At 33.1% G+C, this 72,089-nt stretch overlaps 6 protein-coding genes across 8 annotated transcripts in view; 1 reads left to right on the forward strand and 5 right to left on the reverse strand.

Moving 5' to 3' along the window:
- The window catches only part of LOC106773493 (probable polygalacturonase At3g15720), a 7,911-nt gene extending 4,344 nt beyond the window's left edge, over positions 1–3,567 (reverse strand). The window contains exons 1-3 of the mRNA XM_014660177.1: positions 3,560–3,567; positions 2,583–2,684; positions 2,210–2,440 (exon numbers count right to left, since the gene is read on the reverse strand). Of these exons, the coding sequence (XP_014515663.1) occupies positions 2,210–2,440; positions 2,583–2,684; positions 3,560–3,567 (341 nt within the window). The remainder of the gene's footprint in view (positions 1–2,209; positions 2,441–2,582; positions 2,685–3,559) is intronic.
- An 8,111-nt stretch (positions 3,568–11,678) lies between these two features.
- On the reverse strand, positions 11,679–14,016 carry LOC111242544. 2 transcript variants are annotated; one of them, XM_022786299.1, is made up of 4 exons: positions 13,751–14,016; positions 13,429–13,610; positions 12,864–12,999; positions 11,679–12,051 (listed from the first exon to the last, which is right to left on the reverse strand). In XM_022786299.1, exons 1-3 carry the CDS (start codon positions 13,810–13,812, stop codon positions 12,932–12,934), a joined length of 312 nt encoding a protein of 103 aa, XP_022642020.1. In that variant the 5' UTR covers positions 13,813–14,016; the 3' UTR covers positions 11,679–12,051; positions 12,864–12,931. The 2 variants fall into 2 exon arrangements, with proteins under 2 accessions (XP_022642020.1, XP_022642019.1); XM_022786298.1 differs by lacking the exon at positions 11,679–12,051 and having other exon boundaries at positions 12,826–12,999; positions 13,429–14,016.
- A 2,505-nt stretch (positions 14,017–16,521) lies between these two features.
- On the forward strand, positions 16,522–19,496 carry LOC106773641 (protein trichome birefringence-like 3). The gene is made up of 6 exons (XM_014660370.2): positions 16,522–16,811; positions 16,922–17,162; positions 17,664–17,835; positions 18,075–18,274; positions 18,427–18,585; positions 18,913–19,496. The coding sequence occupies exons 1-6, from the start codon at positions 16,631–16,633 to the stop codon at positions 19,241–19,243; spliced, it is 1,284 nt and encodes a 427-aa protein (XP_014515856.1). The 5' UTR covers positions 16,522–16,630; the 3' UTR covers positions 19,244–19,496.
- A 14,542-nt stretch (positions 19,497–34,038) lies between these two features.
- Positions 34,039–41,021, reverse strand: LOC106774338 (acyl-coenzyme A oxidase 4, peroxisomal). 2 transcript variants are annotated; one of them, XM_022786071.1, is made up of 13 exons: positions 40,764–41,021; positions 40,036–40,149; positions 37,516–37,622; positions 37,316–37,393; positions 37,114–37,237; positions 36,923–36,996; positions 36,780–36,839; positions 36,527–36,636; positions 35,892–36,051; positions 35,453–35,529; positions 35,209–35,380; positions 34,989–35,081; positions 34,039–34,348 (listed from the first exon to the last, which is right to left on the reverse strand). In XM_022786071.1, exons 1-13 carry the CDS (start codon positions 40,789–40,791, stop codon positions 34,223–34,225), a joined length of 1,323 nt encoding a protein of 440 aa, XP_022641792.1. In that variant the 5' UTR covers positions 40,792–41,021; the 3' UTR covers positions 34,039–34,222. The 2 variants fall into 2 exon arrangements, with proteins under 2 accessions (XP_022641792.1, XP_014516782.1); XM_014661296.2 differs by having other exon boundaries at positions 40,036–40,140; positions 40,764–41,020.
- A 3,462-nt stretch (positions 41,022–44,483) lies between these two features.
- LOC106773660 (beta-conglycinin, beta chain-like) lies at positions 44,484–46,460 on the reverse strand. The gene is given in 6 exon segments (NM_001317302.1): positions 44,484–44,750; positions 44,877–45,144; positions 45,271–45,570; positions 45,689–45,769; positions 45,861–46,036; positions 46,126–46,460. Coding segments are annotated over 6 exon segments (1,362 nt in total). The 5' UTR covers position 46,460; the 3' UTR covers positions 44,484–44,547.
- A 23,816-nt stretch (positions 46,461–70,276) lies between these two features.
- LOC106773569 (selT-like protein) overlaps positions 70,277–72,089 on the reverse strand; it is a 2,920-nt gene continuing 1,107 nt past the window's right edge. The window contains exons 3-4 of the mRNA XM_014660265.2: positions 70,727–71,042; positions 70,277–70,630 (exon numbers count right to left, since the gene is read on the reverse strand). Of these exons, the coding sequence (XP_014515751.1) occupies positions 70,496–70,630; positions 70,727–71,042 (451 nt within the window). The 3' untranslated portion in view covers positions 70,277–70,495. The remainder of the gene's footprint in view (positions 70,631–70,726; positions 71,043–72,089) is intronic.

Here is a 72,089-nt window from a genome sequence, read left to right on the forward strand (position 1 = left end):
AGGTTCTGTATAAACAAAAACAATAGGGAAGAAATCAGAAACAAAACGAATACGAAACAAAAATCAAACGAATCAGAAACACAAAAATCAGAAACAAAACTAATCAGAAACACAAAGGAAAAAATCAGCAAAAAAACAAAAATCAAACGAGGGAAGAATCAGAAACGCGAAGAAAAGAAAAAACAAAAATCAAAAGAATCAGAAACACAACTAAGGAATCAAAAACAGAACGAATCAGAAAATCAGCTTATTGAACATCTTCTAAGGTTTCTTCTTAGGTTTCTTCTGAATTATCTTTCAAATTCGAATTTTAGGCGCTTTCATCGTGATTGAATTAAAAAAATTATATTTATTTATTTTTACAGTTCAAACCAAATTGTTTAATGTTTTAAATAAAGATCAATTTTAATTTTATATCAAAATTGAGCATTTTTAATCCTAGAAGTAATATACTTATAAAAAATAATATTTTTTTATTAAAAGACAAATTTTTTGTTCTTTATAAATTGTCTGAAAAACTTAAAGTCATTTAGCAGTCACTAGTACAAAAATCATATATTATGACGTACAAAAACGAACTATGACGTACATAGTTTTGTACGTTATAATAGGTCTACATATTTTATGACGTAACAAAAATTTACGTTATCTGAACATATTATGACACTGTTTCTAAATTAAGTCCATCCATTTTTTTATATGAATATTGGAGAAAATTATTTCGAATTGATATTGAGTAAAATTATCTATGTTCACATTCACTAGTACAAAAATCATATTTTATGACGTAGTTTAAATTTACGTTATCTAAGTCTACATATTCATACGTCATAAAATATGATTTTTGTACTAGTGAATGTGAACATAGATAATTTTACTCAATATCAATTCGAAATAATTTTCTTCAATATTCATATAAAAAAAATGGATAGTGTCATAATATGTTCAGATAACGTAAATTTTTGCTACGTCATAAAACATGTAGACTTATTATAACGTACAAAACTATGTACGTCATAGTTCGTTTTTGTACGTCATAAAATATGATTTTTGTACTAGTGCCACTTCACTTAGAGTTTTAATGTTGTAGTACTGGTTTATAATAATTGAATTTTGAGCATCTTGGAGTATGATTTCCTCAAAGGTGATTTTTCTTGCATAGCCTGATCCACCCTACATAAAATAAAAGAATGTAAGGATAATAATTAAGATGATACCTTGAGATATTGAATGATGGATATACCACATTGACTACTGGATACATATATTTAAAGTTGGTTTTGTAAAATAAAATTATACATAAAGATAAATTATTAACATAACTAAAATATATCATAGAAAGATTTATTATTTTAAATATGTTTTTATAGAAATATTAGAGCTGTCAAAACGGGTAATCTGGCCCGGTCTACCACGGGTTGGTCACTTAGTGAGTCAATCCAACCCGGCTCGTTTATTAGCGAGCCAAAAAAGTTCGAACCCAGTCCGACCCACCACGGGTTGGTGGGTAAACAGGTTGGCTAACTGGCTCACTTAATTACAATTTTTTTAAAATAAAAAAATTACAAACTTTTTATAATTCAAATCTAAACAAATTTCACTCCCAACATGGGTGTTTAATTAATTTTGGAAATAGAAAATTTAAATAATTTTTCAAGCAAAAAGCAATAATAAATATTTTTTTATAAAATTAAAATTAAATTTTAATAAAATAAAATTAGGTAGGTGGGTTTGTGGGTCAACCCGGCCCACTACAGGTTCAATCCACATGAGCCGGGTTTAAATGAGTAAGTTGAAATCTGACCCACATAAAAAGAAATACAATTTTTTCCAATCCAACCCGGCCCGAACCCGTGATGGGTGAAGTTGACCCACAGGTTATGGCTCATTTTGAGAGCTCTAAGAAATATATGTCTAAATATGAAAAGATGAAGTATATAAAGTATTATATATATATATATATAAAAGTTACTCACAGGCCATGTCTTGATTCTTGCTCCATTTTTGGTGCCAATGAAGCTGCAATTTTGTACATGTACCTCTTCAACTGTCTCATTGGATTTATTTCTACCAAGGCTCCCAATGCTGAGTGATTCATATACATGTTTTATTATTACATGTCACACTTCCATTATTATCACATCAACTTTCAGAGTAAAGAACAATTTAACATTACAGAAACCATATATATGATACGATTTATACAAACCTTATCCCGTGGCCTCCTATGCAAAAAAGTCGAGTTGCATTGATGTAAGAAGAACCACCATTGATGGCAATACAATCATCACCTGTTGCGAGAGTAGAATCTTCGATTACTATATTTTTGGAATTGGCAATGTCGAAGCCATCAGTATTAGGACTTTTGGGAGGAGAATGGATATTGATGTGAGAGACTAATGCACCATCGCAGCCATTTACTGCTATGTGAGCTTCAGGGCTGTTACTCATTTCACAGTAAGACCATTACAAGATTGGAAACCTAAGGACTGCATCACATNCATATCAAAATTTTCAGCTACAAGGCTTTGAGATTAAGAAAAAAATTACAATATGTAGAAAAAGAATGTGATATATCATACTGTTGGCCTTCTGCATGTTCTGCATTTCTCCCACCATTGCCATCAATGATTCCTCCATCAGCATCAATTGTTAGACCATTTACATTGAATATCTGAATCCATCTGGACGAATCACCAACTCATCGTTCATAGATGGAGCAACTATCTTTCCTTCAAACTGTCACATATATAATTAGAGGAAAAGAAAACAAAAGGAGAAGAAAATTATCAAACTTGAGTATAAATTTGAGTAAATGTTTTTGTTGAGAATCTAAGAATTTAAGTGATACATCGTGTAAAAATCAGAAAATAAAGATTATATAAAGAATAATATTCATAAATAGATTGTTTTAAAATGGGTTAAAGATGGTGCTGTCTACTATAAGATAGTCTTTACATGTGCTTTGGTGACAAGAATCATTTAGATTACTTTTGTAGAATATAGAGATGAAATTCTTTACAATTTAATTTGATAGCTGTTGTAATATATGATCGTTCGGTCAACTTAATATCAAACAATTTCATCAGTCGATCCGTTAGTTGTAACTGAACTTTATAGTTAAAGAATTACATTAAACTTAAATTGATCATTACCAATTAAGTTGTGATTAGGTGGGTGTTAATCTGAACACGTTTTAAAATCTATAAATATAGGTTTGAAATATTGTGGTTAGTTATATTTAATACATATTTATTGCTAGTATTTTTGAATATTTACTAACATTGAAACTTACGGTAATAAATGTGAAGTGAAGGAAAAACTTTAACATCAGTTTGGAATTAGAAGAAAGGATCAAAGAGAAGGGTTGACTTCGACTCCACAAATCGAAACAATAACATCATTTTTTATAATATTTTGAAATAAAAAACATATTTAAATTTAATAAATACATTAATGCCAACATTGGGAGGTGGACCATGTAGGTTTAATCTTTTCACCAAAAATATTTTGTTTGAAGGTATCAATAGAGTTGCTGGTTCTTCCTCTCCACACATACCTTGCCATGCATTTGAAATTGCCTACAATCAATTAACACAAATAGTTAAAGATCACTCCATTCGATAGAGAAAAATTTATTACAATCAAATGATTATTGTAAAAAATCCAAATCTTGCTTTCATTTTAAAAGATTGTTTCGTAATTTACAATTGAATTAAAATTGTAAGATGGTATTAAAGTTTCGTCAAGGTGAAAGCTGCTTATCTAAGATCCGTTTTGAAATAAGCCATTGTCATTATAAAGAAATGTGAAAAAAAAGTATATAACACATTTACACACACATACATACATATATATATATATATATATATATATATATATATATATATATATATAACTGATATATACATTTGAATCATCAGTTGTGCCATCCCCAAGAGCTCCATAGTCCATCACATTAAAATATTTGATTTGGGTTTCATAATTGTGTTTCAGACAGAATGTGGCTGAAATAAAACCTTCATTTTTTTACAAATTCTAGAATAACACTGTTTTCTTTTTTTCTTATTTCTGAAACAATATTTATAGAGAGATAGCTTGATCCATCACTGTAACCAGTGATGAATAAATATGGAATTGGACAAAAGAAATTAAATGCACAAGTCATAATCATTAAATTACACATGTTTTTCTTTAAGGAGTAAAAATAACTTTAAATACGTTACTGATTATTTATTGAACACTAATTCCGTTTTGGGTAGTCAAAACAGTAGTAAATTAATGTTAATAATTAATTTAAAGACAAACTAATTATAATTTTTTATTTATAAAAAAAATTATTTTAAATATCAATAATTTTAAATTTATAAATTAATATAAACTAGTCACTTAATCATTGTTTGAATATTTTCTTTAAGTCATATCTTTTCTTTTCATGCTCATCATATATAATAACCGTAGTTAAAATAAATATTTTATTGAATTTATTCTCAAAGTGTTTTTTTTTTCACACAAAATTTATTAGCTATATATTTTTATCTAAACAAATATGTTTTTATTTTTTGATCATTTAAAGAAGAATTAAATAAAAGATAAGGCGTTATTTCAACATTTCATAAATGCTAACTGAAAAAAAATTCAAAAACTAATTAAAATAAAAGTTAACATTAAAGTATAACTTATTTAAATAATATATAATAAACATTTTATTATTATATATGTTAGTGAAAACACGTGTTCACTTCTTTTTAAATATTATATAAAATCCATGGAAAATTATCCATTGAAGTGACTCAACCTGTTCCAAAAAACAATAGTCTGTCCAAAATTTCCCACAAAAAATAAAAATCCATGGAAAACGCTTTTTATGAGCATACTATCCACAGAGTACGTGAAAAAAACACTATTACTCAGGAAATTTGAGTGTTTTTCACGAATTTTTACCATAAAAATTACAATTTTTCTTATGATATATTTAAATTAATTAATATACAGATTAATTATTTTTAGTTCTATAATTGATTGTTATTTAAATATTTTCTTATAATGTTTCTCAATTAAAACAATTTTAGTGACTTATATATTTTCATGATCATCCATACATAACAATAGTTAAAATAGTAAGTAGTTTGATTTTGTTGAAATTACCTTCTAAGGGTAATGATCTATACTAGTCAATATTATGTTAATAATTACATCATCTATCACTAACTAGTGGTCAAAAGTGTGTAATTGTACATCCCTATCCAATTTATTTATGATCTTCCAAACGGTAAACCATATATTTAACAAAGAATAAAGACAATTTGTTTCGAAGAACCTACACACATTATGATAGATACATATAAGCAATCCATTATTTATTTTTAAAAAGTCCTAAATTCATTGTTGCTCATCCTTGTCACATATACAGAACTCTGATGAGATCATTTATTTGGTTCTCTACTTAACGTATAATACATATACGATTGCAACACAACTACAAAAATATAACACTCTTTCATGATATTACTAAAAACTTAAAAAAGTTGCATAAATTCTAAACGAATTTATTTTACGTCATAAAATAAAATTAAAACATTCATTTATATCATTTAATAAATATTCCACTCATTAACATTTATTTAAAATAATAAGAAAACATTTTGAAAATATTCAATAATTAAAATTTATTCAAAATACAACTGAAATAAAAAAAAAAATACATTACCAAAACAATCCAAGCTCCTCACTGCGAACCATCATCTACAATATTATCTACTCACATATAATACAAGTCATACAATCATCACATATGGAAACTACAACCACAAATATGTAAGGGTCAACTAACTCGTGATAAAGGAATTATGATTATTGGAGAAATTCAAAGATATAAATTTGAAAGTGAACCTCAGTGAAAGATTTTTTTAGTTGTAATCGTCTGAATGTTTCTAGTGACTTTTTTGTGGTTATCAAAGATAAGCAATGGGAGGATCCTAAATTGAGGTGGACAAGGGAATTTATGGGCATATACTTGGAAAATGATTTTGGGGTAGGGATTGATAAAATTCTAAGATTCAAAGAAAGGTTATGTGACGATGAAAATTATGATTCTTGAAAAAGGTCATAAAAGTGGACTTAGTATATACACCCGAGTATGGACAAGATGTACAAAGATCTAAAGGAGTCCTTTTGGTGGTCTAGAATGAAAAGATATGAAGCACAGTTTGTGGTTCCCTGTTTAACTTGTTAGAAGGCTAAAATGGAACACCAGTGAGCAGGAGGCTTGTCGCAACAGTTGAAGATACCAGAATGGAAATGGGATAACACATTTATGGACTTTGTCACCCATTTTCCAAGATCAAGAGGAGGACACGACGTTGTGTGGGTGATAGTGAATCGTTTAACCAAAAAGACTCTATTTCTACCTATTAGCTTAAGAGTGTTAATGTCATGGTTAGCTTAATTGTATATCAAAGAAATGGTAAGATTGCATGAGGTACCGTCTAGTATTATACCTAAAAGAGACCCTAGAGTTACATATAGATTCTGAGAGACATTACAAGAAGCACTTGGGAGTAGATTGAGGATGAGTTATGCCTATCATTCTTAAACCGATGGACAATCGGATCGAGTTATATATTATTTGAAAGATTTGTTGCAAGCTTGTGTGTTGGATAATCTAGGAAGATATGATGAAGTCCTATCCTTAGTGGAGTTCATATATAATAATAGTTACAAGGTTAGTATAAGAATGGCTCCTTATAAAGCTATTTATGGAAGAAGGCTTACAACACCTTTTTTTGGTACCAAGAAAGGAAATTTATATTAGTAGGGTCAGAGTTGCTATAATAGACCATGGAGAAAGTTAAACAAATTCAAAATAGGCTAAGAGCATCACAAAGTATACAAAAGTCTTATATGTACACATGAGAAGGAGGCTTTTGGAGTTTTTAGTAGGATTAGCCTTTATCTTTGAAGTTTATTGGCCTGTACCAGATTATAAGAAAGATTGGGGGATAATAGCTTATAAAATTGCCTTACCTACTCAATTAGTGAACCTTCACAATGTTTTCCATATGTCCAGCTTAGGAAGTATATACCTGACCCCACTCATATCTTAGAGTCTGATGAGGTACAAATTAAAGAAGACATACCTATACGTAGAAGTTAAGCCTATACAAGTTTTAGATCATCAGATAAAGAGGTTAAAGGGAAAAGATATTTATTTAGTAAAAGTATTGTGGGATGCTAAGACCAAAGATTCCACTTGGGAATTGATGAATGATACGAAGAAAGTTTATACTAATATTTTCTCTGGTCAATGAATTTTCAAAAACAAAAATTTTTAAAGTTAGGAAGAATGTGAAACCCTGGAAAATGGAAAAATAATTATAAAAAAAGTTTTATAAATGTGAGTACACAACTATTATTATTAGTAATCAAGGACAATAGTATAAATAGAAACGTTAATAAAAGTCAGGTTAAGTTCTTATAAAAAATTTGTCTATCTCTTTGAGGAACCCTCCTTCTTCTCTCTAAACTCCTAACTTTCTGATCTTCTTGAAGACCTAAAAATTAGAAGCAAGGAAAACCCTTCCAACATATCAATTCCAACTAATCAATTTCAACTATAGAGACAGTTCAAATTCTGGTCTATTTTTGAGAAAATATGGGCTTGGCATGCACGTGACCCAAAGCGGTTGCATGTGGTTGTAACAAACTCCCTAAAATTCTTTGATCTTTGTGGTTAGAGTTGTTGGAAGAACGTAGAACCTTGAATTTTTAATTACAATTGGTGAAGTCAGTTGTGTTAAACATGTAAAGTTTTAAATTTTTTGGTTTGTTGTTGTTTGAATGTGTTGAATTGTGATAGTTTGGTGAGAAATTATTTGAAGACATTGAGATTTGAGTGATTAACTATATTCTTTATATAATAAATTTGATGAAGTAATTGAAAATAATGTTTTATTTATGTAATAAATTTGTACTATCCAATAATACAAAAATGACATTTGTTAATAATTTATTATGGTCATTATAATTTATTTGTTAAGCACATACATAATTGTAAATATATAAGATTTATTTATATATTAAATTAAAATAGAAAACTATAAACATACAACTTTCTATTGTTTTATCATATCTTTTTAAAACCTTTTTTAATACCTAATAAAAAATTAACATTATTTGATTCTTGTAGCATCCTTTTCTAAAAAATAATGAGTAAGAAAAGGATAAAGTGGTAAAATCTATTTCCAATGTTGAATCCAATCTTTTTAATAATGAAATCTTTTTCAACATGTCTTTATTGAACTTTTTATTATATCATTGTTTTATTTTGTTATACAATCCAAATATTGTTTTCTACAAAATCAAACTAATTTAAACCGTGTGTATTCTACCAAATTCCTGTGTATAAAACATTTATTATATTACAAAATATCCAATATATTTGTTGGAAAAATATTGTATCGAAACATCAAGATATAAGTGCATTAACATACTTAGTTTGGAAAAAAGAAATTGATAAAATGCATTCATTTCTTGGTAGACAAAATGAAATTGAATCCTATGGTTCCATTGTTTTTTTTAGAGAGTGTGAATATCGTGTTCTTAGTTTATATCTCTCTAGGTAAGAAAAGCATACAAGAGAGTGGTGGGATGAAAGACAATATCATGTTAGACAAGGTAGAAAATCCTCTATTCGTGATTGATATGAATTAAAAGCTTGCATGGGAAGAAAGTTTGTGCCTTCAACCATTAAGAGAAACCTAAACTAATGAGAGATTGCGTTGAAAATGTAAAAACATTTCTTGAAAGTTTAAACGACCATGGTTTCCTTCTTAGAGAACTAGAATTTGAAGTCAGATTTAAGTAGTTGAAGTCAGAATTTGATTCCTTATTTCTAACCACGTTCACCAATTGTTCTTTCATATCTACCGATTAAAGCCTTTCCCACCATTCAATCTTCAGTTTCAACTGATTAATTGGTTCAATCTCCCTTTTCAACCGTTTAATTGGTCCATATTAGGTTTCTTCCTCCATTTAAGGTTTCTCACCGAATAAACCTTAAGTTCTATGGTTCTAATGAGTTTGTTCAGAGTTTTGGACCTTTCGTTTTTGGTTTAGTAAGTTTCCTTTGAGTTAGTCTTCGATCTCGAGTCCCTGATCATTCTACTGCGTCTTTGTTTGTCGGAGAAGCTTCAAGAAGACCAGATTCGTGCTCGAGCAGCTCTAGTCTGTCCTCTCCTCAGGCATCTTCCATCAGAGTCTACATAGAAACTCAACTCCATATAGCTTAACACTTTCAGATGTTATCACTCCAAAACTACTTCATTTTGTAACCTAAAAGTATGGATAATCAAGGAAGAAGTCATAAACTTAAGATAAAGGACATATATGGATGATGAGAAACTCGAGATCGAAGACCTATGTGTTTTAAATATGTTTTCTTTATTGATAGTGTATAACTTTATGTATAAACTTAAAAATGATTAATATTGATTTTTTTAAAGGATTAATGGTTCTTGAATGTAAGACCTGTGTGTTTTTGAGGTTGGGCTTCTAAACTATCTTTCGCGAATGATTATGTCAAGATAAGTTATTTTGTGAGAAAGTTAAATTGATCTTGCATTCCAAATTAAGTCAAATTATTTTATATCACGTATATTTTATTTATTTATTATATTTTGTACAAACTAAATTGAATTTGGAAATCTTTAAATAACTTAATGATTAACTGGTTTTTATAATAATATTTATTTAAGCACATATTTATTTGTTTTAAATATAAATAAAAGCATATTATTTGGTGATACATTGATGAATCTTTAATTGCATGTTCATTTTGTGTTAATGCAACCTAAAAAATAAATGTATGTTTTCCTACAATATAGCAAATATAAAGGTTCTCCAAGGAATCAACTTAAAAGAAACCAAACATTATTAAAAAAATTTGATATATAAGATATTGAGATTAGAGTGGTACAACTTTTGTAAAGGAAATAATTTATTTTAGAAAATAAATTGAAATGTTTGTAACTAGTGATTAAAATTGAATTGATTTAGATTTAAATGACTATAATATAATTAATTATCTAATGTATATTTTTAAGTATTTAAGTTTTCATATAAGTTTCGAGATTCTAGGCAGGAGAATGGAGAAAAAAATTGTAAATGAAAACTTAAATGCTTAAAAATATACATTAGATAATTAATTATATTATAGTCATTTAAATATACATCAATTCAATTTTAATCACTAGTTAGAAACACTTCAATTTATTTTCTAAAATAAATTATTTCCTTTACAAAAGTTGGACTCTTATATATCAAATTTTTTAATAATGTTTGGTTTCATTTAAGTTGATTCCTTGGGGAAGCTTTATTTTTGCTATTGTTGGACAAACATACATTTATTTTTTAGGTTGCATTAACACAAAGTGAACATGCAATTAAAGATTCATAAATGCATCACCTAATAATATGCTTTTATTTATATTTTAAACAAATAAATATGTGTTTAAATAAATATTGTTATAAAAATCAGTTAATCATTAAGTTATTTAAAGATTTCCAAATTCAATTTAGTTTGTACAAAATCAGATATAATAAATAAATAAAATATACGTGATATAAAATAATTTGATTTAATTTGGAATGCAAGATCAATTTGACTTTGTCACAAAATAATTTATCTTAACATAATCATTCCCAAGAAGATGGTTTAGAAGCACAACTTCAAAAACTTATAGGTCTTACATTCAAGAACAAATAATCCTTAAAACAAATTTGTATTAATCATTTTTAAGTTTATAAATAAAGTTATACATTATCAATAAAGAAAATACATTTAATGCTTTAAAAAACTTAAGTTGTAATATAAAAATTGTATCTCATCATCCCTGTATGTCCTTTATCTTAAGTTTATGACTCGTTCCTTGATTATCCATACTTTTAGATTATAAAATGAAGTAGTTTTGGAGTGATAACATTTGAAAATGTTAAAATATATTGAGTTGAATTTTTATGTAGACTCTAATGGAAGACTCCTGAGGAGAGGACTGACTGGAGTTACATGAGCACGAATTTAGTCTCCTCGAAGCTTCTTTGACACATAGCAAAATGAAGAGGAACTCGAGATCATAGACTTACTCAAAGGAAACTTACTAAAAGCTCTAAAACTCTTAACAAACTCATTAAAACCATAGAACTTAGGGTTTGTTCTACAAAAATATTGTTATTTAGTGGAGGTTTATTTTCCATTTTAAGGAGGTTTTTACCTTCCACAAATTAATTTCTAGAGGTTTTTCAAACCCCCGCAATTAGAGTCAACACTATTAATTTGCGGAGAGGTTTGAAACTTCTTTTATTTTCAACTACTTTACTGCAAAAATTAACCCCATTTTTTTCAATTTTTTTTGGATTAATACCGTATTCAATTTGACAATTATAATTTAAATGTTTTAAGCTGCCTCATTTGTATTATTTAGTTTAAGTTTACAACTTTATTTTGCTTATCTTACATGAAAATATCACTATTAAGATGCTCATATTTTTTTTGTCAACAATATTTATTTGTAACAAAATTCAAATACTATATAATGAAGACAAAAAAACATGACAAACTTTTTTTTTTTCAAAGTCTTGAATTATATATCATTAACACATTCAATTCTCAAAAACACCATAGTATATAAAAGTAAGTTAAATTGAATCGTGATTACAACTAAACTCAATTACTCAAAATCCATGGGCAAAATATAGTTTCATCTTGAAAGACATCATAAACTCCTTAAATGTTGCTAGCACCAAATGATCCATCCTATTGTACCCAAAGAAGACTCGAGTTCGTTTGCATCACAAGCTTGCTAGACTCTTAACTCTCTCCTAGACTTTTATTTTCTTAAAGTTGCTCATACTTCTCTGAAGAAACACCTTTCCATCTACTCTTCCAGCACGTAAACTCAATATCTAAATATCTTCTGCATCAATCCATCAATTTTGCAATTTAGTTAAGCACAACTTGGAAAGTTCGTCCATCAATCTTCATATTTGTTGTTTCTATTTAAAAGCCAACACTTGGTGAGAAAATAAACCATACATTTAGATATGAAAAGGAAAAAGAATTAATCAAATAGACGTACAAAACATGTTTGCAAATGGGACATGACTGAAGATCTGGTCCACATTAACAACAAGTATGCAGAAAAATAAAAGAAAAAATGTGAAATAAAATTCATTTTATTTGATGTTTTCTGAACAAATGCAGAGATATCTCTATTTACCTGATGTCCACATCCGAAAGCAATGTATTTCGCATTGTTGAGCCAAATGGGACAATCCTGCATAAGGCCAAATTAATCACAAATGTGGGATTTAAAGATCATGAAACAACAGACAAAATTTATTTATACGTAATTTTTTTTTAAATACACATAATTCCAAACAAGTTTATGAGAAAGTAATTAACATTTTTATACTAACTCAGTTTTTATTATAAAGGTGTTAATGATAAAGTAAGCAAACAAACATGAAATATTTCGGAGTGTATTTACTAATCAAGAAATGAAACAAGAAATATGTTTGAAAGATAAGTTTCGAACTAATTCAATAACACATTTATAAAATAAAGTATGTATATGTTTATATAGTGTAAACTCGCTTAAACATTGTAGGTGTTACCATAAATTCAATAAATAATAAATTTTGTCATAATGGACTTTAAATAATTTTAATATCATTTTTTTAAAAAATAGACTAGGTTTAATTTGATTTTTCAAAATTAATTTATACGAGGAGATTTATATTGTTTATATACTTTTTCTGTGCTTGGGAAATATCTAATTGAAGTTATTCTACTTGAAAAGTAGTACCTCATTATCATGGGTGAAACATGGGGCAGAAGGAGTTGTGGCAATTGAGTGGATACTTGACTAAAACATTATAGCAAGAGAAGTATATGTGGGAGGTGGGAGGGCAACCCTTTAAGGAGCACTGGCTTGCAGACAACTGTTCAAGAGTAATAAGTATAAATTATCACAAAACATTCAACAGAAAATGAGCAGAATTATGATCTCCATTATGAACATCTTCTACCTCAGAGAGCTTGAATTCAGAACATGCTATTGAACTCAACTTCGCAAAAAGAAATAAAATTTGAACCTACAATTAGCTATGGCTAAACCTAGAAGACTAGTTAGAAGCATAAGTTAGTAAATTGTATCAGCAAAATAGAAAACAAAGCCCAAACAAGTTTAGAAAAGTTAGTGCAAAAGTTAGTAAAAGCAGCAAAAAATGTTAGTTAAAGCTAATTAGTAAAACAGGAATCAAAACTAGACACAAGGCGAATCTTCTGTAGAAACCATTTGCTGCATGATACATCAATGAAATTAGATAATAATTCTTATGAAGTCAAATCATGAATGTAAAAAATCACACCTGCTAAATGGAGAAACCTCGGTTTGTCTTGTCCTCCTACATCAATCGCCTCACGAAGAAGAGAACCCAATAAAAAGGAGAAAACCGAGAGAATGCCAATCTCGCAACTTCCATGTGTGAACACCGTGAAACCCCTCGTGTCTTCGTCTTCCTCGAACTCAACTTCTGTAGAGCCACCAAACCTGCAAATAGAAAATCCCAAAAATAGTAGCCACCCTAAATTGCGAACACAATCGAACCAAAGCACCATCCCCAATTCGCCCAGAGCACCACTGAAACGATGAACCCTAATTACAGAGAAATTCCCAGATCGCGAACAGACCTGCAAGAAACCACTTCGCAGTTTGAATCGAGCCACCATGATAACAATGCCAGCGCCTCCATCAGAGAACGAAATCCTTATTTAGGGAAAATTGAGAAATGTGAGGGTTTGAAAAATTTGAGAAAAAACCAAGTTTCGAGAAAGAGGGAAATGTGAGAGGGAATACATATTTAAAAAATTTTAAGTCTAAGAAGAAAACTACGATCTATAAAAATGGTACTTTAGTTGTTAGAGAATATAAACCTCTTCAGAATAATATCAAAACTCCCGTTATTATCAACATTCTATCAATTCCTTTCAATTATTTTAAATAATATTAATTTGTGGAGGGTTTTTATTGTTAGAAGTGGGTTCTAGGCCTAACTCAACCCACAAAACTGGCTTGTAATGTGAGGTCTGCACCCCACTTATATATTATAAATCGACCTTATCTCTAGTCGATGTGGGACTTCCAACACACCCCCTCACGCTGATGTATATATATATCGAGCGTGAGATATTAATGGGTGGTCCGATAACGGCCCAATAGCGGGTGGAACAATCTGCCCAACAAATATGGTTAGGATAGGCTCTAACCATAGCTCTGATACCATGTTAGAAGTGGGTTCTAGGCCTAACTCAACCCACAAAACCGGCTTGTAAGGTGAGGTCTGCACCCCACTTATATATTATAAATTGGCCTTATCTCTAGTCGATGTGGGACTTCCAACATTTATAACCTCCCCAAATTAACCTCCCCAAATTAACATTTTTTTTAGTAAAACTCCTAAATGGAGGAAGAACCCTAATCTGGACCGATTAAACGGTTGAAAAGGAAGATTGAACCAATTAATCGATTGAAAATGAAGATTGAACAGTGGGAAAGCCTTTAATCGAGAGATATGGAAGAAGAATCAATAAAAGTGGTGAGAAATAAGGAATCAAATTCTGACTTCAACTCCTTACATCTGATTTCAAATTATAGTTCTCTAATAAGGAAACTATAGTCATTTAAACTTTCAAGAAATGTTTTTTCATCTTCAATGCAATCTCATTAGTTTTAGGTTTCTCTTAATGGTTGAAGACACAAACTTTCTTCTCATGCAAGATTTTAATTCATACCAATCACGAATGGAGGATTTATTTTTTCTTATATGCTAACATTTTCCTATTATTGTAAACCATCTCCTTAAGTCACTCCATCGTTTCTTTTTGCTTAGGTTTTAATGAAGGAGACATTAAGATATAAACCATATTTCTTCCTTGTTTGCAATATCATAAAAATTTAAGAACTGATATTATAAATAATTATTTCCAAAAAAGAAAAGAAAAAATAAGTGATGAGCCCAATTTTAATAAGGAAAAAAAAATGTCCATTTACCGTCACCATTTGTTATACCCGTGAAAATAATAAATTTCGTTGATTTAAGAAAAATTTCCATTTTTTTCATGCATTAAAAATACACAAGTAATTTGTTTGACTTGATATTTTTCATTAAATTAAGTAAATAACATAATTAATAAAAAAACATAGGTATGTCATCTTTCGTTTTCAATTTTTTTTATGTGATTATCTACTATCCACGAAACATCACCATCTCATATTACAGCTTGCATATAAACTTACTCTTGGTTTTACTACTTTTATAATTTAGTTTCTGATTTGGGTGTAAAAAAACCTACACTTTTAAGATTATTTATTATTTTAAAAGTACATTACACGTTCATAAGTACTAACAAAGCGATAAATTATATTCATTTAACACGATTAAATAATAATATTTTAATTATAATTATATTTTTTAATTTAAAATCATAATATATTATTAAAAATAATGTCAGGTGAATGTTTTTTTAATCAGTGTCGAACTAACTTTTTCTCAAAAAATATTATCATGTAAGAAATTGGTCTTTTTTTTTTCCATACCATGTTGTAATTTATATAAATATTAAGCCAATGAGAGGCTAATTTCAACTCATTTATGTGACAAAATAAAATAAAAAATATATTTATTACATCCTAAATTATTTCACATGTATTTCTTTTTATATCATCTTAAAGAGTATTCATTGACTTAGTCATTTCATTTTCCGTTCTTCATCTGTACATAGAATAACTGTTAAGAAAAGTATAAAATGGTTTAGAACAGAGAGGTCACTGTGATATAACAAAATGATGGTTTACCAAACAAAGTAGGAAAGTGAAAAGGAAGTTCTTTTTCAAGTGTTCCAAAACAATTACGTGTAACAATCAGAATGTCCCTACGACACAACCACATTTCCAAGACACATTCAACAATTACTGGTTAATGTTTGTGCTTCCTAAGAAAAATGTTTGGATTCAGTTCATGAATATAGAACATGGAGAAAGACCCATTGCCAGACACAGATGCAGCCAAATATTTTTATGGGGCTTCTGTAGAACACAACCTGATAAAAAAAATTCATGTGAAAAGATTGGGTAAGAAGAAATAATGTATAAGAATAACTATTTCTCTAACTGTTATGGACAAACATCACCTATCAGTTGGTATGAACAAATATGTAATCATTCTAAAACACAAGTCATGGAAGAGTGTGAATATGAGAGATTCAACAAACCTTCTAAACTATGTTCCTCATCATGGCCTACATAAGCATAGTGGTTGGATCAATGTATAGCTTTCACTACATGAAGTCATAAGACAAGTTCAAGATCTTAACCTTCTTAATCATTTCTTAAACTCCAGTATCCTCTAACATAGATTATTCACATCCAAAGCATACTATGCTTTGACTTCACTCCTACGCAAAAAGCTTCTCAAGTCTCAAAAATGTCACCATCTTTCTGTTGTGATGTGTATTGGTTCATACTTTTTCTTCCCATTTGGCTATCTTTAATCCTCTCTAAGCCCCCTTCCCATGATCCCTTCAGGGACAATGAAGCCTCCCAGAGTAAAGCTTCCTCTGCCCATCATTATCACCACAATCTGTGTTCTTCTCTTCATAGCAGTTTTGTATGCTGAGAGACTAAGTTTCCCTAACTCCAGCTCCATTTTCAAGTTCAAAACATGTACTAGAAAGCACACTAAATCAAAGTCTAGTAAGTTAGCTTCACAGGTTAAATAATTATATCTCATATGATCTTTGCATGATTTGTTTCTCACCATTTGGTTCTAACTCAGCCATATCTCATTTTGTGATGCTCAACAGATGATAAAAAGAATGAGGAAGTGTTTGCAAATGCCTCATGGACTGATGATAGGTTCGATTTTGACCCAGAAGAGTGCAATGTTGCAAATGGAAAATGGGTGTTTAACAGTTCATTGAAGCCTTTGTACTCAGACTCAAGTTGTCCATACATAGATAGACAGTTTTCATGTGTCAAAAATGGAAGGAATGACTCTGACTACCTCCATTGGGAATGGCAGCCAGAAGATTGCACCTTGCCCCCGTAAGTCTCACACTTAACATTTTGTTTTATGATTAAACCATTCATTTGGATTTCAAAATCATTTGGTTCCTTAAGTTTTAGTTTATATTGTCAGAAATCCAAGTGTGACTCTAAATAAAGACAGAAAAATTGAGTATTTAGAAGAAAACTCATTCTCGTTATTATAAAGTTTTGAATTGAAGATGGTATCAATCCTTATATAAATTAGATTAAGATCTTATTGATATTGTATCTTTCCATTCAATGCTAATACTTGAAAAGAATTTCCAGTGATATAAAACTGCTACAGAATCATCTTAGTGGTGATGAACGACCAAGGAAAACTCTGCATAAACTAAAACTTCATAGTTTTTTTTTGTATAAAAACTAGAACTTGAAATACAAAAGACTATATAAACCAAGAAATAGTTCAACCATGCTTTATTTATTTTGTACTTTATGTTCATAGAGGAGTATGTCCTACTGATGTGATCCACATTTTGAACGTACAACAATTGGTAGGTTTAATCCAGAGCTGGCCCTCAAAAAGCTTCAAGGAAAGAGGCTATTATTTGTAGGGGATTCACTACAAAGAAACCAGTGGGAATCTTTTGTATGTTTGGTGCAAGGTGTGATACCTGAAAAGAAAAAGTCAATGAAACGAGGGCGTGTGCATTCTGTCTTCAAAGCCAAGGTAATGATACAATGAATACCAGTAGATATCACTTCATATATAGTGTTAGCTATGCAACATATCATTCTCTTTATGTTCAACTTTGAGACAGTTCACGGCATAATAGAATCGTGTAAATGCAATAAAAATTCAAAAACTGCTCATAGGATATCCTTTGAATGGAACATGCTAAATGTTTGATATCACTTCAAGAACTAAGAAGCCAAGGCTAATTCTTCTATTGCATGTGTTTCATTTAGGAATATAATGCTACCATAGAGTTCTATTGGGCACCATTTTTAGTGGAGTCCAACAGTGACATTCATATCATAGGAGACCCCAAGAAGAGAATAATAAAAGTGGATGAAATCACAGAGCGTGCCAAAAACTGGACAGGAGTTGATATCCTTGTTTTCAATACCTATGTATGGTGGATGAGTGGCCTTAGAGTGAAAGCACTGTAAGTTCTCTTTGGTGGATCATCATCAGTGCATAAGCTTTCATCATTGTTGTTCATGATCATTTCTTTTGTGAAAATTCAATAACATTTGATGTTTAACTAAACTTAGGAAAATGATGATGTCCAAGTAAACTTTAGCTTAATTATTGCAGATGGGGTTCATTTGCCAATGGAGAAGAAGGGTATGAAGAATTGGATACACCAGTTGCTTACAAATTTGGTTTGAGGACTTGGGCCAATTGGGTTGACTCAACTATTGATCCAAACAAAACCAGGGTCTTCTTCACAACCATGTCACCTGCACACACAAAGTTTGTCTATTTCTCTTTCAAACTCCATGCTTTGGCATTCCATAATCAATAAGACTTCTATAATATCAGCTAATTACAAATTGTTCTACATTGATCTAATTATTTTAAAATATAGCATGCATAACTGTCATTAGATATATGTCAATACACTCTAGTTAAATTCATAATTAACTGCATGTTTGTATGGTTCAAACAGTTCAAAAGTTATCTTGATGGTAAAAGTATAAGAGATAGGTCCTAAGTTTTATGTCAAATAGCTCTAAAATTCATGTTAGATAAACCCTGAACTCATGATTCTTTCTAAGAATTCAAATGTGATGTTTTCAGAAGTGCAGACTGGGGCCACAAGGATGGTATCAAATGCTTCAATGAGACAAAGCCAGTGAAGAAGAAGAACCACTGGGGAAGTGGGTCAAACAAGGATATGATGAGTGTGGTGGCCAAAGTTGTGAAGAGAATGAAAGTTCCTGTGAATGTGATCAACATAACACAGATCTCAGAGTATAGGATTGATGGTCATTCTTCTGTTTACAGTGAAACTGGGGGCAAAATTTTGACTGAGGAGGAAAGGGCCAACCCACGAAATGCAGATTGCATTCATTGGTGTTTGCCTGGAGTTCCAGATACATGGAATCAAATATTTTTGGCAATGTTGTAACACTTTTTTTTGGCAGTATTGGTGTAACAAAGACAATTGCTTTTGTTTTTCCTGACATGAAGATGTCAAATATGTAAAGCTACTGTCCCAATTCATCCTTCATTAGCGTTTGTATCATCTTTTGGTCTTTTCTTGACATGAAGATGTCAATTATATATAAGAAGCCATGTAATCACATTCATCTTTCTTTAACAATATGATAATGAAAGGAAAGGAAAGATTGTAATGCCTTAAGTGGCTGGATAATTGGACCAAATTTGTACTAAGGTTCTCCTTTGCACGGTTTCAACAAAGAAACATGAAAAACTGGTTGGATCTTCACTATAGTGGTAATGAGACTTTATAAGCAACAAGTCCAATTCTCTACAATATTAGGAAAGGACCAAACTGTTAGGTAAACTTAAATGGGGATAGTTGGGAAAATATAAAAGATAGGAGTGGTTCTTAGTAATAATTATAGAGTTCATTAAATTGTACTTTGGTAGTAGTTGGTTAGTTGTCTTTAAGACTAGAAGTTCATTAATAGTATTTTTGTAATAGTTAAGTAGCTATGTATTAAGAAGAGAAGAGACAACCAATCTTACCGAAAAAGTTGAAGAAGAAACAGTGTTGTTGATGATGAGATGTAGCCCAGACACCAAGGTGTCTGGATAGCTTAAAAAGCTTGGCAAAAAGTGTGGAGATCTTGGATAGCTTAAAAAGAGTCATGGAGATCTTGTGAAGCATGTAGATAGATTAGTTAAGTCGATGGAGCAAGTGGAGAGCTTAGATAGCTCGGACATGTGCAGAAATGAGTTTGTTATTAAAAGGTTTGAACTTGTAAGAGGCAATTTGCAGCAACGTATAAAAGAAGTTAGAGACAATGTAGAGTTACACGCAAGCTTAGAGAGAAAAAAGTTGGTTTTGCATTAGCGACAATTGGAACTTGAACAAAATGTTTCAAAATTACAAGAATAGTTGCAAGAAGAGAAGGATCTGAGAGTTGCATTGGAGGAGCAAGATGAGAAATTGTGACTTGCAATGGATGAAAAGATAGGTGTAGTCGAGTACAACAATATGTGGGAATGGTTTGATCTCTCAAGAGGATCTTCACCTATTGACTAGAACCTGATTACTTACAAGTCAACCACATGGATAATAAAGAACCTAGCAAGGGACAAGTCAGTCAAGGTTAAGAAGAAGTCATTCAAAGACAAGAACAAATTGGCCATTGGGATGGAAAAGAACCCAATTAAGAACAAATTGGTCGCCGAGAATGGAGAAAACAAGTCAACCACAACCAAATCAAAGTCGCCTTTGAAGAAAGCGAAGACTCTGACGGTTAATGAAAAGAGCAAGCACAATGTGAGAGGAGTTATTGCATGTGGGAAAGGACCAAAATGATGAATAAAAAGAAGTATTTAAATTTACAAGAGGATTTTGTTAGGTAAACTTAAATGAGGTAGTTGTGGAGATCTAAAAACTTAAATATATTTTATTGTTGTTGAGATCTAAAAATATTTGAGAAGATATATGCTAGACTAAAAAAGATTTAGTAAATATTATCTTTTGATATTTATTGATATAATTAAATATGGTTATTATTTAACAATATCAAATAAAATATCTTAAGATATGTTTTTCCTAAATTATCTTTAATCATACACATTTATATATTATCAAAGCCCTTTTGGTAGAAAAAATAGATAAAATCGCAAGATCCAATTTTTGTTGCATGTTCCCTCCTCTTAGCTTAGCCAAATTTTTTCACTTTTTAATGTTATGCTTGGATTGACTTCTTGTGGTATTGATTATTTGCTATTCTTGGATTTATCTTTAAGGTGTCATGAAACTTTAACTGATTTATTTTCACACCTTAACAAGCTCAACTTAGTTGTAGATGCAGTAAAACATGTCAAAATATCTAAAAAACATTTATGGAACTAAAAATTTATTTTTAACATGTTTTTGTATCTCATGCTAAATAAACCTAATTATAACAAATCCTAATTAAAGTATTCTATTAAAGTACAAAAACCAATTAAGAATATAATATCAAAGGTTACATGAGGGCATAAATATACACTCATCAACAGGCTTCACTTAGGAACAACAACAACACTCAATCACACTCCCAATGAAAGTTCCCGCTCAACGCCAAGTTCTCAAAGCCACAACACAAGTGTTACACAAACCCTTGAACACACTTATCACAAAACAAAACACTTAGATATGTTTTTCATGTATTTGAATAAGAGTCACAAATCAATATATAAAGATTTCAAGGACACCTCCGAAAATTCTTTGCCATCTATATCTCAGGTGGTAATTGTTTATCCACTTATGGTAATCAATTATACATTTAATTAATGCACAACGACCAAAAACAGGTCTAAAAACTACAACGGCTAGTCATGATAATCGATTATGGTAAGTCATAATCGATTATGGATAATTGATTATCCTAAACTGGTAATTGATTATTCCAGAGACAAAATGAGATTTTAGCAAACTTTAAAAACCTCTCTACGATAATCAATTATCTTAAGTGCTAATTAATTATTGTAGAGTTTTTATTTTTACTACAAAATGAATTTTAAAGCATACAATGCAAGGAATCAACCACAAATACAACCTTATTCAGAAATCTACTTATTATAAAAGCTTTAACACAAAACACAAGTCTTCATGAAGATCTTCTTGCAACTTGAGCACTTAAGACTTGATTTAGTTATCATCAAAACTTCTAACTTCAAGATTTTGCTAACAGACTCATCTCACACAGGGTCGTCTAACATAGGGTTGTTTAACATACACTCAACTTGTCTAACTACCGTAGCCATGCCTTGCCTTATGCGTGACTCGTCTACTCCACCTTGAGTTAATCCTAAAGGTCTTAAAAGGTCAAACAAAGGTGTTTGTGATATGAAATAATACTTATTTGTACTTTGCAATAGTCTACGTGGAACTTGAATAATTGGTCAATAACTAAATGTATCTACACTATTAAATGAAATAGTATAAAAACATTGGGAACTCCTTTCTTAATCTATCATATTTCATGTTATACATATTAAACTAATTTGAATAAGGTGAAGCTTTAAAAAAACCAATTTGTGAAAATCTTTATTAGATGATCTAACTTACATGAACGTATCATCTAATTACATAATACTTAAACTATACTTACAAAAAATTGCAAAAAAATTTTAAAGCACAATTCAACCCTCAAAAGATGCTTTCCTCGTTTCATAATATATCAACCTCAAGAAAAAAAATATCAATATTATATGATACACACACTTTGTTTCATCTTTTACATTAAGTAACATGTAATTCTGTTGAAAGGAAGAAACCATACAAGGACACAAATTTATATCAAATAATTATGTACAAAGATTATAGAAGAATTTGCTCAAAGTCACCTTTCTAATATAAAGAAAAATATTAGTGTTACATATCATATGAATTCTATATAAGAAATGAAAGAACACAAACATAAGTTTTAACAAAATTACCATTCATATTTCTTTTGCATTCTTAGATTTGTTGAAATTGAGATAAATCTATGTTAGACATGGATTATCTACTCTTTAGAATCTATTATTAGCAATTTAATCTTAGTTATTTAGGATAGTCTTTGTAAGACTTGTTCATCTCAAGTGTTATGATTATAAAAAAATAATATTTAGTTTTCAACAATTAATGATTCCATCAAAGTATTTAATCAAAATAAAAGACGATCTATCAATGTATTAGTCATAAGACTATTAACACAATTGTCTATGTAAGAAAAATAAGTCTGCTTTTGTTAAAATAAAAGGAAAAATAATTATTTTTTAAAAATGAAAAAAAAAATATGTTTTTAATCTATTAAAATCAAACTCCTAATATATTATTCTAATTGTATTTTAAAAATATTTATATTTGCTCGAAACATAATAAATCCCTAGTTATCAAATATCTCTCCATTTTAATTGATTATTTAAGAGGGATAATTAATTATTCTTTTATGAAAACCGAACAATTTAATTGATGATATAAAAATAGGGTTAAATATGTTTTTAGTCCCTGAAGTATCAGTGAATTTTGGTTTTAATCCCTGCATAAAACATTGATGGCATTTTATCCTCTTAGTATTGAAACATGCATGTTTAGTCCCTAAAAATAGACGGCGTCAAATTTCACTAAAGGTTGCCACGTCTTCCGCCAGTTTTAATGTTAACAGTCTGCCACGTCAATTTTAAACCTGGGAGAGTTTTCTGGAATCTCTAGATTTCTGGAAGAATGGGAGATGAACAGATAGGTTGTTCTCAGTATTCTCTGTTCTTCTTCCACTGTTTCAAGGATTAAAATTGTGTAATCTCATCGAAGGATCAATCTTCTCTGGAGAGATCTGGTTTTTTCAAGGTAAATTTTCCTTCTCTCCTCTGCTTTAGGGTTTTCAAAAAAGGTTTAACAAAATTCAATTACAGAATCTACAATTGAATCGCAACATAAAAGGCCTAAACTGAGATACATCTGTTTTTCTGATTCTGAATGAAACAAAGTTTGAACCTTTACCCTTTTATGCTGTTTAGCAAGCTTGCTATCGCACAGTGGATCGTACTTATTTTTGGGTCTTCTAGGATTTGTGTGTCCTCCTCTTACCAAAATGTATGCTTACAATGCTGCCCATTTCATCAGTACAAACCATTCTCAATCGTAATTGGGTTGGTTATTTATTTTCTTTATTATGCATTTTTAATTATTTATAGTCATATTCAAGTAGAATCTTAAGTCCAGAAGATATAATTCACAATTTGTCTGGAATTGTGTCAAAGACCCACATTCCCGCTAAAATTACAGTGTGTTTATTGCATTGCATCGGGTTACATGAATCTCATAAATTTAATGTCAAAACAATGAAAGAAGCTTCTTTTATTAACCGTTGTAGGAGAGAGGTTGCAGGAGAGAGCATTGCAGAGGGAGAAAAAATCTCAGAAAGAAAAATCTCAAGCTTTTTGTTGTAGGAGAGAACGTTGCAGAGGGTGAATACGTCTTCCTCCCGTAGAAAAGGAAATTGTTGTTGTGGATGGAATCTCTGAAGCGTTTTCTGGAATCGGGAACAAGCTTGTTGTTGCAGGAGAGAGTTTTCTAGAATCTCTGGAGCGTTTTATGGAAGAATGGGAGATGAACAGATAGACAGAGGATTTGACGTGGCAGACAATGAACATTAAAAACTGACAGAAGACGTGGCAAGTCCGTTAGTGAGATTTGACGCCATTCATATTTAGGGACTAATCATATATGTTTCAATACTAAGAGGATGAAATGTCATCAATGTTTCATGCAGGGACTAAAATCAAAATTTACTAATACTTCAGGAACTAAAAGCATATTTAATCCTATAAAAATATAATCGATTAAAAATGCTTAGAAACATTTTAAGGTTGATTTTAGCTTTTTGGAAAAACATTTTCTCTTTTTAATATGGTTGTGTTCATCTTTGAAAGTTCAAATAAATTACTTATATGAAAGGCATAAAATAAAACAAAGAAAGCTATACTCTAAATCTTGATTCTTCATCAACTTCTTAAAAAATCATCAATTGAACACTTAAACCTTTATCATTATCTTCAAACATCATAAAAACACCTTAAGACTTTTGAAGGTATTCTTTAATATCAACAATATAGTCCATAGCCAATACTTTGAACAAACACATAAAAAGACACGAAGGTTAAAGATAAAAACAATATGACATCCAAGGCACAAATACATTTTAATTTGTTAGATTATCTAGAACTTGCAGGGTTCATTCCTCCATATATTGATTATTACACAATATACAATCTAAAATCAAAAGACTCAACATGCGTACGCTAAATTTGATAACATTAGTGTAAGAATGAAATTATCATAAAGAAATTTATTTAAAACAAAATAATTAAAGTGTAAAGCGAAAAAGTCTTGATGTAAAGACCACGGACTTTAATATAACTAATAAAAGATTACACTATCTAATAATAGTCATTTCTCATAGCCCAATAAATATAATTTTTCTAAACAAATAGTATAGGTGTCATTTAAACCCTTGACCCATGAGCTGATCTTAATCCCTTCTAAAATCTAGTCTCATTTTTCTAGTCCACTTAATAGGGGGCTATTTAAAAGTTCCAACCCCAAATAGCAGAGGTGTTTAGGATTTAGGATGAGACTAACTCTTCAAACTAAATTAATTCACTTTTAATGTATTTTTAATTATTTCTTTTATTTACTTTATAAGTTCAATAGTTTTCAAATTTTGCATGATATTTTATTAATATCTTTTTTAATTAAATACAAATATATAAATATTGATTTTATAAAAAGTTATTTAAAATAATTTTGTAATTATAATTATATTTTAAATATATAATTTATTATTTTGAAAAGTTAAAAAAGAAAATTTTTATTATTATTTTTATTTAAAAGAAAAGGAGAACAAATTTTCAAAAAAGAAATTATAAAAGTAACACAGTTCAAAATTTGATTTTTAAATTATCGAATTCTGATATCTATATAAATATTTGAAATATTAATTATGGATAGATTTTAAATTCAAATATACTGTTTGGATGAATTTTTGATATCGGTGTAAAATTTTTATTTTTATAGTTTGTCATATAAAATTCTTTTGTTGAATGTTTTGTATAGATATATATACATTAAAAAATTAAACCACAAACTTTATAAAGTTTAAAATTAATTTCTCATAATAAAAGAACTAACATTTTATAGTGAAAATCGTTGTTAGACAAAATTGCTATAAATATCATATATATGTTAGTATACAAGATCTAGGTGTAATCCTAGCCGTTATAAAATCACTTAAGATTTTTTTTTTTTCTAACCTTTAGATTAAATTAACATTTTAAAATCAGACCTATCTTTATCCAACAGAGATCGTTTTAATATTGAATTATTTACCATAATTGAGCGATTATAATAAAAAATAATTAAATAATAGATAAAATATTTTTAAATAAATATAATGTTAGAATTTATAACAGTAAAATTAAAATTATTACTGTATTTAATTATTAACATATAAAATAAATAATAATTATAATAATAAATAAATTACATTAATGTCTCTTAATAATAAGAAACTAATAAAAAAGACAAATGAATATAATACAAAATATATGAAAAGACATGAAAAAAATATAAATCGATGCAAATGACTAAATTATATGTTTCATAAAAAAAATTCTAAAAGAATTATATCACTTTATAAATTATAAATATTAATTTTATTAAATCTGGAAAATTAAGAAAAGTTAAAAAGTGATTAAGTCAAAATTTTAACCTGGTTACACCGATTTAAAAAAAAAGTAATTTTGATCACAAATCTTAATCGAATGATATTGATTTAAACTAGTGACGAAATAGATTATCATTTATAAGTAAATTCGTTAGTCCATCAAAGTTTTACAAATTAAATTAAATTTTTTAACTTTCAACCTATTTTATGTTGATATGTAAATCGTCAAATTTATAAACCAAATTTAAGAGGAAAAAATTATCAAAACAGAATTTGGAAATTAAGGAATAATTGTATAAAAGCATAATTAGTAAACTAATGAATATAGAAATAGTTATGAAGTAGAAAATTAATTTTATTGGCAAAAAAATATAATTACACATGAATCAATTATGGTTATAAGTTATTATTAACAAAAATAAAATGAAAGTTGGATCGAAGTTATGAGAAACATTTCAAAATAAATATGTGACTCACTACTTTTTTGTATTTAAAATAAATATTTTTTTCTAAAAAAAGGTTCATGGGTTTGTCCTAACTCATGGAGTTTTTGTAGATATTTTGGTCTCGTAGGTTTTTTCTATAAATGACTTTTTGGTCATGTTCATTTTCTAACCTCAACCCATGGGATTAGGGTCAAACCATGTAAGAGGAGCCAAATTAACGGTTCTAACAAATAGAACTAATGAATGACATACATATTTCAATGCATTGCTGCTACATGATGCTTAAAGCAAATTCTTTCACAAAGTGTCATATCATCATATAATATGATGACTAAAAGTTTATATTGTTTGCAAATATTTCAATGTTATGAAGTTTTCCAACAAAAGGAAGATCTTAGACCTCATAATCCATTTTTCAAAGTTTATCCATTTGTCTTCAAAGAATATTTTGTTTGTAACACAACTGAATAATACTAAAAGTGGGCAAAAATGACTTGACATCAAATATTACATGTGTTCTTTATCTTAGAGAAAACAAAGGAGATATTTAGAAGTGACTTTGTATATGCATGTAAGTCATAAGTAACAATGACTTTACTTTTGTGCATAATTTCATCTCTACTTGTTATAAAGTGCATCAAATGGTAGAGGTCAGGTAGGTTGAGTCACAATTGAAAAAGTAGTGTTTGGGTTGTTGTGCTCTTAAAATTGAAAAAGTTGCATCTTGACTATTAGTTTTATATTTTGACCTTGTGGTAAGAGTTTGATCCAATAATTGGTATCAAAGCCAAGGTCATGAATACAATTCCCATTAGGACAATTTTTTAGGGGAAGATAGTTGCGAGTTGTACAATTATTCCATGGTGTATGCTTAGTGGGCCGAATCACAATTAAAGAGTTTGATTCCTACTAGGACAATTTTTGAGGGAGAGATTGTTACAGGGTGCATTAATTGTTATATGGTAAAGGTCAAGTGGATAGAGTCACAATCAAATTGTAGCATTTGGATTGTTATGTTCTTAGGTAGAAAAAGCTGTACCCTAATTATTAGCTATATAACTTTTGGCCTAATGGTAAGTACTTTATCCAACAATACTTTTTGCTAGAAGTGACAATTTATATTACTTTTAGCTTTTAGTCTTTATGAACTTGTCATTACTAAGATTGATTTAGTGTACTTGTTTTATAATTGTTGTTATTACTAATGGAATCATTTAAGCACATCTTAAAGGATATCATATATAGTCATCAATTGGGGTGAATCAAGATAAAAATTGTCTTTCTTATACCTAGGGACATGAAGTGTTAGAAATTTTATTATTTCTACAAAAGAAAGTATTGGACTCTATTAAACCCTCATTTATTTCTACAAAAACAAAGTATTAGACTTATTAAACCCTCAATTAAACCAAACATGCTACTTTATTTGATATTAAAGCTAGCTTCTTAATTGGGTTCTTGAAAAAACAAGAGTAGAAGATTTTTCCAAACTATTGAAAACTAAGGAGAAGCAATAGATACACCTCCTTTGTTCAAAGTATTATATTGAACAATTATTATTACTCTAAAATCTATAGCTTTTAGTCAAGATACATATTTTTCTACTAGAATGTAGTCATCTAAGGACCACAATTCAATAATGACTCATCCTAACTAACTCAATCCGAAGATAATTGATACACCTTATAACAATTACCTCCTCCATAATTTCTCGGCTAAGAATCAAACTCTTCAATGTCACATGATCCACCTAAACTCTACTTAGAGGAAAATGATACAACTTGAAAGAATTGTTTCCTTAACAATTATCCCACTTAGAATTCCACTTATGACCATGACCTTATACTAATTATTGTCAATATTGAATCATATTACATAAAGATAAGCTTTGACAAAGAAAGCTTAGGTAGAAAAGAACAATTTCTTTGTAGTTAAAGGAAATGGTGAGTGTATAAGGAGGAAGTTAACTTTTTTACATTGGAAGAAAAACTTGTTAGCAAAAGAGAATATGATGAAGATCGAGATATTTTGATGATGATAAAAACAAGTCCAAGAATTTAAACATGCAAAAGATATTGGAAGACATGTAATTTAGTTTAAGCTTTTGTAATAAACCTTTTATATTTTTGTGTAAGACTTAGTTTAGAGAGTTACACAACAGCTTGGTCAGGAATATATAATTTTAAATATTTCAAAAATGCTTTGTGATAATCGATTAACTATAGTGGTAATTGATTATCCAAAATGATTTGAGATTGAAAAGTTTTTATGATAATCAATTATCAGTTCAGGTAATCGATTATCTCATAGAGAAAACAAATTTTATGAAAAGTCTTTATGATAATCGATTATCACCTTCTAGTAATCGATTATCACATCAAGCAAAAGGTTTACGAAAAGTTTCTATGATAATCAATTATCACTTTAGATAATCGATTATCAGCGGTAATTGGGATCAGAATCTTAAGTTTCTTTACCTAATCTTCGGAAATAAGTCTATATATTTTACCTAAACTAGTTTTAAAAATAAATTTTCTTTTCAGAGGTTTATTAGTGTGCTACGAAAAGAAACTCTCTGTGTTTTGAAAAGAGATTTTGTAAGATCTAGTGTTGGTAGAGTGAGATCTTTCACTAAGTGTATCTTAAATGATTGAGTGTTACTGTTATTATTAGAAAAGGTTATCCATCCTTTGTGTTTCAAATGAGGTGTTGTTCCTTTCTTGTGTTTTTAAAGTAAGTGTTTTCTAACCTAAACTTTTTGTTATCTGTGATTATAAGTTGTTTGTTATTGATTGGTTAATCCTTTTTAGAGAAATTAATAACTAGATGTAAGATATTTTTGGACTGAACCTCTATAAAACTATTTCTACAATTCTCTTTCCATATACTCTTTATTGTTCTTGAAAGTAAATTCATTTGTAAAGTGAGTTTGAAAAAGGAAAATCTTTTAAAAGGTATAGTTTTATTAAAAATATTAATTCACTCCTGGTTTTTGTCTAAAAGTAATTATTTTGTTGCACAATTCTAACAAAATTATTGGACTCGTACTTGTTTACAACTTTTTATGTTCTCTTCAAGACGTTCATTGTAACGTCCCGACAACTTACAGGGACTGCTGATTGCTCCCACACATCAACACGAGACTTTCCAGTATGCTTTGTCCTCACTCACACACTTTCCGAAAAAACTTCTCAGAAGGTCACTCATCCCATAATTACTCTAGGCTAAGCATGCTTAACCATAGAGTTCTTATGATGCATTAGGAAACGGTGCATATTAATTAACAAATTTCATGCTCAGTTGGTTTCATATAAAATATTAATCTATAATTCATAAGGTATTTTGTAAAAGGTATCACATTGATACAAACTATAAATCCATATTATCCTTTTGGTTATGATCTATGGTAAAATGATGTATGCTTTACTCTAGAATACAAAATGGAATTCTTGGATAAACCAATGGAAGAAGTATTATCACATAGTGTGAGAATATTACTTACAAACATTGAATCTTCTAATTTGAAAGATGGAGACTAGGTTATGGTAAGGCATGATGATCTCAATCGATTTAAACGAAATCAAGTTTGGGATTTTGTGCCCAAAACAAATATTTTGAACACTTTTGGAACAAAATGAGTTGAACTAGAAGTGATAAAACGAAATAAAGTTAGATTGTTTGCTAAGATTATAATCAAGAAGACATTAATTTTAAAGAAACATATGTTCCTGGTGCTTGGTTAGATAAAAAATTGTAAGATTATTGTTTCTTTCACTTGTGTAGTTAGTTTTAAACTTTACCAAAAGTCAAAAGTGCATTTTTAATTTCTATTAATGAAGATATATATGTTGTAGAATCTCTAGGATTTATATGCTTATAAGCTTGAGGAAGAATTTTATGAATAAAACATGAGAAAGAATTTTATGGATAAAACATGCTCCAGTGTAAAGAACTTAATGACTCTTTATTATCTCATAATCATAAGTGTCAAAACTGTAAGAAAGAAGATGCAAAAGCAAAATGCATTCTTTTTATTTCCTCATTGAACAATCTTTATAGAGAATGTTGTTATATAAACAGCAAAAGAAGATACATTCTGTTTTACAAAGTATTAACCGAATAACCACTTGCTAACTTTCCAACTATAAACCAAAAACAAACTAGTTAGAAATATTGGTCTTAATAACATCCCCCGTAAGCTGGAATGAATATTAATTATTCCAAGTTTATACACAAGATATTGAAAAGGTCCTGGAACAAGAGGCTTGGTAAGAAGGTCCATAGGAGTAGAAGAAGGTTTTGCCGCTAATAACCTAGCATCTTGTTTAGGGATGACAACGGGTTGGATCGGATACGGATAGTGCCTACCCGTAACCCGACCCGCCAGATAAAAATGTATCCGTCACCTGATTCGTTATCCGTCGGATACCCGCTTAAAAAATACCCGTGGGTATTTTAAAAATCTGCAGATACCCGTGGATACCTGCAGATATCCGAAAAAAAAAAGTATATTTTATATTTTTTAAAATAAAATTTAAATAAAATTACAAAAAAATATATAATATAATATAAATTAAATATAAATTAAAAATTAATTTTAATATAATAAAATATAATTTTATTTTATTTTTAATTAAATTTAATTAAAAAAATATATAAATTAATTTTTTATTTATTTTTGTGGATAGCGGGTATCCGCGGATCGGATAGTATACTACCGTACCCGACCCGTTTAGAAGCGGATATTAAAATACCACCTATCCGTTATCCGCGGATAGTAAATATCCGCGGCTAGTAACTACCTGCCGCGGGTTTTATCTGCAGATACCCGTGTCCGCGAAGTATTTTGCCATCCCTAATCTTGCTAGCATATTTTCTCTTATTAAGAGAAATCTGAGAGGACCAACATTCTTAATGCCAAATTTTAATGTATTACGGATTTCAGCTGGTGGATTTCAGATATTTCAAACCCTGCTAGAATTAAATCATCTATATAGGTAAGCACAATGGTGAAACCAGTGGGAGAATGTTTAAAACTTAAAACCAGCTTTGGATTGCACAAAACCAGCTGCAACAAGAGTATGAGAAAGCTTAAAACTCCACTGTTGACTAGCTTGCCGAAGACCATATAATGATTTGGTAAGTTTGCAGACCAAGTTAGGATCCGAAAGAGATAATCCAGGAGGAGGCTTCATAAACAATTTCTCATCCAAATCACCATGCAAAAGACGAGACAACCAAAAACCCTTAAATGTGAAATGTTAGGAGGTTTGTTGTAGAGGACATTAAGGTGATTTGTGATGTAATCTGTTAATTAAGAGTGCTGCTAAAGCAGCTGCATAGTTCCATAAACTAGAATGATAAGAGTAAGGACCTAATGATATTTAAAATGTGTTAGTGCTTGCGTTGAACTAGGCCATTTTGTTGTGGGGTTTCAGACAACTTTTATGATGAACGATTCCTTTTTTATTGTAAAAATTAGACAAGTGAAACTCAGGATGTGTGAATAAATTTAATAGTTTTGTGAAACTGCGTTTGAATAAATGCAACAAAACTTTGAACAAATAAACCAGTTTCAGATTTTAGTTTCATGGGGTAAACCCAAGTAAAACAGCTGGTGTGGGAGAGAACCATTGATGAATCGAAGCTTGTTCTTGTTTCGAAGAGCGGTAGAAACATACCGAGACCAAGAATGATAGTTGGATTTTGATAGAGACGAGAGGGATTCCAGGGTTATCACCCCTAGTAATGTAATAGGGGTTAAAGGAATCGAGGATCATAGCGGAAGAAGCTGCCATTAGAAAAGCAGTGATGGAGATTCACGAAAGAAGAACACCATGAAAGGCTCCAGAGAATGTTATTATATAGACAGCAGAAGAAGTTACACTCTGTTTTACAAAGTATTAATCGAATAACCACTTGCTAACTTTCTAATTATAAGCCAGAAACTAACTAGTTAGAAATATTGGTCTTAACAAAAAGAAAAAAAAAAATTAAAACACTCTACTTAAGATCACTAGTTTCTCTGCTCAAAGTCTCTATTCTAAAACCTTTCATACTTCATTCCCTTATTACAAAGACTTCTTGGATTTTTTTTTAGCAAGTTTACCTTCATTAATATGTAAGACACCCAATTACCTTCAATGTTGAGAAGTTAGTTCATTCATTTGACCACACCTCAACCAAGTACTGAAATCAATGGTCATATATGGAGAATGGTTCATTAAGAAACATGTACTGATGGCCTCACTCAATATTATGTTGATTCTTGATTGTGTGCATAACCAAACATTGACTACTACCTATACATTAGTTCATGGTAAAATTTATTATTCCCGTATATAGCCTATCAATTTCCGAGGATGGATGATACCATCTTAACCAGCTTGATCCAATTAAGTTGCGCCACCCTGAATTACATGTCGAGGAGAGAATATTTACAAACTCGACTACAAGGGAATCCGAAATTGTTCACAAGTCAACATTTTTCCTGTTTTCTCCTACTAAGTAAAAACCTTGCTTTGGTGGAAGTATTCAAGCCCAATAATTACTATCCAAACAGTGAATACTGATTAGCAGGATTAATTTTAAGAGAAGAGGCAGAGAATAGATTAGCTCAGTCAGAAAATCTAGTCAAAGGAGAGTAAGATTCGCATAAATTCCTGCGCCACCAATAAGGCCATGGCAAGCCACGGAAGGCTGTGTTTGAACAAGTCTTTTAATGGCAGGTCCAGGCCAGCGCAAGGCGTTTTTGGTGACAAGTTTACATGTGTTAAGGACAAACTTAAACTTATCTGAAGCCTTCCTATCTGAAAGCTTTCACGCAAAAAAGCTTTCAAATAAATTTTCAAATGAAGTCAAGTTTTAGAAGCTTTTGTAAGGCTCGCTTCAATTGCTTCCCTTTCTTTCATCGAGAAGCATGTTACAATCGCTTTAAGGCAAGAATTGCCTGAAATTTCCAGCCCTAAATCACACACCAAGACCAGCACAGGTGACAATGATAAAAGAGCAATTTAAAACATGTCGATCTGTTAACTATCGGCAGTGTACTATTTTCCGTACAATGCCCCCACAACAAAAAATAGACAAAACTGAAAAATCTGATGATTCTTTGCTCATTATTAGTCATCTACACAAGTGTTTTTATAAGTATTATATGTTTCTCATGGCTTAATTTCATACATTAACCAACAGAGTAGTCACAACCACATTGCATACATTGAAGTTGCCTAGAGGAGTGTACAAAAGAAACAATGCATTACACTTCTACAATCGGCTTCTTTGCGCAACTGGTTTAAAGCTAGCAAAGCCAGTAACTTCTCTACCTGTAATCAAAGTGTTGATGTCATACGTGCCTTCGTAGGTATAGATTGGTTCTAAATCACAAAATGCCTGCAACACAACATATGAAAAATAAAATGTTTTAAAATTAATTAACCAAATTTAGGTTAATATCTAATCTAAATAGATGAATTAAAGCAGTCAATCAGTTGCAAAGCATATAAATGCTGCCACTCAGATGTCTATAAATTAAGATGCTCTTCATCCTCAAATTTTAACTTTATAAATTAACTTGATAATTAAACTGTAAAATAATTCTAGAGGGCTTGATTGATCCCTCTCATAATCTTCTATTTATAATAATAAATTGATACAAGAGTACATGATAATTAGAATAACTTAGATACAATAATAACATGATAATTAGAATAACCTATACACAATATAATCATGATAATTAGAGTAACCTAAACACAATATAATCATGATAATTAAAGTAACTCTAGACACAATATAATCATGATAAATAGGATAAATATCCTAACAAATTGTATATAGGTTCTATGACTATCGAATGAAACAAAGATCATTAGAAGATTACACTGGGGTTTAAAACCTCCCCATCCATTTATTAGGCAAGATTTATGCAGACGATCTATACTCATCAACAGACAACTAAATTACCTAGTTTATATCATTGGTCCAACTTGAGGCTCAACATAATAAATATTGTCTTAAGAATCAATCATACCTTCGCCACAAGAAAATCAGCCAAAATTCCATTGCCACCTAGCAATTCTCGGCCCAGAGCAGCTGTTTCTCTTGCTCTCAAAGTGATCCATGACTGAAAGGTCATGTCAAAATTCATTAGCATACATCTATCTTAAAAAGAATTACAAGTAGTATTACTTGATTTTGGTTTTAGGAAAGAAAGCAAGGGGGTCATAATTGCGACATAAGTTAGAAACTACCTTTCCCAAGCTAGCATGACCTGGAGTCATTTTACCACTCTCATACAATTTGCACAGACGCCAACCAACAAGAATCATAGCTTGAATATTTCCAAGCATTTGGACAAGCTTCTGTTGGCTGATTTGGTAAGCTGCTAATGGAGCTCCAAATTGTTTTCTCTCTGTTAGATACCTATTGATCAATCCAAAGTCAGAATATTTTCCGTGAAAGAGTAAGCATGACTACATTGTAATTAAGCAATACCTGTGACACATATCATATATGCCCATTGATATACCAATGGGTTGCCAAGCAACCATTATACGTGAAACAGCAAGCACCTGGTTTTAGGAGAGTAAAAAATAAATAAGCAATGGTAATATTGTACAAGCCCCGAAAGATGAAAAATACACAGAAGATATTGATTGAGTAAAGATTGTAATTCTATCTACATTTGTAACCAGACTTTTCTGATCTCCGGTATTAAACCAAACAACGAGGATAGGAGACATGCTTGAATAAAACAAAAATAGTTTGTCAAAATGAGAATTGAGGACACACCACCAACCAAAGATTACTATATCATATCTACTGCTTCATGTAATAGAACTTTTATTAACAAGTAACTCAAAACAATAACTTTTTGGTGAATTCATATTGATTTATTGAAAGAAAAATAGAGAAGCAACACACATAACCATACCTTGTTTGTGTCCTGAAAAGAGTTTACTCCTGCAATTCTGTCCTCATCAGGGACAAAAACTTTTCTCATAACAATGTCACCATTCTGTACAATCCTAAGTCCAATTTTATTCTCTATTTTTGTTACTGTTAAACCAGGTGCGTCCTTTTTAATAATAAATCTGAAATAGAAAGCACAGGGACTATATGTAAATAGAATTTAATTGCAAAGACACAACAGGTTCACAGGAAACAGAAGCTAGGAGTGGGTGTGCGAGAGAGAGAGTGTCTTAGGATGTTATTGCTGTTAGTGCCTAGTAACACAAACTTCCATCTAAGAAATTCTTTACTGTCCGTGGTATCCCCAAAATAGAAGGAATTCCTTCTTCATAAATCTTTTCCGTGTATTGTGTGATGCTATGCGGGCATCATATCAGGCTAATGTTTTACCATATCAAAATATGTCAGTTATTTTATTAATTTCCCTCCCTGTTGGGAAGCAGGGCAACGGTACAAGACAGTCCACAAAATTTTAATACATAACTGAATCTCTTTAACATTTAGATGAAGTGGCATATTAAAACTAAGTTAACATTTCATTTTCATATATATCAGCATACAAAGACTAAATAATGAAGGTAAGGACTCATTACTTACCCATTTATTTGATTCGTTGCTGCATTCCTAGCAAAGACAACCAAAACATCAGCAAATGTACTGTTTCCTATCCACCGCTTTTGGCCCTCAAGTATCCATCCTCCCTCCACCTGTTCATTTAAAAGCAAAGCGACTCCATAAAATCAGTACTATTGAAATTTGGAACTAAACACATAAAATTAAGAATGATTAACAAGACAAATAAGGGAAAAGGAATCAAAAAGCAAATACTAGTTAAGGTCCGCATACACACCTTTGTGGCAGTGGTCTTCAAAGCACTGGCATCACTTCCATAGTCAGGTTCAGTCAAAGCCTATTGTTAAGAAAATAACTCATTTCAGAAGTAGTTTTTCAGCAGAAACGTAAAATAATACATTGCCAGAAAAACTAACTAACCCAGCATGCTACAGTCTGAAACTGTGCCAGAGAAGGCAGATACTTTTGCTTCTGAGCTTCTGATCCACACAATGCTAAACTTGACAGTTGATGTTATAAAATATCAAGAACTATTAACATCACATCATCCAATACCAATGAAACAACTAAAATTTAGGGAACTATTTACACGAAATGAACAAGGTTATTACCAATAGTAAGCATTGCTAAGGATGAATGGACCAAAATAAAAGTTGAACAGCTGGCATCAACTCTTGCAACTTCTGCAGTAGCTATTGCACTTCCAGTGATAGAAAGACCAGGACAGCCATAACCCTGAGAATCAGATAGCTAAGAACTTCAATGATCATGTGGAACATCTAAGCAACAGAGGAAAGTATCAATAGGGAGAACCTTGATCGTGCCACCGGCAATGTGCAAGGCACCAAGCTTTGGAATAACATGAAATGGGAATTTGGCCTTCTCCCAGTACTGAAAAGTAAACAAGTTGAAAGATGATGAGATTGGAAGAAAGAAAAAAGGAACATTATGGAAGAATAACTTCCTGTCATAATTTTTTCAATTCAAGTAATAACAGCATCACAAATACATGCCTCGGTCATTATTGGAGCAATTTCTTTTTCCATACACTCTCTTACTTTCTTCCTAATGGCTTGCTCCTCTGCTGTCAACAAGTCGTCAAATTGAAAATAATCTGAAGCTGTTTACCAAACATCAGACAAAATTGGAAGTGAATTCCTGAAGCATAACTTGTTTAAATAAAATAAAAATACCAGCATACCAAGTCATGCATGTGTTGGAAGTCTCACATTGACTAGAGAGAACGTATATTCACAATATATAAGTGGATGCAAACCTCATTTTACAAACCGGTTTTGTAGGATTGAGTTAGGTTTAAAGTCTACTTCTTAACATTGTATCATAGCCATGAGTTAGAATCTATCCTATCAAAATTTGTTGTTTGTTTGGTCTATTGTTTCACCAGAAATCGGGTTGCTACCTAACCATTCATTAATATCTAGTCTAATGCACGAGATGTATATACCTCAACGTAAGGAGGGTGTTGGAAGTCTTACATCAACTAGAGATAAGACCAGTTTACAATATATAAGTGGATGCAAAACTTACCTTAATACCAGTTTTATAAGGTTGAGTTAGACTTAAAGTCCACTTCTTAACATGAATAAAAAGGAAAGTAAAGGAGAAAAAAATCATATTTTAAGGGTGTGTTTGTGTTAGGACACACAAAGAAGAGAAATTAGTTAAGATAGTGAGAATATCCATGAATTAGTTACTTGAGGTGTTAGTTAGATATAAATAGGAAGGAAAGAGAGGAAAGGTGAAGACAAGTGAACTTTTGTAGATTGAACTTTAGCTCTTTGTAAAGGGGGAAGCCCTTGAAGGAGAGAGTAATCTCCTATTTTTTGTTCTTTTCATTTTATTCAATAAAAAACCTTTATTTTCTTTCTTTTTTCAATTCTTGGTTCCTAACAAATTGGTCTGATTTATCATATCTATTGCAAAGGGTCAACATGGAAAGGTGTTTAAGTGTGTTGGAAAAGTGAGCCAGTCAAAGAAATAGGTGTTTGAAAGCTAATATGGTTGTTATTAAAGAAAGTTTGCTAGACATGAAAGAAATCAAAGAACTGTTACAAGAAATTATGAAAAGCAAGAAATTGTCTGAAGGAGGAGAGTACTTGGTTAATGATGAAGAGAAGAAGGAAGAAAGATATCTACATAACAGTGGATAAGATGAGAAGGGAGAAGAGCTATTGCGGCCTTCGGTTAAAACAGTGAAGTTGTCCGTGTTTGAAGGCAATGACTCCTCAAGGATGGTGTCACAAGTAAACAAAACACCAAAAGATCACTTGCATGGATATTTCTTTTAAGGGCTACAATCTAACATTCAAAATCAGATTCTAACACAGGAACCAAAGGACTTGATTAGTGTTATGGAAATTGCTCAAGATGTGCGAGAAGGTTCAACAATAAGGAATCACAACCTCTATATTGAAGAAAAAAACAAAAAGGAAGTGAGATTTTCTAGGGAAACAAAAAATTATGGAGGAAAAAGGGGATCCATCAATAAAGATTATGGGCTATGAAGGTCAGTTTCTTTTAAACAAGTTATGGCTTATAACATTTTTCATCAAACTTCATGTGCTTATACGATTTTCTAGGGAAACAAAAATTATGGAGGAAAAAAAGGGATGCATCAATAAAGATTATGGGCTATGAAGGTTAGTTTCTTTTAAACAGTTTATGGCTTATAACATTTTTCATCAAACTTCATGTGCTTATACACCTCAACAAAATGGGATGGTTAACCATAAGAATAGATATCTTATTGAAACAATCCGCACTCTTTTAATTTATGATGAGGTTCCTCAATATGTTTTGGGTGATGCTATTCTTACTTCGTGTTGTCTTATTAATCGTATGCCATCTTCAGTTTTAGATACAAAATTCCTCATTCTATTTTACTTCCTCATGAACCTCTCCATTCCTTGCCTATGAAAGTTTTTGGGTCTAAATGTTTTGTTCATAATTTGGTCCTTGGTCATAAGTTACCTCCTAGATCACAAAAAAGCATGTTTTTAGGATTTACTCCATCCCAAAAAGGATAGAAATGTTTTTCTCCTTCTCTTAACCTCTATTTTGTTTCAATAGATGTCACCTTCAATGAGTTTTTTATTTTCTGATGTGTCTCCATCTATGATCCTCCTGTTGTGCATAGTCCACTGTCAGATTCTCCTCCTCTACCACCCCTTTAGGTATATAGTCGAAGACATTATTGGAAAATATACATGCAATTTTGTGACACACTCACATGTGTGGATGCATGTGTGGGTGAGAGAGTATAGTTCATAGAATGTCACAAATGGTTAAAAATATATATTAAATTAAAAATTAAAGGTAATAATTAACATAGCACAAAGTTAGAACTTAGAAGCGCTATAAGGGGGGAGGGGGGACCTGAAGTATATATGGACTAGTATATATCGTTTACCAACATACAAGCCCCCAAAGCTTAATCCACACAGCTAGCTAAGCTCAATCAAAGACAACATTGTTACTCTAGTATGACCTAAATAATCAAAGAAATTTCTTACCAGAAGGAGGAAACGTTGATGCTGGTGTTGCCTGTGGAAATGCGGCAGAAACATCCAGTGGTGGTAAATAAAAATACGAAGGCATTGCATTTTTGAAAGATCCGTCTGCACAAACCAAAGCATTCATTAAAAAGCACAGGATTCAATAGCCAGACAAATTCAAAACATCAATTGTGGATTAGAAGACAGGAATAAACAAATTACTGGAGCAAACGATAACTAAATAATATCTTTGACTGATCATTGAACGAACCAAAAGTCAGACATTGCATAAGGAGTGATCATTGAACGAACCATTGCTAATAAAATGTTATTAGATAAATAAGAATTAACAACATGTCAGTCAACCAAACTAAGCACGCTAGGTTTATACAATATATCAACATCTTCTACACAATACTGTTTACTTTGAGGAAAGCACCTATATTTACATTAAAGCTAAACTAACCATCTCTGACAAAAGAAAAAAAATCAACTGCAGAAAAACATAATGCTTCACTGAATCAAAATGACACTTCAATTTTCTCACACATATTTCAAACAGAAAACAAACAATATTAAAAAATTGATGTGAAAAATAACTGAAAAAATATTTAGCAAATCATGCTCGAATCAAAGAGCGCTTGAACAAGCTCAGAAAGTCTCGGTCGTATTGAAATCGATCGCAATGATTGAATGATGCAAACTGTGACACTAAATAAAACTGCAACAGAGAAGAAATCACTGACCTGGATTCGTAGAAGAGGGAATCGTCATGGTCGGAGAGAGATCGAAGAAATGGAAAGTGAAAATTAGGGGTTCAGGTCAAATGGCACGATATGATAGGAAATGGAAGAACAGAGAGTAAATTGAACTTCGGGCTATGAAGTAACAAATAACACGCAATACAAAGAGAGGATGATTTTCCGCGTCAGCACAATGTTACGTGTTGGTGTTGATGATTACTACGCCCATCCCTCCGCGTGTGCAGTGTTGTCTTGTTTGACAAAATTCGAAAACTGAGATTATATTAAACTTACCAGAAAAACCCGTGACGTTTTTGTTCGTTTTATAAGATGACAGTATATGATGAAATTTTTCATTTACTTTATATGCAATTTTTTTTCTATTATTTTAATAATATTTTTAAGTTATGATACCTAATTTACAATAAAATACAGAAATATAACAATATATTGAAAACAAAAATCAAAGCATAATGAGAAAAAAAATTGACAGATAATGAGAAGTGACTCTCACCTTTTGTCTATATTTATATAGTGAACTTTTTTTATAACAATCATTCGTGAAAATTAGACTTTTTCAGTGTTTATGTTTTTAAAAAATTAGAGAGTATTCGTCTTTTCGAGTCGGATAAAATGATTTGTGTAAAAAATATTTCAATACTCAAGTTAATCATATGCCTTAGATTTATGTGACTAATTATTTAGATTAATGAATAAATAATTAATTGCAATTCGAGTTCTTCTAAAGTTTAGAAAAATACTATTTAAAGCTAGCTATCTACACTACCTATTAAACCTATCATTACAAGTCAAAAAACTCCTTATAATAGGTTAGCTTTATTGCAATTTCCTCCTTTGAGTTCAACTTCTTCTTTGGTTGTAGCAGGTCATCCATTCTCAAATCAACTATTTTTCCTCCTGGCTCCTCTAAAGTGACCACTGGAAGCTCACCACAGTTGATACGAGATTGGTTAAACTCATGGTTCAGTCCTTCTTCAGTCAGAAAACAGCAGGTTCAACGACTCATGAAACTTCAATTTCATACAAGTCAAGTCCCAGATTTTCTTCTTCCTTGAGTGCAGTGTTGACCTTCAATTGCAAGTTACTTTGCTTTATTTGAATGTACCTCGAACCTTCAACACCTTTCATGATAAGTTAATTGAGTTCATCAACATTAAAAGCTTGCATTTGAGCATTCTAGCAAAAAGTGAACTCTTCAGTCAACTCTACACACTTTATTTTTTTTTCTTCTGATCATGCTAAAAGTATACAAGAAAGGTAAAATGGCTCAAAACAAGGGTGCAATGGTGTATGAATGCAGGTTGGCTGTATTTGGCTAGTGGCTAAGATCAAAAGATGGCCTATATCATGTTCAAAGTGTGCTCAAAACAATTGGCATTAACAAGAATATTCACAAGTTCTAGAATGCAGCTTACACAAGTGGATCACACTAGAATCAAACAATTAGGCTCAAATCCCTCTAAGTATACAATGTGTTAAAACAGGTGCACAGTGTTTGAACATATAAGATACCTATCCAACAATAAAAGGAGTGTAAAAACTAGTTGGAAAGTTGTCCACTCAATTCAGAAATTTCTACATATATACACGTCATGAAATTGACAATAATGCAATAGTAAAGGTGGAAAATCTACAAAATACAACTGAAACAGTGACTAAACTATCTACACAAGTTGTATTTAGCTCAAAATAACCAAAAACTGCCTCAAAAACTAATTCCTCATAGAACCTCTAAAAGTCATTACTCAAACCTCAAAAACTCTACTAACATAGCTAAAAAGTGCAAAATGTACTAAACTAGCCTAATAAATCTGTAAAGAAATTATCCTAAGACCTTTAAAATAGTAAACTCTAACTAAGAAACAACTCACATTACTAAAATTACCTAAAACTGATGACTAGAATAGGCTAAAATTGCTGAAAACGTGTATTGAACTAAGCTACCAATTAAAAATGTAAAAACACTATCTTTACAACTTTCAAATGCTAAAGGATTACTAAAAACTGAACTAGCTAAAGAGAATTACTAGGAAATCAAAATATGTTTATAGTACTTACAATTATAACACCAAAACTATAAAAGAAAAAACTAAAACCTGCACTGATTTCAAACTCTGATTTTTTTTTAAAAAAAGAAAACTACTTAACAGCAAGGTAAATATATAAACAACTTTAAAATCATCTAACTCAACTAACTATATATATATATGTCTACTCAAGAATATAACAAATGAAAAATATCACTATGGAAACCTAGAAAACTAGTTAAAACTAGTTGTAACAAAACAACAAACTACACTGATCCTAAACAACACTTAATACCTAACTAAAAAATTTCCTACAAGTTACAAACAGCAAAAAGACAACTAAAAATAAAGAGAACTGAAAGAATCAAGCAGAATCTTAAATTTCATCTATGTACTAAAATTTGAAATGTGAACAATATTAACTAGTTAGTAATTAAATGAACCTATGAAACTGAAATAGTTCTAATCTTCTAAAACATTATGTACAACAACTAACAAGTTTCAATACATTAAACTAAACTACTTAACAGGTATTCAGACAAGTAAAACTAGAATGCAAAACTTAACTCTATGTCTAAATTACTACTACTAAAACAGAACAATACTAAAACATTCAAGAGTATATTCAAAACAGTAAGGCTAGAAAACATTTAGCGGAGAGGGATAGGAAAGATTGAACTAGAATGGAGTTGCAACTTGAATGCAACATATATAGAGTTCGGAAATATGTGTAGTAAACTTGCAACTAAGGTAAACTTGCAACTAAGCCACCACTGGTTCTTTCAGCAATTCACCACTTCCTCATTTAATTTTTGAAATAGTCAATGGAAGATGTTGAGTTGATTGAAAAAAGTCCCAACATTACTACAACATGACTCAATCTACTATGAATTAGTGACAACAATTTTTCACAGTTCAGAGCTTTTCATCAACACTACTAAGAAATTCACTATCTACCCTCGCAATTCAAATTCTTCCCAGAGATGCAAATTCTTCCCAGCGATGCATTAACCCTGCTTATTGTGATGTGATTATTCTAAAGACATGGTATACACAATAAAATGAAACTTCAATCAATTTCTTCAGCTGAATAAGGTAACTTGTATATGGACAAATTGTCATCTGAAAAGTTATCTTGTTTAATGACTATAAAAGAATACCATGTGGTCATCACATAAGCTTGAAACTCCTTTTAAAGCTAAATAATAGAGACTTGTCAAATTTATCATTCAAAGATAATCTTCTTTGTGAATGTTTTAATAGTAAAAAAGTCTTTTAAAAGAAAAAAAAAAAGATATTTCTAATCAAAGACCGTTGAACTAATTCACATTGATTTTTTTTGTCTAACTTACAGAGGCTACAGCGGATACCATGGGAACCTCGTTTCCAGTCCTTCTTGGTTTCCCTTTTTTCCTTTTGTCAGCCTCTCTTATCTTTTGTAAGAGATTTTATTTTATCAGAATAACATATATTTGATATTAAAGCCTCTATCAATTAACAGTAAATTATTAAAAATAAATTGAAGAAGTATTTTCATAAGAAATTAGCGAGCACATACACATACATACAGTGCAGACAGTTGAAGTTGAAGAACAACACATGATATAGAAAAAGCTAAATTTATTCATTATTCATAGTAGAAAAAACCATGTGGAGCTCTACTTATTTATTACAATGTCGGACACGTTAATTCGAAGCTCACTGTGAGCTCTCTCACATGTATCTTACTAGAAATTTATTCAGTAGAGACTGCCCAAAATTGAAGATAATGAACCCTTTCTTCCCTTATGCCCTTCCTCCCTCTGCTGTTGCTCAGGCTGTGCATCCACAAAGTGGGATTCACTCTGCTTCTTTATCAACTTCTCAACCTTGTTACCAGACGCAGGGAAGCTAACATCCAAAACCTCTGTAGGTATCTCGCTCATCACATTGTCTTTCTCACCTTCAAATTTTCAATCACGTTTTATCAATTGTAAATAAACAACCCCATCACCCAAACAAGTTTCATGTGCCATAAAACAAACAAGACCACTATATTCAAATCGAGGGAGATACATAATATATATACCTGCAAGGAAATTCCTCTGGTTGTTCTCAGCATTGATACCGAAAGCAAAGAAATTTAGATTGGAGGTTGCGTTGATGGCAACTGGATAAGCTGCTGGGATTACAAATACATCGTCTTCAGACAACTCAGCTCTATATCTCTGCACTTCCAAGCTTTCGTCTTGCTGCTGCTGATCGCTTGGGCCAACAAGTTCAATCTTTGCTTCTCCTTCATTAATCACCAGTATCACTATGGCCTTAGAGTTGTAGTGTGGCAAAAGAAGGCCTCCCTGAATTTTTTTAAGAAAGAAACCATTATTAATTAGGGTTTCAGTACTAAGATTTCCTAATTAGGACGACAGTGAATAGTAGAACTCAATTGCTGAGTTTGTCCATGTGGTTTTCCTTTGTATTACCTCTTTCATATCCACAGAACTGATGAACACGTCCAAGTCCTTAAGTTGGGGGTTTTTCTCCGGGGTGATCTCATACCACCTTCCAAATTTGTTGGAGTAGATGGGATTGCTGTTTCTCAGGTTGAATGGTTCATCTTGGGAGGAGAGTTCTTTCCTTGAACTAGATTTGGCATGTTTGATCAATTCCCGAATCTGTTCCCTTTTAAGTTCTACAATCACTCCCTCTTCCTGACTCTCTTCCCCATGCTGCTGTTGTCTCTCTTCTCCAAATAGAACCCTGTCTATCTCCTTGAAGTCGCTCTATAAAAATCATGCAAATATAGATAATGATATCATTCAACAAATGTGAAATTTAGACAAATTACTAGCTAAATGGCAAGGCAAATATGCGGTTAATTAGATGTTGTGTTCTTCTTACATCGAAGGAGGCCTCTAGAATATTCTTGCTGAAGCCTCTCAAGTAGGATTGCTGGGCTTCTGTGCTAGATAGGAAAAAGTTCTACANGANAAGAATTTTTAACGTCAAATTTAGAGAGAAATTGAAAGTTAGAATAAAAANNAGTTAGTTGGGAATCAGAAAAAGGCGGTACTTGAAATCTGTGAGGGTTGTTAACAGGTATGGCGAGTTTGATTATTCTGAGATTGTCGTTGTCGTTAGGGTTAACCAAAAAGAAAGTGGTTCCTGCAGGGATTTTCTGAGCATGGCCTTGCTCAAGAATGTAGGAGTCTCTGCCGTCAGGGTTCACCAAAGTGAGTATGGCTCTACCTGGTAATTAAGAAATTGATTAGCATCATTGGGTGCAGGAGAAGCAAGTGTAATGATGTTGAGTGAGTAGTGATTAGTTGATTACTTACCATTAAGGACGACTAGGAGGAAATCGGCATCAGCATGGTGAGGAAGAAGGAGGGTGTTGGGTTTGGACTTGAACTCTACGACACGGTAGTTTTCAAGATTCTGAATTTGTTTGGAGCGTTGGTCGAACCTGTGNNNGACCCGAAGATGACCATATTGGTTTTTGAATANAGTGTGGAACCTCCTGTNGGAGNTGAAGTAGAAGGGGTTATTTTGTCCTCTTGAATCAGACTCTTCTTGGCTCTCTTGGTGCTCCCGGTGGACAATGCCGAAAGAGACAGAAAGTGATGCCAGGAAAAGAATTCCCAGCAACAACTGAACCCTTGCTCTCACCATAGTATAGTAGTATTGAATATCAGTTGGGTTGGGGTATTGGATAGATGATGAATGAAATGAGGGATGTTAGCGGTATTTATAAGTATTAAGGTCCTTGCAACATGCATGGAGATTTAGGCATGGGATGACACGCATTTACAGAGGTTGACGTGTGTTGAAATGAAGAAATTGAGGTGGCGAAAGAGAATGTGGTTTTGGTGATGATGGAAGTAGCTCAGTAGCATTGGCTGTGTGCGAACTAAGAAACAAGAACTGTATTAGGTGTTTCAAGTGCATGTTGAGTACGTGTTGGTGTGCATGGCTTTTGTCATACGTGGACGCCACATCTTGATCATCCAGCGCGGTTGCATTCGTCTCTATTTTGTGTGAATCTGGACATGGTTTTTGAAAGGATACAATACTTTTTTTTTGGTCTTTATATCGGTCTCGTTTCTTCGATTAATTTTTCTTGCCATGAAACCGTAAATGAATTTACTGATTGTGTTATACGAGTCTATTTAGAGTTCGAGAATTACACACATTTATATTTATTTAATATATATTATAAAGATAAAATAATTTTAAAAAAGTAAATTGTATATATTTTTTTTTTAAATAGAAGAGAGTAAAATATTTCTCAAATGAATGTAAATATTTTAGAAATGATTTAAACAAATTTTTTACATTTGTTTAAACAAAAGTAATATCAAATAATGTAAACTTACCAGAAAAACGATTATATTAAAATTACCAGAAAAACCCGTGACTATTTTGTTCGTATTATAAGATGACAGTATATGATGAAATTTTTCATTTACTTTATATACAATTTTTTTCTATTATTTTATATCTTTAAGTTATGATACCTAATTTACAATAAAATACAGTAATATAACAATATATTGAAAACAAAAATCAAAGCATAATGAGAAAAAAATTAATAGATAATGAGAAGTAACTCTCACCTTTTGTCTATATTTGTATAATGAATTTTTTTATATCAATCATTGATGAAAATTAGATTTTTTTCAGTGTTTATGTTTTTAAAAAATTTACGTTAACGTAAATATGTTAGAGATTAATTACAACATATTAAAATTCAAATATTGATTTAAAATACTTTATAATAAATTAAAAATTTGAAACTTATTATTAATTTAAATCATACTTAAATTTGGAGAATATTAATAATTAATAAAAGTAATTTAAGTTTGTATTAATATATACTATTAATAGTTAATAATTTAAAATTTATTAATTTGAAAATTATAGTTATTTTCGAGTTGGATAAAATATATTGTGTAAAAGATATTTCAATACTAAAGTTAATCGTATGCCTAAGGTTTATGTGACTAATTATTTGGATTATTCAATCTACTTAGACTTTTAATGGCCCTTTACAAAATAAGAATGAAACTAAAAGAAAGGCTTGTTAGGAAATTATGCACAATTCCTCTTAATCAGATTTGTGAGAGAAATATACAAACGCAGAATAATGACACTCAAATTGAAATTGTGAAATTATACTGCAAATATATTATTGATAAAGAAAAATGACAATATCACTTTTCACTCTTTCTTTATTTCTATTCTACGTTTCTTGTTGATTTCCTTAATCTTCTCCCCTTCATAGATTTTCATTGGATAAAATCCTTTTTGACCAATTCTAACAATCTTCAACTTGAAGACTGATTTTAATTTGTCTTCACACCTTGATCATTACACCGATCTTCTATAGTTTAACTGAAGTTGAGCACAATTTCAGTTTGTCAATGGTTACCACTTTTGTTAACATGTCTGCTGGATTTTTACTTCCGAGAATCTTTCTCAATGTTAGCACCCCATCTTCAAGCAAAGATCTAATGAAGTGATAACGAACATCAATATGTTTTGTCCTAGAGTGAAATGCTGAATTCTTTGCCAGATGTATTGCACTCTGACTATCACTGTGCAAAACACTCATCTCTTGGATGAATCCCAACTCTGTTAACAATCCCTGAAGCCATATTAATTCTTTACTCGCTTCTGTTACTGCTACATACTCAGCTTCTGTAGTGGATAAAGCAACAATCTTTTGCACCTGTGACACCCAACTAACAACTGTAGTACCAACAGTGAAAATGTAACCAGTAGTACTTCTTCGGTGATCTACTTCACCTCCAAAGTCTGCATCTACGTAACCTTGTACTTTTAACCCTCCTTTGCTAAAGTACAAACACTTCTCTATAGTGCCTCGTAGATATCTCAAAATCCATTTAACAGCTTCCCAATGAGCTTTACTTGGATTTGACATAAACCTGCTAACAACTCCCACTGCATGACCAATGTCTGGCCTTGTACAGACCATCGCATACATTAAACTTCCAATAGCTGAAGCATATGGAATTTCAGCCATGGACTCCATTTCCTTCTCTGTCTGAGGAGACTGTTCCTTGGATAGACGAAAATGGCTGGCCAAAGGTGTGCTAACTGCTTTGGCATCTCTCATGTTGAATCTCTGCAAATCACGGTTAATGTACTTTGCCTGAGATAGCTGCAAAATACACTTTTGTTTATCTCTTGTGATTTGCATTCCAAGGATCCTTTTTGCTGGACCCAAATCCTTCGTGTCAAATTCTTTTGATAATTGTTGCTTCAAACTTCTGATCTCGTCCATATCTAAACCAGTTACTAACATATCATCAACATAAAGTAGCAAAATGATATAACTGGACTTATATCTCTTGAAGAAACAACAGTGGTCGGCATTACACTTCTGGAAACCTTCCTTGTGCATGAAGCTTTCAAACTTCTTATACCACTGCCTTGGAGCTTGTTTCAAACCATACAAGCTTTTCTTTAATCTACACACCATGTTCTCTTTTCTTTCTTCTAAGAAGCCTTCAGGTTGATGCATGTAAATCTCCTCATCTAAGTCTCCATGAAGAAATGCAGTCTTCACATCTAGTTGCTCAAGGTATAATCCTTCACTGGCAACAATACTTAAAACAGATATGACGGTATTGAGTTTTACAACTGAAGCAAAGATTTCAGTGTAGTCAACTCCTTCCTTTTGCTGAAATCCTTTGACAACTAGTCGGGCTTTGTATCTCTTAGACCCATCATGATCCTCTTTCACCCGATACACCCATTTGTTGTGAAGTGCCTTTTTCCCAACAGGTAACTCTACTAGTTCCCATGTCTGGTTGGACATTAAAGACTTCATCTCATCTTTCATGGCAAGCTTCCACTTACTAGCATCTGTCGTCTGACATGCTTCCTCATAATTTTCAGGCTCCCCTTCATCAGTTAACAATATATAATTCAAATATTTTCTATTAGGTACACGAGGTCGAGAAGACCTTCGCAAAACAGGAGCTGGAATAGAAAGTTCTGGTGTGTCGAGTTCTTCGTTATCATTATTTTCACATGACTCCTCTGACTAAGGAGTCTCAATTACAGGAGTTTCTATGACATCATCCATCTCCACATACATCGGTCTACTCTGTTCTGAGTTGTTATTGCATGTGTTGTTCCTGTCCTTATACATCACCTTTTCATTGAATATCACATCTCTACTACGAATCATCTTTTGATTTTCATTATCCCATAACCTGTAGCCAAACTCATCTTCACCATAACCGATGAAAGTGCACTTCTTCGATTTAGGATCAAGCTTATTTCTACCTTGATCACTAATGTTCACATATGTTACACAACCAAAATTTTTGAGATGTGATAGTTTTATCTCTTTACCACTCCATACCTCTTCTGGTATTTTGTTCTCCAATGGAACCGACGGACCTCGGTTGATTAAGTAAGTTGTTGTCTTGACTGCTTCTGCCCAAAACTGCTTTGGTAAACCTGATTGCAAACGTAAGCTTCTGGCTCTCTCTGTCAACGTTCTATTCATACGTTCTGCNACACCATTGTGTTGAGGCGTACCTGGCACGGTCCTCTCCATTCTGATCCCGTGCTCATAGCAAAACTTCTTAAATCTAGTGTCTTCATATTCACCACCATTATCTGATCTAAGCTTTTTTATCTTTAATCCTGTCTCATTTTCTACCATGGCTTTCCAAATTTTGAAAGCTTCAAATACTNCTGACTTATTTTTAAGAAAGTATGTCCATACCTTCCTAGAGTGGTCNTCAATAAAAGTCACAAAGTATCGNTTACCACCAATGGATGAGACGGTTGTTGGACCCCAAACATNAGAGTGAACAAGCTCAAGTCTCTNTTTCTTTNGGATTCTTCCACTTCTCTGAAAGCTTACTCGTTTCTGCTTTCCAAGTATACAGTCTTCACACATGTCAAATTCTATTGACCGAAGACTTGGTAGTTTCCCCTTTGAGTGCATGATTCTCATCCCTTTCTCACTCATATGACCTAACCTTCGGTGCCATAGGTTAGGATTTTCATTCATTGCAACTGCAATCAAATGACAAGCTCCTTTTGTCTTGTAGAGAGTACCACTCTTCCTATCACGAGCAATTATCATTGCACCCTTTGAAATCTTCCAATTATCACCATGGAAGACTGTTGTGTAGCCATCATTGGCCAATTGGCCTACAGAGATTAAGTTCTTTGTTAGGTCGGGAATATGTCTAACATTTTTCAATTCCCATATAAACCCATTTAACTTAATCTTCACCACACCTTTACCAGCAATCTCACAAGACTGCTCATTGCCAAGGTAAACTTTTCCAAGGTTTCCAGGAACATAGTTCTCGAATAATTCTTTCTGTGAGGTGGCATGAAAGGATGCTCCAGAGTCTAACACCCAAGACTCTTCCTCGTTCTCTAAAGAACATATCAATGCATCTTCTCCTCCTAAGGTTGAAGCAACATTTGCTTCTGCTTTATCCTCGTGATTCTTCCGTGCACTCTTGCACTGGTTTTTGTAATGTCCTACCTTTCCACAATTCCAACACTCAATGGTCTTTGAGTTTTGGAAACTACGATGATTCTTAGAATTGGACCTTCTTTCTTTGGATCTTCCACGTCCATATCCTCTGTTCGAACTTCTTCCTCTTGACTCTGTACACAAAACTGAAGAGGTTGAAGATTCTCCTGACTCTTTCCTTCGAATCTCTTCACTAAGAATCAGATCACAAACATCATCAAACTTTAATTTATTACTACCTGATGAGCTACTCACAGTTGTGACTGTAGCATTCCAACTTTCCGGTAGAGAAGACAAAAGTATCAAGGCTCGTACTTCGTCATCAAATTCGATTCCAACTGAACTCAATTGAGTTATGACTATATTGAGTTCATTAAGATGCTGCGCTACCATTGCACCATCTCACATCCGCAAATTAAATAACCGCCTCATCAAATGAACTTTGTTTAAGGCTGACGGCTTTTCATACATACTTGAAAGAGCTGTCATAAGACACACTGTGGTCTTTTCTTTTGCAATATTAAATGCAACATTGCGGGATAATGTTAATCGAATAACTCTGAGAGTTTGTCGGTCGAGAAGAATCCAATCTTCATCCTTCATGTTTTCTGGTTGATGACCCGAGAGAGGTTGATATAGCTTTTTCTGATACAAATAATCTTCAATCTGCATCTTCCAAAAGCCAAAGTCCGTACCATCGAACTTCTCAATTTTTATCTTTCCTTCATCTGCTGTCATTTCTCCCACTTAAATCTGATTCCCTTTGAACCGTTGATTATAATAATAGCAACCGGCTCTGATACCAGTTGTTAGGAAATTATGCACAATTCCTCTTAATCAGATTTGTGAGAGAAATATACAAACGCAGAATAATGACACTCAAATTGAACTTGTGAAATTATACTGCAAATATATTATTGATAAAGAAAAATTACAATATCACTTTTCTCTCTTTCTTTATTTCTACTCTACGTTTCTTGTTTTTCTTCTCTACACCTTTTATTATCTATTTCTTTCTCTTATATATATTAACTTATTTTCTATTTAATTTGTTGATTTCCTTAATCTTCTCCCCTTCATAGATTTTCATTGGATAAAATCCTTTTTTACCAATTCTAACAAGGCTAACACAAGCCTATTACAAACCAATGTGCACAAATCAAATTACAAAAGAAAAGCAAAATGTTAATGTCTACTATACTGGTCCACTTTTGCATAATCTTCTTATGACAAATGGTGCTTTCAACTCTCTCAGCCTAATCAGGAAGCTGGTTGGTTCACTCCTACAAACACATTTGATAACTTGGATCAATGTTCAGTTAATTTTATTCCAAGAGAAAACAATATGCATTATAAAAGAAGCTTCCCTTTTTTGGGCTTGTCCACTTGATGCAAAGAAAGGTTCCTATTTGCTATTCATTTAAAATTTGTTGCACAAGGAATTCACAATTCTCGTCTATCCAACCCTGCACAGATATTCAAACCAACTCAGCAGAGCATACAATGCTTAAAATTATCAAAAACAATTAGCAAACTGGAGGTACTTAAACTAATCAACTCCACTAATCAAATTGTTGTTTTTAGCTGTGCAATTCCCATCAGCTTAAATCTGCACAAGATAAATTTCATTCCAAAATCAGCAGTCCAAACATTGCTAGCAATGACAAATTCAAAAACAAACAACTTGATCAATCAGAGTCAATTAAATAACTTGATCAAACATAGTTCAACTAGATCTTTTCAAATCAAAGACAGCATTCAACAGACTCAATTAATCCATGAAATCAACCATCATTTTCAGAACACTTATGATACCAATGATTCAACAAACATTTTAAAGTTCAAAATGAATGCAAGAGCAGATTAAAATGAATACAATCACAGCTGCTTCAGTTTGATCATTCAAATTCCTTTTCCTGCACAATGATCAGTCATCAAATCAGTTAAATGAAATATAAATTCTCTCTATCAAAGTGCCAAGGACATAGGCTAAATCAGCCTTAGAAAACTCACAACACCATCTTCCAATACCGAAAACCCACTAATCATATTACCAGCATCACTACTAAATTTGGCCTCTTTCATAGTTCTAGAAACATTGCATGAACGACACACGCCCCACCATTGTCCTACACTGTACCCACAATTGCTGCAAACCCATTCAACTTTCTCCTTCGACTTCTTCTTCCTCCCAATAACAACCCCATCACCACCATCACTACCACCCATCACTCACTCTCTTTGCTTTCCCTTTCAAAATTCTTCATCAAAATTAGAATTCGAGCCATGAGGGCTGGTTCAATTGGGGTCCTACAAGGTGTCAATGTCAAAACTTGCACTTACTCTAGGATCTTCCATGCGAAGCAGGAAAGGAGAGAAACTAAAACTGGAGTAGGAAAACATTTAGGAACAGAATTAGGGTTAGGGTTTGTGTGAATCTGTGTAAATCTATAGGGTTTTAGTTCAGAAATCATCCTATGCAGGTTACAGCATTCAATTTCCCAGCAATTAAGGAATGTCATCAATTATATTAATTTTGAATAGAAATAGTTATATTTTATTTAAGAGTTAATTATATTTTTAGTCTATGTACTTTGTAACGGTTTTGGTTTTAGTCCCTCTTTCAAATTAAGATAGATTTTAATCCTTCATCTTAAGAAAACTTTTATTTTAGTCCTTGAAAACTGACACTGTTTATGCCACCTCTTTTTTTTTAAATCTTTCCAAACTCTTCTTTCTTCCTCTCCCTCTGACTCTATCACAGTCACCTTCGACGCTACATCCGACGCTACCTCCGGCGTCACCTTGAAGACCTTCGTCGTGATCGCAAACCGTTCCTTCCTTCCCACCGCCGTCCCCTGGAGTCAGATCTTGAAATCCTTCACCTCCACCACCGTGAAACTCAGCCCCCTTTGCAGCTGTGGCCATCTTGGCCATAATCGACACCACAGAACACTTAATGCGACCGTCTTCCCGAATAAAAATGTTGTCTGGTCATTCAGCGATAGATCAGTCTTCAAAGTGTGTTGATGAAGTTTATTTGCGGTATCCACGCTGATCTTATTTTTCCCACTTATGGAATTTATTTTTTTTATTCTTTTTCCTTAAGGAACTGATATCAAGAAAATCATTTCGTCTCCCAATTCATTTTTCTTTAAAAGAGAATATACTTTTTTTCTCCTTGCTTCTCAGTCTTTTTTTAAGATGGGCCACTCTTACCTTTTCCCGATTGCTTTTTGGAAGACGTTTTCTTTCTGCTCCAAGAACGATTTTTGGCCTCTTAAGAGCATGATCAGGATTTTCAGAATCAGTTTCTATAGTATCCAAATTTTGTACGGTCTTAGCATATGTTTTGCTTCTGGTCCGAACGCTGCTCAGGCGGCAAACTTTGCTTGTACTTGTTACATGCGGGAGAACCTGAATGCTGACTCTTGTGAGAAGAAGTGATCCCCAATATTTGGCAAAGCTTCACCCTTAAATTCTCAATTCTGTTTTATGTTTTATTTACTTTGTCCTCTGAGTCGGTTTTCTCAAACTCAAAGACTTGTTGTACAGTGGCAAATGTAAATTCCTTTAACTTCTCAGTGGGCTCGTTCTTCCTTCCCTTTATTCTGGCAGTGTTCGCATCAAACTTTTTGAAATTCTTAGAAGTTAAAGTTAATTTCTGATATGAGAAAAGCTTAAGTGAATGTTTCCCAGTTGCACGCTCTCTTCCAACACACTGATGATAATGATGGAGGGAGAGAAGCTCGGCATGAAGATGCTAGGAAAGGAAAAGAGACGGAGGGAGAGAAATTGGAAAAGATTTTAAAAAAAAAAGACGTGTTAGTCACGTGAGCAGATTTTTAACTCTGTTAGTTTTGGAGGACTAAAATCAAAGTTTCCTTAAGATAAAGGATTAAAATGTACCTTACTTTAAAAGAGAAACTAAAATCAAAATCGCTCCAAAGTATAAGACTAAAAACATATTTAACCCTTTATTTAATTAAACTTCCATCTAAATAATTGATATTTTTTCTAATATTCCATTTGGCGGACCAAATAAATAGGATAGTTATGAAAATTATTTTGTGTAATTTTATTTCTAATATACTTTCTCGTTTCAGTGGGAATTTTAGAGTTAAGTTATTATTTAAAGTGTTTTTTTTTAAGAAAAGGTGTTTTTTCAAAAATATTTTCACCATATGATAATAAAAGAATGGTTTAAACTCTTTTTTGGTCCCTAAGTTAAGTTCTGATGTTCAGTTTAGTCCCCGCTTTGAAAAATGTCAACCTTTAGTTCCTATAATATGAAAAATGTATCAAATCAGTCATATTCCTTAAAAAATCACAAGTTTTTCATTAAGTGATTTGTTGTTCATAACACCTTCCGTTAACAAATCACAAAATATTGGATACCTAGGTATGAAAATTTGTGATTTATTGTTCATTAAGTGTTGTCATGAGGACTCATTTGATACATTCTTCATATCATAGGGACTAAAGGTTGACATTTTTAGAAGCAGAGACTAAACTGAATATCAGAACTTAACTTGTAGACCAAAAAATGATTTAAACCTAAAAGAATATATATAAAGTACGAGAAGAAACATACAGAGAAAGAAAAGTAAAATAAGAAAAAATTTAAACATTATTTTGATGTTCCATCTTGTTTAACTCAAACTTTGGATTTGGATTATCTCTTATTTTTAAAGTAAAACAATTAGTTTAATTATTTTGAATACTAGCTATTCTGATTTAATATTCAATTTTATATATATTAATTCCCCTTTTGTTATTTATAATTATTTTTTTATTAATTAAATCATTTTTCATGATAGTTGTACTAAGCCTAAAATAGAAGAAAATTAAATATCAATAATTCAGTAATACATTATACATTGAAGATAAAATATTTTATTTTAAAATAGAATAATAAAAAAAGTCTGAATTAAAAGGTGACATCTTGTAGTTCATGAAAGCTATTATTATCATTATTATTATTATTCTTTTTTAATTTTTCTTCTTATTATTATATTTATTTTTATTATCATAATTAATATTACTATTATTATTATTATTATTATTATTATTATTATTATTATTATTATTATTTTTATTACTAATGTTATTTTTATCATTATTTGTATTATTATTATTATCATTATTATTATTATTATTTTATTATTATTATTATCTATATTATTATAACTACTATTATTTTTATTACTATTATTATTATTATTTATTATTTTTCTTATTGTTATTTTTATTATTATTTTTATTTTTATTATTATTTGTATTATTTATTATTATTATTTGTATAATTATTTTTATTATTATTATTATTTGCATTATTATTATTATTATTATTATAATTATTATTGTTATTATTATAATTATAATTATATATATATATATAGAGAGAGAGGGGTTGCTAATTTACCGTAAAAGGTTTTTTCAGTTGTTACATACCAAGTTTAATTTTACAAAAAAGTTCATATTAAAAAAAAACAATTTTAAAAATTTAAGGTTATTTTAATAATTTTAAAAATTAATTTAAAAGAAAAATAAATAAAAGGTAGTTATTTATCATTCTGATTGATCAGTAGTTATTACTTTTTAATTTATTTTTCATTTTAAAAAACAATTCCCTTTTAAAACAAAATATAATAAAAGGTAATGACTTTTCACGTGACCAATAAGATGATAAATAATTTTTTTTTTTATTTTAAATTAAATTTTAAAATTAGGTCTAAACCCTCCCTTGGTTCTAATATTTGTATGAAAATCTCAGTTCGATCCTCATGTTTTGAACTGTCTCAATTGGGTCATATTTTTTGTAAAAATGCACACATTTTCCCCCAACCGTTAATTGATCTGAGACGACGTTAATTGGCTCTGACGTGTTAATGTTGATGTGCATTATCTAATTACGTGGAAATTTTATTTAAATTAAAAATTATGACATGGCAAAATTGAAGCTCTCAAACTTCCAAAGTCCTTCATACCAACACCAATCCTTTCTTCTTCCTCTTCCCAACAAATTCCAGTGTCGCCGCCATTGACACGCTCCTCCACCTCGAAGCCAAGTCGCATGTATTCTCCTCTAACCCTAACCTCCGACACCTCTCTCGCACATCCAGTTCACCCGGGCCCTTCAGACCGATTGCCAAACCGGACTCGTGCACTACTGGTGCGAGTGGCATGTCAGAATGTCACGACATAGTGACCACAATGAAGAATAATAATGGAGAGTATTGGGGGTTGGATGTGACAAGGGACAAAGTCAAAGAAGAGGTTGGGGTTTGTTCCAGTGATGAAAGTTCTGTCGACTATTTGGGAGGCTTCACTGATTTGGAAGGCTTTATTTTTTAGATTGGTGTTTTTCCTTTTCTTCCTTTGGATGTTAATCAGATGATGTAGGGGTTTGAAGCACCTCAACTTGCGTATGTGTAATTCAAGTTATCTTTCAACGAATAGTCTTCAGAGTAAAAGACGAAGCAGAACCAGCAAGTCTCCATCCATCACCACCAACTCTTTCAAAGTCAAAGACCCTACAATTGTCACATGGAACAAGGCCATATCTTCCCACATGCACAATGGTCGTTGCGACTCTACTCTAGGAGTCTTCAACTCCATGCCTTGTTGCAGCTCTGTCTCCTACAACGCCATGATATCTAGGTACTTGAGGAATGCAAAGTTCACCCTCGCAAGAGAACTGTTTGATAAAATGCCTGAGAGGGACTTGTTTCCCTGGAATGTAATGCTCACTGGATATGTCAGGAACCACAGGCTTGGAGAAGCTCGCAAGTTGTTTGACCTTATGCCTGAAAAGGATGTTTGTTCCTGGAATGCCATGTTGTCTGGGTATGCCCATAATGGGTTTGTTGATGAGGCTAGGGAGGTTTTTAATAGGATCCCTCGTAGGAATTCAATCTCCTGAAATGGGCTGCTTGCAGCTTATGTTCACAAGGGGAGACTTGAGGAGGCACGACAATTTTTTAGTCCTAATCGAACTGGGAATTGATTTCTTAGAATTGTTTGATGGGTGGGTATGTGAAGAGAAACATGTTAGGTGATGCTAGGATGATTTTTGTGTTTGATTATTATAGTGTAAGGGGAATGCCCATCGGGGATAGGGTGATAAAATGATAAGTGATTGAAGGGTTGTGAAGTTATAGTGGGAGGGTCGGCAGTCGATCGGGGTCATAGTCGAGTCGATCATTAGAATAGAAAAAGAGGGAGAGTAATGTATAACGACACTATTGGAGTAATGGAGCGAATCTCGCGGGCACGTTAGCGGCAGTTACAGTCAGGGGGCGAATTTCGCAGAAACACGAATTTGCGGTTACATCTAGTTAATGTCCATTAACCAAGTCGAAGGCCTATAAATAGGGGAGATTTAACCAGGTATGGCATTTTTTTATCTAATTAGATTCTTCGCTGATTTAATTGTGACTATGCTGACTTGAGCGTTAGAGTGCTAACGTGCAGGTCACAACCGATCGGCGACAGACTTCGAAAGATCGTTGACAGTTCATTGTGAGTAGCAAAGATTGTGTTCGATCTTGAGCCCTACATCCGAAACATTTTGGCGCCCACCGTGGGGCCTGAGATTTCTAATACAACCCAAGCACGATCATAATGGCAGGAGAGTTTCCATTACAGCTACTACAAGAGATGCAACGGCAGATGCAGGAAATGCGGGCAGAGATGGCGGCAATGAGAGCTGAACGGGAGAACGTAGGGGGTGGACCATCGATCCAGTCGGTGAACATCGAAACTATTAATTTTGAAAGTGAGGGGGAGGGTAATCCTCTGACTGGAGAAATGGAACCGAAGAGGCCAATAATGCAGGATCTGGTGTACCGGGGTGACGGGGAAATGGACGAGGAAGAGGAGGGAATGTGAGGGGTGGAAGAGGAAATGGACAGTGAAGGGGAAAACAAGGGAGGAAATGGGCGTGGGAGAGGAAGAAATGGGCTGAATGGGGGAAGGGGTGGACGTGGGGAAGATGGAAACCTGGGGGATTTGATTGGAGATGAAGAGGAGCAACAGGAGGAGTCGGGGGAGCAAAATCCTTCACTGGGAAGGGCGTTGTTTGAACAACCCGATCAAGCTTAAGGGCTTCACCCTTTTATAGCTCGTGTCATGAGAGCTGTTATACCCGAAAATAAGATGCTACCGTCAATAGAGAGGTATTGGATTAGCTTCAATCCCCCGTGAGGTCAACATGAACCCCAAAAACTTGCTCACTGAAACTCCGAAGGTGCATTTAAGAGGGTTCAGTCTTATTCCAAACTTCCTCACCTGACTGAGCACCTCTTCTAAATTAAGGAGATGTTCCTCGACCGATCGACTTCTTACAACCATGTCATCCACATAAACCTCCATACACTTACCTATCTGATCTTGGAAAACTTTATCCATTAATCGCTGATAGGTCGCTCCTGCATTCTTCAAGCCGAACGGCATGACATCGTAACAATAATTAGACCGTTCCGTTATGAAAGCAGTTTTCTCGCGGTCCGGTCGATACATAGGGATCTGATTATATCCTGAATGCGCATCTAAAAAGCTTAGTACCTCATACCCGGAGACCCCATCTACTAGACCATCAATACTTGGGAAAGGATATGTGTCTTTTGGGCACACTTTGCTAAGACCAGTGAAGTTTGTGCACATTCTCCATTTTCCATTTGACTTTTTCACCATTACTACATTAGACAACCACGTAGTACACTTCACCTCCCGAATAAAACCTGCCTCTAACAATTTCCCCACTTCTTCATCTACCGTTTTCCTCTTCTCTTCCCCCAACCTTCACTTCTTCTACGCCACCGGTTGGGCATCCTTAAACAAAGATAACCTGTGAGATATCACGTCGGGATGGATGCTCGGCATATCTGTTACTATCGCGTCGGCATGATCCTTAGTGAGGTTGCGCCCTAAAGTGGTGGACTGTCCCTCCTTCTCTCCGATGATAAACGAACATACTTCTCCCATCGGTTCTACTCGTTCCTCCAAGTGTGTTATGGGGTCTAATTCCATCATTGCGACTTCCGACTTCTTGTGAAGAGATTCAGAAATCCTTGGCTTCACCTTTAATCCTGCTGCATAACATTTCCGAGCCATTTTTTGGTTAGCCCGAACGGTATGAATCACACCGTCGTCCATTGGATACTTCAGTGCCAAATGAGGGGTTGAAACGATAGCCCCGAAAGCATTCAGGAACGGTCTTCCCAAAAGGACATTATATGAAGTATTTGCATCTACTAACAAAAACCTGACCTTAATCTCCTTAGCATTTATGTTTGTACCCAAGCTAGTTCTCAAATCCACATATCCCCTCGTATCCACCCTCTCCCTTGCGAACCACACAATCTGCTCAGTAAACGGCATAATTGCGTCCTCTGAAATCTCCATTTGCCTAAAAGTTTTCCAATACAATATGTTAGCTGAGCTACCTTGGTCCACTAAAACTTTTCCCACCTGATACCGAGCGATCATAGGCTTTATCCCACTGTTTTGTATCAGGAGCACTAGTAACTTCTACAAAGCTTGTTGGATCACTATCAACAGGATAAGCATAAAAATCATATCCAAATGAAGTTTCCTTTCTTTGTTTTTTACTTCTTCTCAAATCCTCATTCATGGTATCATTATTATTATTATCATCAACAGGTTGAGACATCTCACTAACCTTTAAGGGAAACACATGTTCAAAAAACTCAGCATTTTTCGTTTCCATTATAGAATTTCTCTCAAGTATGTTACTTTTAACAACTAGAAACCTATAAGCAGCACTATGTTCAGCATAACCTAAGAACATGCAGTCAGTGGTTTTAGAGCCTATTTTCCTTTTCTTATGATCAGGTAAAATCAACTTAGCTAAGCACCCTCACAGTCTTAGATATTTAAGGTTAGGTTGGTAACCTTTCCACAACTCATAAGGAGTTTTACTGGTTTTTTTATGGGGTATTCTATTTTGTAAAAAACATGCAGTAAGCAAGGCTTCTCCCCAAAGGTTATCAGGTGCACCAAAACTAACAAGCATATCATTCATCATTTCCTTAAGGGTTCTATTTTTTCTCTAAGCTAATCCATTAGACTTGGGTGAATATGGTGGGGTCACTTCATGGATAATCCCTTCTTTAACACAATAGTCATTAAAAAAACATATTCACCACCTCTATCTAATCTAATCCTTTTAATTTTCTTATTTAATTGATTTTCTACTTCTGCTTTATAGGTTAAAAACATATCAAAGACTTCATCTTTGTGTTTGATTAAGTAAACTTTGGTGTATCTAGAATAATCATCTATAAAGGTCACAAAATAATGTTTACCTCCTCTAAACATGGTTTGTTTCATATAAGCTAGATCAATATGAATTAACCCTAACAATTCAGTTTGGCGTTCTGCAGAAAAACATGTTTTTTTTTGTTAATTTAGATTCTACACATATATCACATTTACTACTCTATTTATCATGCATATTAATCAATCCTAGTCGTTATAATTTCAAAACATACAAGGAATTTACATGACCTAATCTAGCATGTACTAGTCAACAATATAACCAGAAAAACTTGATTCATCAATATTTTCATAAACATTCAGAATGAAGAGTCCTTCATCACAATATCCCTTCCCCACAAAAACATTATTTTTTGTCATAATGATCTTGTCAGACTCAAATGACACTTTAACCCCCACCTCTACCAACAATGCTACAGAGATTAAATTAACTCTGATTGATGGCACATGTAGCACATAACTCTAGGCCAGAGTCTTTCCAGATGTGAGTTTGAGAAGAAATTTTCCTTTACCTAGAACAGGAGTGGTGCTGGAATCACCGAGGTAGACGTGTTCTTCTCCATCCCCTACACTAATGTAAGAGGTAAAAGCACTTATGTTTGCACAGATATGCCTGGTAGCACTAGAATCTACCACTCATTTGCTCACATTGGTCACTTGAGAAACGACCGCAGCAATATCTCTTTCGGCTATATTAGCCCTAGGAGGATTGTCATTTCTCGCTCTGCTCCTGCACTGCGATGCATGATGATCCTGCTTCCCACATATGAAGCAATTTCCTTTCTTCTTGAAGGTGGGTTTAGATTCAATGGCACTGGATTTAGAAAAATTATTTTTCCTTTTATGATCAGGTTTGTGTTCGTACCTTTTGGGAGCAGGTCTTACTTCTACCATATTTGCTTTTGCAGATAAAGCTTTTGCCCTTGTAGTAGCAGACTCCTTCTTGTTGGTATCTTCAATGATTATGTGTGTAATGAGTTCTGGTAAAGACATTTTTTTGTCCTGTGTTTCAATTGTTGTTTGTAATCTATCCAAAATGGCGGCAATTTCTCGATCAGAAGTTCTGAAACAAATTCATCCGGTAGAAGAATGTTCTTTGCTTTGATGTCTTTGAGTAGCTTGTGGTATTCATTGATTTAAGTTTTAATGTCCTTGTCTTCAATCTTCTCCCAACGGTAGTAGTTTCCTATGACAAACCTTTGTCTGACGACATCTTCGGTAGTGTATTTGAGAATCAACGAGTCCCAAATGTCCTTTGCTTCCTTGTAGGAACAGTACACATCGACCAAATCATTAGAAAGTGCACTAAGCAGAGTGTGTCGGCATACCTTGTTTGCATAAGTGCACTCTTCAACTAGTTTTAAGTCTGAAGGAATAGAGGAGTCGGGTTCTGGAGATGAAAGAGCAGCAGCGACTCCATACATGTCTAATAGAGTGGACACGCGTTCTTGCCAGCGCCGAAAATTCTGTCCAGAGAAAACCTTGATTTTTGACATGTTCGGAAGTGATTTTGTGAAGACTGTTTGGGTTCCGGGAACAATGGTCTGGCTCTCGAAAGGCATGTTGTTGACATCAGCCATAAGTCCTTAAGATTGTTGTAAAAAGCTGACAGAATCACGAACAAAATTTCTTGAGGCGTGTAAAGTCACTGTCCTTAAGGACTTATCCGCGGTGTGTTGCACAAGTCCCCCAGGATACAACAGGAACTTCTCAGAATTTATGAGGATCTCGGAACTAGAAAGAACTCTAAACAAAGTATAAGAATAACCCAGAATAATTTTAGAAAAGGAAAAGAACTAAAGAATGAAACTCACGGAAGAAGAGAATGAGAAAAAATGAATTTTGTGTGTTTTAGAACAAAGAAAGTGATCCCTATTTATAAAGCTACGGGAGAATAAAATTAATAAAAGATGATAAAAACAATAAATATTTACACGTTGAAACACTTAAAATTTTTTATCTTGCTCTTAAAATGTTACCATGGGCAATTAAAGAAAATATTAACTTTGCCCATTGTCAACACCCAATTTCGTCCGGATTTGGTATGACTTTATGTTCCATGTTTCTTTATTATTATTATTTTTTACTTATTTCCAGTTTTTTCTTTTTTTATTGTTTTTTTTTATTGTTATTTTGAATCTCTTTTTGGAATTTTCTTTTTAGACACATAATTTTAATTTTTAGTTTTGTTTTAAAATAGTTAATATAGTTAAAAAAAATAAAAGAGAAATTGAAAAAAAAGGAAAAAGTGAGAATGGCTTTGTCGTTTGTGAAAGGGGACAAAGTGGTCTGTGGTCAGAGAAAGGACGACGCAGAGGGGAGGTTTGGCAATTGGCAGAGGCTGATTTGGTTTTGGGCAAAGATGCATTGCAAAATTAGCAGAAAACGGTTTTCTACAAGCGATGGAGGATAACTAATATTCACGCCCAGACTCTCTGGCTCGGGACTCCTCTACTCCTGCCACCCAAAAACAACCTCAACAAACATCACATACCTCCAACTCTACCCATCTAGCCACACACAGATCTTACCAGCATTCTTCCACCACCTTCATCGCGATACAACTGCAGAAAAGAAGAAGTTTAATTAGGACAACAAGCATAACCAGAGATCACGAAAAGATAGCTTAAACAACCAAGGTAAGTCTTCAGTTCTGTAGCTCCACAGCTCGCCGGCATGAATGTTTATATTCTCGAATAATAGCTTATTGTTATCTATTCTATGCTTGAGTTGATATCTGCTTCCATTGGGTTGGTAATGTCCGACTTTGTTTGTCTTCCCATATTCGGATTAGCCATGTTATCACATTAGGATGGTACGCATTCAGTTGTTAGGTCTGGTTCTGTAAGATACCTCTGTTGATTCCCCTATTTCCCTGCATCCATCACCAACGTTGATCTTGGTCTTCCTAGCAGCTCCTCACGGTCATGGCATAACCGCTAACACACCATTTTGTTTCCAAGATACAGAATTTCCATTCCCATTCTCAGAAAACAAAGAGAACCAGCTCACCTCCCCCTTCACCACCCTATCCAAACCATTCCACGCTCAAACCCACTCCCTTCCTAGCAACCACTGGTTCCCCCATCATCATCTCTGCCAACCCATTTCAACACACTAATAGAAGCCTGAAAACAAAGCATACACAATAGAAATCGGAAACCCATCTTTAGTCTCCATTCATTTAGAATTGGATTGATGCCGAGAGGAGGGGATTTTAAGGCTGTGAGAGTTCAAAGAGGAGGGTGACAGTGATACCTCTGCTTGGTCGCGGCGGGAGCAATGGTCTCCTGGGTTTAAGATGGCACCGGTGAAGACAGTGACTCCGGCGAGGCTGTGCGGCGGCAAGGCAGCCCACTGAAGCCACTGGAACGGTCAGGAGAAGCTGACCCAATAGAAGTCGTGATCGAGGAAGAGAGTGACCCAGCTGGCGGCTTGCGGTGGTCATTTTTTTTGTTGGAGGCGGGGGACGTTGGGGCGATGTCCGGCGGCGACCCGCGGCGCTGGTGGTGCCCTTGTTCGTGGTGGCTGGCGATGCTTAAGGGTGGAAAACCCAACCCTAGGGTGAAGCGAAAGGGGAAGAGGAGAATTGACGGCGGGTCGCGGTGGTGGAGGCGACGACCTTGGGGTCAACCGGCAGAGAGAGAAACTGTCGGCGATTCGTGAGTGGCGACGACTCTGGCGAGGTGGGGAGTAGCCGACGAGAGCGCCTCGTGGCTGATGGTGTCGTTGGCAGAGGGAGAGTGAGAGACCCTAGGTCTTTTGGTTGGGAGAACGTTGAAATGAAGTGAAGGTAGAGGAACCCCTAAGGGTTTCTAAGATTGGTTTTTGGGATTCTGGGCCGCCGGCCAGGCCCAAACGAAAAAAACCTTAATTTAATTAAAAGAAAAATATAAAAAAAAGGGTTTATTTTCTGCACCCCTTGCTTTTGCTAAGTCGCGCCTCTTTCCATTCGGGCCCAATCAGCTATCCAAAATGATTTAGGTTGTACACCTTCTTTTCCTTTTTTTCACCCCTCGCCGCTTGGGCTTAGGCCCAGTTCGATTTTAAAAGAAAAAAGGTTTAGACACCCATTTGTTTCCCATTTTTACACCCTCTTGTTTTTCATTTTACACCCCTGGATACTTGGGTTTGGGCCCAAACAGTTTTTTTAATAAGTGATTTAGACTCTGCATCTTTTATCTAAACACCATTGCACTTTTTATTTCATCATTTAACTTTTCATTTTTATTTTTACTCTTTATTTTTATTTAGTAATTTACTTGTTTATTTTATTTTATTTTTAGTTTTTTTACTTTCATTTTATTTAGTTATTTCCTAATTATTTCTATTTTTCTACTTAGTTATTTATTTATTTCGTTTTATCTATTTTTAAGTAAATACAAAAAAAAAATCATAAATTGTTTTAAAGGGTTTAAGCACAAGTGTGACCATTCTGTCTGCCTTGTGCTAAAAACCTTTTTCTTCCTCTTTAAAAAAAAAGCATAAATTGTTTTATAGGGTTTAAGCACAAGTGCGACCGTTCTGTCTACCTTGTGCTAAAAACCTTTTTTCTTCCTCTTTAAAAAAAAATCATAAATTGTTTTAAAGGGTTTAAGCACAAGTGCGACCATTCTGTCTGCCTTGTGCTAAAAACCTTTTCCTTCTCCTTTAAAAAATTAACAAAAAAATTATTTTAAAAGGGTTAAGCGCACGTGCGACCATTCTGTTTGCCTTGTGCTAAAACCTTTTCCTTATTCTATAAAAACACCAAAAAATATAAAATCTTCAAAAAAAACAAAAAAAAAAACATCTTCACAAACAAACAATGAATCTTTCAGCTGGAACTACGTGATCCTTGATTCTCCATCCAAAGTGGAGATACGTAGGAGCAAGGCTAGTCCTTGTCAGGCTCACTTTCGCAAAAATCCAAAAAAGTTCAAATAATTTCTCAAACAATTTCTCAAACAATTTCTCAAACAAATTTCTCAAACAAATTTTCCAAACGATTAAAGAACTACGTAACCCTGATTTCTCAGTCCAACTGAGAATACGTAGGAGCAAGGTCAATCCTTGTCGGGCACAAAAAACACAAAAAAAATATTTTGTTTTCTTTAGAGTTTTATTTTTTAGGGGAAATTAAACACTTTGCAAACCACATTAAATTCGCGCATTTGATTAAAGGTACTGCCTTCGGACAGGCGTTGTAGGGTGCTACTACCTTCCCTACACGTAACCGACTCCCGAACCCGATCTTTGGTTTTCGTGGACCTTGCCTTATCATTTTACGGTTTTTCCTTAGTTTTCCAGAATAAACTATGGTGGCGACTCCAAACTTTTTTTCAAACACTCGTTTTCTTTTTTGGATCGTCGTCGTCCCGTCGCGATTTTCCGGTTGCGACACCCATTCCAAACATTGCAATACAATCTTTTGCTTTTTCTCGTTGCCAATTGATATATATATACCAACGTTCCAAAACATTTTCACTTTTGCAATAATAGTAAAATAGGTTTAAACCATTTAGGCGTCCCTATTTTTGTTAGGTATTCCCAATTTGGTCCCCTTCTTTTCAAGTTTCCCAATTAAGTCCTTATAACTGCCAATTTCAACCAATTAAGCCCCTGTGTCAAATTTCGTTAACGGAGTTTACTTTCTGCACAGGTAGTGGGTTGACGTGTCTAAATGGTTTCAACGTGTCACTCTCTTCCTCCCACGCCATTTTCCTCTTCCTTCTTCCTCCTTCCATTCTTCCTTCTTCCAACCACTCCCAACCCTCTCCGCCGCGCACCGAAAATCCTCGCCCGTCGCTACCGTCAAATTTGTCACGCCGGAGATCCGACGAGCTTGCGCCGCCACGCGCTTCTCGCAGGAATGCGAAACCTCTCTCCCAAGACCCCAAACTCCCGCCAAACCCAACCTCTCTCTAGTTAATCCAGTCTGCCATCACCATCTACTCTGAAAACCTCGCCACCGCGTAGTCCATGGTGAAGTCCCTCCTCGATGGTGCTGCTGGCAGGCGCAACCTCACCACGGCCGCCTCCACCTGCTTGGAAGTGTTGGACAACTCGAAGCGTCGCTCTTCCCTCGCCAGCGTCGCTCTGCCACTCGCTAGCGACGCTCTGCCACTCTGCCCAATTTGAAACCCGATGTTACGGTTTGTAAAGACGGAGCTGGCGGCTGTTATAAGACCATACAAGAGGTCGTTAACGCTGCACCAGATAACGACGACGGGATGAAGTGATTTGTCATACTCATAAAAAAAGGAGTTTACAAGGAGACAGTTAGGGTTCCGCTGGTGAAGAGGAATGTGGTTAGATTAAATCAAAAAGGGAATTACGGTTCAGTTCAATTAAATCAAAAAGAAATTAGAATTGATGTGAGACGAATCTGAGTCTTCTGGTTTCAATTTGTAGGTGGAGACGCGAAAGAGGATGAAAGAGAACTCGCGTATATTTCTTTCGAAGAGGATTGATGGTTTGAATGGTGTTTCCATGGAGCTCGAAGAAAAACTTCTGAATGCGAAGAAGGAATGCTCGAACCTGGAAATGGATTTTCTGCTTCTGGGTTTGTTTGTTGTAGGTCTGGTTTTGATGCAGGTGGTGGCGCAGACTCGTGAAGATGCTTCATGGTTTCCATGGAGTTTGGGCATGGAGGAGGTGCTCGCAGATGATGGAAGTGTGGCGGCCATGGTACGATTTGGTAAAGAACTCGCATTCTGGGCAACACTGATATAGGTTTCTCTGTTGTTTAGGATTTTTAGGTTGATGAAGATGAAGGAGAAGGAGGCCTCGTGACCTGCGACGGCTAACAGAGGAGTTTGGCAAAGCTTCTAGGAGGCCGGTGATGGAGGAGAAGACGAATGAAGCGGTGCTTTGATGGTGGCTACCGGCGGCTTCTACGGTGGAGATTGAGAGAGTGGTGGCCATCGTTGAATGTTGGATGTGTGTTGATTTGTTGGGGGGACGGCTGTCGGTGGCGGATCTGGTGCGGCGGCAGATCTAGAGCTTGAGACAGCTACCATCGTCAGTCGTTGCAAGTTATTCCTTTTTCATCACTTGCTAAAACGCCAGGTTTCACTCCCAATACTGCCACATTTCGCTTCACAGTAAAACATTTAACACGTCATCCAACCATTTGTGCATAATTTTAACACCGTTAACGGTTTTTAACGGTAAAGGCTGAATTGCTTCAAATTAGCAATTCTAAGGACTCAATTGGAAAAGTTTAAAAGAAGGGGACCAAAGTAGGAGAACCGAACGAAAATAGGAACGCCTAAATGGTTTAAACCTAATAAAATATTATAAAATTCCATTCCACGAAAAGCTAAGGCAATGGTAGTTGTAGAGGGAACACATGCGCCTGCACTTTATGCATGTGAATAATACTTGGTAGAAGAAGAAGAAGAAGAAAAAGAAGCCCACCGATTGCAATTGTTGTTGTGGTGATGCTGGCTCCTGTTCTGGTTATGGTGGTGGCGTTGGTTGTTGTTGAAGAGTCTCGGAGGAACGGAGGAAAAATGGGATGGGGTAGTTGGGGTTGATGCGATTGCACAGTTGAAGCAAAAGGGTATCCCAGATAGGGAAAAAAGATGAAAACTTTGGGGCTCTAATTGAGTGATAGCTTATAAAGCTTGGTGGGTAGAAGAAGACTATGATGATTCAGTTCAGAGCTTTCCATTCAATTTTTTTTCTCTGCATACAGACATTATCCTATGTTCATCCTCTATCTTATAATTAAATAATTGGACAAGTGTTTCCATTCTGCGCATGTCGAAGAAGAAGTTGAATTTGAATTTTGCATTTTATTATCCATTAGGCTTCCAATCGAACAACAATGATTTTGTGGATGAGTGACCAGCTCTAAAATTCAACTTCCCCCAATTTCATTTCAATTTTGCAATTATGGAGAGAAAATGAGGCTTTCAGCATGCCACGTGACACACTCCTTAACGCTATTTGATCAATTAATAAACCTTTATTTGTATCAATTTTATTTTACAAAAGTAAAAACTCAATTGAGACATTAAAAAAGTGAAAAGTCTATTTGAGATTTTGAACGAAAATAAGAATATAATGAGACATTAAACCAATAGTTAATTACTTATATTATTTAGTTATATTTTATTTTAATAATGCTATTTTTCGAAAATCATTGGATTAAAAGTGATTAAAAACAGTCCATATACAAATTTAAAAAGAATGAATGTTAAATGTAAGAACTGAGAAAGGTACTTTTCTCTGACTATGACCAGATCATTAATTTTACCAAATAAAAAAATTAAATCTAAATGAATTTTAAGTATAAAGTAAGATTTTGCCTTTAATCCACCATATTTGGTCATCGTAATGAAGTTCTACCTGCCATTATATTTTAAGATAAAATCTTAAATTCAAAATCAAACAACCAATTAACAATGCTAACCAAATCTGCATCACGAACATGTAAGCGAGTTATTCTTATTCAGTATTACTCTTAACTGATGCCTCTGTTAAAGATGAGATTGAATGAAACAAATTCACCAAGACACTTTCAGAAAAAGAAAAAGAGGCTCTTTCAGAAGTTAACAGAAACTGTACAATTGATCTTAAACATATCTCAGCTCAGGTTAAACACTTTCTTTTTAATTTGTTAATGTTTGCAAATAGAGGAATATTTCTTTATGAAAGCCAAATTTAAAATTTGAAAAGGAAAGAAGCTTCAAATGTGATAACTTAAGAGAAATGCTTGCTCAAGATTCACTAGCTAACCTAACAGTGTACATAATATACTAAAGATAAAAGTTTGATTCTTTATAACATGTATTTGGCAGGGCATCAACTTGTTTCATGTATCTTCGTCGTGGTCTAATTTCAAATTATCATTCGGTAAATCTTGCAAATCTTGCAATCAGCTATTGGAAGTTTCTGTAGGCAACACCAGCACCTTCAATACCTCTGACAAATCCAGTGCCAACTACTCTTTTCCCAATAAGATCCCTCAACTCAATTTCCCCAGGGAATCTGTTCTCTTTCAGTTTGGAGAAAACCTGTGATGTTCAAAGGAACAAGATGATCAGGAACCCATGAAAAGTATTCAAATGTAAAGGTAAACGAGGTACAATAATATGCTCTGAAGGACTTACCAATTCGCCATTGCAATATACTTCAAAAGCACCAGAGCTTTGAAGGAAGGATTGAAGAAAATTTGTAAGAAGCCAAGTGCTTGCGATGCTTCTAAACTTATTGGCACGCAATGAATAGTACCATAGTGGTGGTGTCACTCCCAATCTAGGGAATATTTGGTCACCAGCAACTATAGCTACAATAACTCCAGTTTGCACCACTGGAACTACTTTTCCCAGAATGCGCTTTGGAAGTGGAGGTGGGTAGTTAGCCAAAACAACGTTAATCCCAGGAAATTCAGATTCCAGCATATTTTTAACTGTTACTGCATTTCCCCTGCAGAAAAAGGCACCAAAATTACATACTGTTTGTTTACTTGTAAATATGTGGATTCTACAATGAATTAAATAAAGGATGAATGAAGCTAGAACAAGCAAAGTCTAGCCCAATTTGTTTAACTTTACTAGTTCAAACACATCTTAAAGTCTCATAATGTTATAGAAAGATTAATATTACGACCAATTTAACTATTTAGCACCAACAATGAAAACTTTTAGAATAAATGACACTCCCATCCCCTTAAAATGCTTAAACTATAAAGCCCTTCCCTAAAATTCTAAGTGTTACACTCCCTTCCCAGAGAGATTAATATGCTTAAAGTTAATTCACTCTATAGAGAACAAGTATCTTATGATAGTTTTTTATCTCATTGGTATAGCACCAATTGAGGAAAAAATGAAAGAAATCCATTAGGGTGGTTTAAACACATAAAGACAGCTACTGGAAGCACCAATAAGGAGAGTAAAGAGCTTGGTTTCCAGCACCATGGAAAGGGAGGGAGACCAAGGAGGACGTTGAAATTGTTGTTAAAAACAAGGATCACATCATGGTAAACAATATGTCTGAGAATTAGCCTTTTAACCCAGCCGACTGATATGTGTCATCTAAGTAACTAACTTTTGTAGAGGTATATGATTTTCATTATTGTGATTGTTGGTAACACTTTTTCACATAATTGACAACCAGTTTTGAACCTCTATTATAGATTTTGAAACTTCAAAAGATGAAATAAGGATTATAAGTTTGAAATTCTAAAGCATATGGTATTTATAACATCATTTTCATCGACAGAAGTTCTAAAACAAATAATTAACTAATTAGATAAGTTCTGAATAACTTTAGAAGCAGCATTGCGAAGAAAAATACCCTTGCAGATTCATTCGTAGTTTTTCACCACCACTACAAGACTCAATCACAGCAAAACAAACTGTAATATAAGCACACACTAATCTCCTAAGGATGGGCTAAATAATTTTCAAACTAAGAAGCAACAGCAGAGTAATTCAAGCTTTCTTCAAGGGAGGGCACAATAAATTACTCAAA

This window comes from Vigna radiata, chromosome 9, assembly GCF_000741045.1.
Source record: "Vigna radiata var. radiata cultivar VC1973A chromosome 9, Vradiata_ver6, whole genome shotgun sequence".
Lineage (NCBI taxonomy): Eukaryota > Viridiplantae > Streptophyta > Magnoliopsida > Fabales > Fabaceae > Vigna > Vigna radiata.

Coding starts and splice junctions, on each gene's coding strand:
- LOC111242544 (XM_022786298.1), bottom strand. CDS start 13,789: ATGGTGGCTCGATTCAAACTGCGAAGTGGTTTCTTGCAGGTCTGTTCG. Junction 13,000..13,428: donor GAGGTTTCTCCATTTAGCAG/GTGTGATTTTTT, acceptor ACTCTTGAACAG/TTGTCTGCAAGCCAGTGCTC.
- LOC106773641 (XM_014660370.2), top strand. CDS start 16,631: ATGATCCCTTCAGGGACAATGAAGCCTCCCAGAGTAAAGCTTCCTCTG. Junction 17,163..17,663: donor GAAGATTGCACCTTGCCCCC/GTAAGTCTCACA, acceptor AACAATTGGTAG/GTTTAATCCAGAGCTGGCCC. Junction 17,836..18,074: donor ATTCTGTCTTCAAAGCCAAG/GTAATGATACAA, acceptor TGTTTCATTTAG/GAATATAATGCTACCATAGA.
- LOC106774338 (XM_022786071.1), bottom strand. CDS start 40,791: ATGACGATTCCCTCTTCTACGAATCCAG. Junction 37,238..37,315: donor TTGCCGGTGGCACGATCAAG/GTTCTCCCTATT, acceptor TCTGATTCTCAG/GGTTATGGCTGTCCTGGTCT. Junction 36,052..36,526: donor GCAACGAATCAAATAAATGG/GTAAGTAATGAG, acceptor TTTCTATTTCAG/ATTTATTATTAAAAAGGACG.